The sequence below is a fragment of the Corticium candelabrum genome, chromosome 16 (genome assembly GCF_963422355.1).
Source record: "Corticium candelabrum chromosome 16, ooCorCand1.1, whole genome shotgun sequence".
In the NCBI taxonomy this organism is placed as follows: domain Eukaryota; kingdom Metazoa; phylum Porifera; class Homoscleromorpha; order Homosclerophorida; family Plakinidae; genus Corticium; species Corticium candelabrum.
This window is the reverse complement of record NC_085100.1, coordinates 5,547,430-5,618,755: the sequence shown is the minus strand read 5'-3', so window position 1 is coordinate 5,618,755 and position 71,326 is coordinate 5,547,430. Positions and strand designations below refer to the sequence as shown.

At 41.4% G+C, this 71,326-nt stretch overlaps 4 protein-coding genes across 10 annotated transcripts in view; 2 read left to right on the top strand and 2 right to left on the bottom strand.

Moving 5' to 3' along the window:
* Window positions 1-13,849, top strand: part of LOC134191788 (lysine-specific histone demethylase 1A-like) — a 21,201-nt gene extending 7,352 nt beyond the window's left edge. Inside the window, exons 12-16 of the mRNA XM_062660411.1 lie at window positions 4,481-4,554; window positions 4,614-4,858; window positions 8,408-8,586; window positions 13,133-13,375; window positions 13,437-13,849. Coding sequence (XP_062516395.1) covers window positions 4,481-4,554; window positions 4,614-4,858; window positions 8,408-8,586; window positions 13,133-13,375; window positions 13,437-13,733 — 1,038 coding nt within the window. The 3' untranslated portion in view covers window positions 13,734-13,849. The remainder of the gene's footprint in view (window positions 1-4,480; window positions 4,555-4,613; window positions 4,859-8,407; window positions 8,587-13,132; window positions 13,376-13,436) is intronic.
* Window positions 13,850-27,545: 13,696 nt separating this feature from the next.
* LOC134191938 (molybdopterin synthase catalytic subunit-like) lies at window positions 27,546-32,962 on the bottom strand. 5 transcript variants are annotated; one of them, XR_009971871.1, is made up of 9 exons: window positions 32,899-32,962; window positions 32,727-32,848; window positions 29,228-29,482; window positions 29,144-29,167; window positions 28,948-29,074; window positions 28,119-28,242; window positions 27,972-28,050; window positions 27,794-27,900; window positions 27,546-27,731 (listed from the first exon to the last, which is right to left on the bottom strand). XR_009971871.1 is itself a non-coding variant. In XM_062660586.1 (7 exons), the coding sequence occupies exons 3-7, from the start codon at window positions 29,346-29,348 to the stop codon at window positions 27,979-27,981; spliced, it is 468 nt and encodes a 155-aa protein (XP_062516570.1). In that variant the 5' UTR covers window positions 29,349-29,482; window positions 32,727-32,848; window positions 32,899-32,962; the 3' UTR covers window positions 27,741-27,978. The 5 variants fall into 5 exon arrangements, 1 of the variants encoding a protein (XP_062516570.1); XR_009971870.1 differs by having other exon boundaries at window positions 27,548-27,704; window positions 27,759-27,900; XR_009971869.1 differs by having other exon boundaries at window positions 27,550-27,731; window positions 27,794-28,050.
* A 9,635-nt stretch (window positions 32,963-42,597) lies between these two features.
* Window positions 42,598-63,606, bottom strand: LOC134191874 (splicing factor Cactin-like). The gene is made up of 23 exons (XM_062660505.1): window positions 63,489-63,606; window positions 63,336-63,426; window positions 63,201-63,254; window positions 62,196-62,261; window positions 62,048-62,128; window positions 61,955-61,987; window positions 59,249-59,287; window positions 59,103-59,165; window positions 57,596-57,650; window positions 57,444-57,538; window positions 57,298-57,387; window positions 57,177-57,243; window positions 49,421-49,500; window positions 49,292-49,361; window positions 49,187-49,233; window positions 43,763-44,065; window positions 43,660-43,704; window positions 43,554-43,586; window positions 43,317-43,490; window positions 43,174-43,257; window positions 43,062-43,112; window positions 42,939-43,001; window positions 42,598-42,882 (listed from the first exon to the last, which is right to left on the bottom strand). Exons 1-23 carry the CDS (start codon window positions 63,554-63,556, stop codon window positions 42,757-42,759), a joined length of 1,878 nt encoding a protein of 625 aa, XP_062516489.1. The 5' UTR covers window positions 63,557-63,606; the 3' UTR covers window positions 42,598-42,756.
* A 43-nt stretch (window positions 63,607-63,649) lies between these two features.
* Window positions 63,650-69,875, top strand: LOC134192081 (heterogeneous nuclear ribonucleoprotein K homolog). 3 transcript variants are annotated; one of them, XM_062660767.1, is made up of 17 exons: window positions 63,650-63,751; window positions 63,835-63,910; window positions 63,970-64,103; window positions 64,173-64,196; window positions 65,676-65,708; window positions 65,921-65,967; window positions 66,136-66,217; window positions 67,517-67,642; window positions 67,706-67,726; window positions 67,777-67,828; window positions 68,684-68,739; window positions 68,795-69,076; window positions 69,161-69,224; window positions 69,291-69,346; window positions 69,404-69,453; window positions 69,518-69,637; window positions 69,700-69,875. In XM_062660767.1, exons 1-17 carry the CDS (start codon window positions 63,707-63,709, stop codon window positions 69,734-69,736), a joined length of 1,305 nt encoding a protein of 434 aa, XP_062516751.1. In that variant the 5' UTR covers window positions 63,650-63,706; the 3' UTR covers window positions 69,737-69,875. The 3 variants fall into 3 exon arrangements, with proteins under 3 accessions (XP_062516751.1, XP_062516750.1, XP_062516752.1); XM_062660766.1 differs by having other exon boundaries at window positions 69,161-69,239; XM_062660768.1 differs by lacking the exon at window positions 69,700-69,875 and having other exon boundaries at window positions 69,161-69,239; window positions 69,518-69,641.
* The last annotated feature ends 1,451 nt before the right edge of the window (window positions 69,876-71,326 follow it).

The window sequence follows — 71,326 nt, the reverse complement described above, 5'->3', positions numbered from 1 at the left end:
ACACACACACACACACACACACACACACAAGGTGAAGGGAGTGGTCGACACAACCAAGCTCATTTATGGCTTTGTCTGTGTTTCCAAAGACCAATGTGTGCTGTGCAGGAGCATCCACAAACATTGCAAGTGAAGTTGCCACTTTTCAAGATCTCCACAGATATCTGTCTTACGCATACCATTAGCTGTTGGATACATCAATATTGCAAGATTTCAAAGTGGATTTAATGGGTCTTTAAAGCGCAATTTCTGATCTCCTGCTTTTCTAGGGCCTTCCTTCAGCTGACCATAAAACACTGCCTTTGAGATTCTATCATCTTTCATTCAAGCAAGATGGCCACACCATCGGAGTTGAGCTTGAAGTAGCAAAGCCTCAACTCCAAGCATGTTGCATTTCTTCAAAACCTTTGTATTGGGTACCATGTCTTGTTATTTGACATTGGCGATTCTGAAAAGACATCGCATGTGAAATTGGTCGAGTTGTTTAATATCTGTCTATACAATGTCCAAGTCTCACAGCCATAAAGTAGTGTGGTGATTACAATTGCTCAATAGACTTTAACCTTAGTGACTGTGGTATGCCATGTTCATTCCAAGGCGTCTGGTGAGACTGCCAAAAGCTGCACCAGCTCTACTCAGACGCATTGAAATTTTGTCATTGACATTGACAAAAAGGTTTTGAGACAGAGTACTTTCTAAGTATGAAACTTGTCAACAAATCTCAGTGGGGTGTCATACACTTTTACAACAGGAGGTGTGCAAGAAAACCCAGGTGTTGGTTGGTACAAGACTTCAGACTTTCTTAGACTTACAGTCAGCCCAAAACATCGCGCAGTATTTGAAAAGTAATCCATGATGAATTGAATGTCCTCAATGTTGCATGCGACAAGACCCAATCATCTGCAAAGAGCAGTTCACTTAAGAGAATGTCACTGACTTTGGTTTTTGCATTGTATCGACGAAGGTTGAAAATGTTCCAATCAGAGCGCGATTGAAGGTAAACACGTTTATCACAGTTCTTGAAGGCGACGTGTAGCATGACAGATAAAAGATATTAAATAATAATGGTGCAAGAACACAACCTTGCTTAACACCATTTGTGACTGCAAACGAGTCAGAAGAAGCTCCACTGTCAATAACGTTAGCTGACATATTGTCGTGAATGATCTTATGATGTTGACTAGGTTGCAGGGACAGCCTATTTTAACGAGTAGTCTCCATAGGAGATTTCTGTTGACAGAATCAAATGCTTTAGTGAGATCTACAAAGACTGTGTAGATGTCTCTATGATGTTTACGACATTTTTCTTGAAGTTGTCTGTCAGTAAAGATCATGTCAGAAGTTTCTCCACCTGAACGAAAACCACACTGAGTCTCCGATGAATATTGTCAGACATGTTTGGTTAGTCTATTCAAAACAATATGAGCCATGATTTTCCCAGCAGTAGATGAAAGTGAAATGCCACGATGATTGTCGCAAACTGAGCGGTTTCTCTTACATTTGTATACATGAATTATGGTAGCCTCTTTGAAGTCTTTGTGAACTGCTTCATGTTGTCAAATATTGTATTTTCGCACATTTAGCTGCAGGGCTCTTATTAGAACATTTTGGTTCTATGTGCTTTAGTACAGTGTGTTTAGGGAATAGGGTAGAAGCCATGACATTCCCTGGAGGATATTTCAGACAAAGGACGACATCACTGTTATACAGTTGATGAAAGTCTTCATCATTTGTAACTGATGTGTGAGGTTGGTTCCTACTGACAATTTACATCTATGGAGGAAGCAATCAAATCAGAATCAGAAATATGGCTATCAGTGATGTTTTCCTTTGTCTGCAATCTTCCAGGGAATCCCACGGCTTCTACCCTATTCTCTAACCACACTGTACAAAGGCACATAGCACCAAATATTTTAATAAGAGCCTTGCAGCTAAATGTGCAAAAATACGGCAAGACTGTAGAGTTGAGTTAGTTTCTCTACCAAAATTCTAGCACCATGTTTAAAAATTTTAGCCGTAAGGCCATCCAATCCACTTGCATTACCCGACATTTGCTGAATTGCATCAGAGACTTCATCTACATGAGGAGACGTCACTAAATGATCTTCACATGGCAGCTACACACACACACACACACACACACACACACACACACACACACACACACACACACACACACACACACACACACACACACACACACACACACACCAGCGGACTACCGTATGCCTTTGCTACACATGCACACTGAAGCCTACAATGACAGGAAATAGGCAAAGTGGTTCATGTTTATGCATAAGAGTCTTTCATATGTAATACATTTGTGACAAATGACAGTATCAAGTCATTACAGTGTATTTGGAGTCCCAATATGATTGCATCTTACATCTAGATCACATTCTGTTGCCTTCTTGGACATTGCAACAGAGGAGAAGTGCCTCGTCATAGATTGGCAATATCAACATGGTTCTGTAGGATCAAGGATGGCTGAAGAGTTTGGTGTAGATAAAACGTGCAGTCAAGATTGGGACTTCAAGTGTGATAACCTGGTGAGGCATTATACAAATTCATGCGGAAAGAAAATGAGGAAGCTACATCGATGCAAGCGAACCAATTCTGTACAGATTGATGAAAGAGTTGAATTTCTGCAACACAGACGTCATTATGGACTCGCTGTATCCAATGCAGCACTTTTTGATGAACCAAGATGATTTGGAGGAGAGCTCTGCACTGAAGGGTTTTAACGCTAGCATTGTTTGGCTCTGAAAATGGAAACGTTGCTTCAAAGTTAGAATACAATGCAAGACAGTAATTAAATTACAAAAACCTCTAGACGGCTTGAACAAATTTTTCTGGATTTTGTCAACAGATTATTTGTTTACATTACTCAACAACTACACTCTGTACAATGTTACAAACATAGATGGGACAATGATATGGTGTGACAACCCTACAACTGTCACAAACAACAGTTGTAGGGATACAAATAAGAGGAACTGGGTACTGTACTAGGCAAAGGCTGCACTGTTGCATTGGCAATTGGGGCAAGTGTGCACAAATTGCCAGCTGTTGTGGTTTTCAAGCAGCCAAACGGAAGTACCATATAACCGATTATTTCTGTGGTCTTAAATTTCTGCGATTTGAGAATTTAGACACAAGTTTTAATTACTGTGAATTAAATTTTTGCATTCTGACCTGGAAGACAGTCATGGTACACACATGTACACGTGTATGCATGTGTCCAAACAGAGTGGCTGGGACTCCAAGGATAAGCCTAAAATATCTGTGCGAATTTTATTTGTGTGTTCCTTGGTTTCTTCACAGAATTCGCAGAAATAATCGGTAATAACCGATTACACAGTATTGGTCTACGAGTATGTGACACTTGCCACATAATGTGTTGATTACCGTTTTGAAAAGGGGATACATGAACCATGAGGCCATGTACTGGATGAGCAGGTTTGTCATAACCATAGGAAGATGAAGTGCACTGCCTACTTGTTGTTGATGAATATAAAGTTTATTAAATTTACAAGATCCAGGCAGACGTCAAAGATAGGAACATGGACCTTGTATTTATTCTTGTTGAGTACCAGCCTTGTGCAGCCATCTGATGTCTCAATAAAGAATGATTTAAGGATCACATGTGTGGTTTATGGGAACAGTGGGTATTTGAAATTTGCATTTGAAAATTTTCATGCCATGGCTTTTGTGCATCCATAGCAAAATGTTCTAAGCTGGATATCGAAGTCATGGATAGCAATCCAAGCTGATCTAATGATCAAGTCATTTCTGTTTTACATTTTTTTCAAATGCTTGGGAAGGTTGGAAGATGATCAGCTCCTTGTTTATTTTGTGAAAACTGAGAAAGAGGTTGTAGACTTGCTGTTTTATGACTCTGACTCTGACTCAGAATTCAAAGGCTGTAATTAGAGAGTAATCAGAGCTTATTATGATAAATATAATATGCAGCATATGTGTACACGTAGCATTACGACACTTTAATCGGTCAATGACTTTTGCCAATTAGCACCTGTATGTGTCTTGTTTTTGAGAAAGGCTCTTTCCCAAACTTTAGGGACTAAGCTAACAGGCCCAGGGAAGTGGTGTGATACTCAAGAAAGTACAGTTTGTAGTTGCATGTTGACACCAATTATGTGAATTGTGAATCCGACATGTGAAACTTGTAGAAGTTGGGTTAAAGTTGGGGATGGGGCTTGATTGAAAATGGACCAGTAGTTGAATACTTACGTATGGTAATTTAACTTGGTTTAACTGTTTTATACGTAGGTTCACGCTTGAAACTTCAGAGTAGTGCCAGGTGTTGCCAAAATCGGGCATCAAAAAGAGACCCTTAAATTTTTATTGAGTAAAGTATTGCCAGTTTTTAAAATTTTTATCTGGTCTGGCTCAGTTCTGAAGTTGCTAGTGTGACCACGGTATTAGAGACTTTGGTCAGCAATATTGGTTGTCTTAACAGAAATTTGATGACCTGATTGAACAGCAAGATAAGGTTGAGCATTTGTTGACAGAAGCTGAATCGGACAGTCCAAGGCAGGTTTAGTGAGAAGCGTGTCTGCAATGTTTGTGCTATTCGTACCTGTGTGATTTAGTGATGTGTACTTGACAACAAAAGACCGACAAATACTAGACTGGCACTTTGCTAATCTTGAATTTGCGAATGCCACTTCATTGAAAAATTTGTCACTGAAACACTGGGATCAGGATGATGACTTTGAGTTTGCAGGGAACCATCTAACTGTTCGAAATGGTTATTCGTCACTGCCAAGCAGTTTGGCCGAAGGTCTTAACATAAGACTGAATACAGCTGTGAAGAAAGTTGTTTACAAGCCTTCAGGTAAATTTGTATTAAATTTTGTGTCTGTTTAATGCTCGAGATAGTAGGAAGCAAACTGTAGTCATCAGAACCTTAGTCTAAGATAGCGTTTGCATTTGTACTGTTATCTCCAGCTGTGCTCTTGTGTAAGCAACAGGTTTTCTCCAGAAATCACCTCAAAGGGGTATCAATTATTAAACAGTTATCAATTATCTTCCTCAATTCAAGAACCAGTACATCAACTCTGGTTTACAGGCCATCAAGTTTCTACAGCTATTAACCCGAGGCAGAGCCTCTTGTTACAGTAGTGGGTCTTGTCAACGACCCAACCCCCAAACCATTAGACCGGATGTGGGCAGGTCAGTAGATGGATGTGGGCAGGTCAGTAGATGGATGTGGGCAGTATTACCTATGGTTGTGTGTGCTAAATTGTCACGAGAGCCGATGTGTTAATTGTTCTAGTAATTAAGTTGTTTCTACCTAAACAAATGCAGGTGCTTCATTGTTTCTTGGACTCAACCCAAAGACATAAGACAAAGTACAGTAGTTGCATGAATTTGTTAAATTGTGTTGTGCGTGTCATAGTCCATTTCTTGTTTGATAGAGTGCTGATTTGCAAATACATGACTGGATCTAGTTGGTGGTGTCTCCCCTTACAGGAAACAGCAATCACTAATGAATACAGCCAATCGTGCTTAAATGGCTCCCGAGACGTGGAGGCACTCCCACTGGCACATGATTCTGCACCCTATTAAAAATGTGATCTATAATATATAGCCACAGAAGTGTGTGCCGTGTGCTGGAAAGTTGCGTCCTGTTAGAGAAATATAATCTCCCCACAGAATTGTACTATGGCTCAGCGAGGAAGTTCCAAACTCGTTGGTTTACCAATGATCAAAGACCTGCGAAAGCAGTCTGAGAACATTGTTTGAGAGATTCTCTCGCCTTCACAAGGAAAACTCGCCCAACGCATCTGCGAGACCTGGAGATGGCACAACGGATACAATGTGCCAGTCAAACGGACAATATCTCTCTCTGCGTGGTGTCATAAGACAATTGCGAACCAAGAAGGTGGTGAAAGATCTTCAAAACTTACACTATTGTCTAGCAATTTGCAAAAGTGGCGAAGAAAAATGTTTCACACACCTTTAGCTTCACGCGTCAAAACAGAAGGTCCTGCTATACTTGAGCTGGACGGTGAATGAGAACGAGTGACCAAAAGACGCAGAATGTTGACATTCAAATTCTTTAGTGAGGCAGGGGGTGCCCTCACTGACAGGATGATGGAAATGCAGTCGCGTGTCACTTATCCGACCCCCTTGAGACCGGCCCCCTGTTGGATAAGTGAAAATGTTGGATAACTGCAGGTGTTACGGACTCAACTATTGTTCATATTAGACGGCATTTTTTCCACATTAGGTATACTGAATGTACACGTGTAGATGTAGAATGAATGTAGATGTAGATGAATGTAGAATACAATGAGAAGAAATGCTTGAAATCACTCTCAAACTTGTTTCAAGAAACAACTGACATGCACGTGGAGGTACATGTACGTACACTACGCAGCTGACCAGCCACACAATCACCCATGTGACAAGCTTGACGTGTCGGATAAGTGAATGTCAGGTAAGTGAATGTCAGGTAAGTGAACGTCGGCTAAGTGACACGCGAATGTGTTGACCGCTCGCGTCCAGACGGCATTCTATCTCAGGCAATCCTACACCTATAGACTTAAGAACCTTGAAACAGGTCCAGTGAAACTATTTCACAAGACTCCACCCAGCCGCCAAAGAATACTTTGGTTATAACAAGCCCGCACCTATGTATCTGAGCAAGAAGAACTAGTCTTCCAGGGACACAGATCAACCTAGCACCAAGTGGGCATTTGTCCAATTTATCGAAACCCAGTTGACCATCGTCTTATGTCGAGATGCTGTGCTAGGCACAAGGGCTCTGCCCGATTGGCTACGCCATAAGAAGGGGCTCGTTGCCCTGGACACATGGAATGACAATTTCTGTCTATTCTGTTGTCTTGCCGTACACCAAGGTGTGCGAGAAGAGCGAAACACAACCAAAGCCAGAGAGCTCGCCTCCTCCTATTTATTGGACTGGAACTTGGTGGCTCCCATAGTCGTGATCCACAAGACCAACCTAGACAAGCTTGACAAGATTGAAAAACATTTCAAGTTGGTCATTCGCGTGTACCAACCCACCGAAGCTCCCAAAGGAACCATGTGACATCTGACACGACAACTCACCCACTATGCCAATACCATGACCATCGTGATGTTTTGAGCACCACGCCTTCTATATCAAAGGCATCAAGAAGGTATATCAAAGACATCAAGAAGGTCTTCAACCTCTACCTAGTGCTCAAAATAACGGTTGGACGTAGGACAATGGCCGAACATTTTTGCCACTTGACCGATCAACTCTGATTGTGTTTGGACATGTTGTCCGAACAACCTCTACCAAATAGGCATGGTTTAAAATAGTTGCCCTTTCCTTGTTCAAGTGCCTTGTGTAGCTAAAGAGGAAAAGGATTGAGTAATGTAGTAGCACAAACTGCTTTTCCTTTGCCTGCATGGGCTTTGTCTGTTGTCCATTCTACCTCTTGTTTGGTTTGTTGCCAATTAAGCATAGCCACCTGCTGTGATAAGGTTACTCTTGTAATCATATAATAATCGGTAAGCTTGCAGTGGGCACTACATGCACAGGTGTGAACTTATCTCTCCAGTTTCTACTTCGAGGTACCCACCAACACCACAAAGGCCAGGCCATGGCATTGACAAAGACTGGACTTCACCACATACATGCAGGGACACATTAAATTTTTATTTTTACTGCTAACTTGGAGCCTTCTGGAGCCAACGGATTTGTGTCTGGAGCCAATTTTGGCTCTGTTGCCCTGGCAACAACACCCCTGTGTTTGTTTTAGTCTTAACTGTGAAGCAATACCAGGAATTTCTGAAACAGTGCCCAGCCAAAAGACCGCCTACTGGGCGATCTTTTGGAAACTGTTCTCATTTACTGCTCATGGGCCACTAATGAGAATCAAGATTTCGGTGCACGATTCGATGTCGGCGCCCAAAGTTGGTCGATATTCTGAGACTGTATTAGTAAAGTGCATTACTATAGTATACTACAGCACACATACAGCTTTGGTAACCAGACAGCGGTCTTACACTGTGGATTAAAGAAGAAGGGACCTCTAAAGAAACAGCTGACAAGAAGTGCAGGAGGGCCATCATTTCTGGTCGCACTCATAAGTTTATAAGTCCTTACGCAAGATGTTGCAAGATGGCCTCACACTTGCTTACTTTGTGTTACCCAAGGCAATCTGTCCATTTCCAGAGTTCCCAAGAACCGCCCAGTTGCTTATTGAGAACAGATATTCTTCCATAAAAATCCCATTTTCCGTATTGCTGCCTTGAGCGGTGTTTCATAAAGTCCCGGTAGTGTTGCCAACACGATAACACGATTGGCATGCATGACTTAATTAACTCGTGCATCTGAATAAGCTGTTATATTGTGCAGGTCTAAATGTAGTTGTTTTGTGTTTTCTAGAAGTGTTGGTGCAGACAGTATCTACGGTGACAGGGAAATCAGAGGCATTTGAGGCTGATGCTGTTCTTGTCACAGTTCCATTGGGTGTGTTGAAGGCATCTGCCATCCAGTTTGACCCTCCTTTGCCTGAGTGGAAGAAAACAGTGATACATCGAATGGGTTTTGGCAATCTAAACAAGGTAGACTTTAATTAAAGGCAACAGAGAGGGTAAATTGTTATCAATATTAGAGCAGTGTTCGTGTATCCTAGTGCAATGATATGTGCTAGACATGATGGATGCTGCGTGCACCCTGCTTAGTATAGTAGGCAAACAGATCAAACTAACCAGAATGATCATTGATACTATAGTCCATTCCAGAATTAGAGGCAGTCGAGGTTTTCCTTGGATAGATCATGCTAGGAGGCACGTAGGCTCATGAAATTGACAACATTGGAAAGCCCATCACTTGCCGGTTCCGCCTATGGTATTTGCAAAGCTATCAGCATAAAATGTCTACCCGCAATGGTATTATTTAGCCTACATGGTCGCTGTAATGAACTACGATGGGCAATTCTTAGCTGACACCAGAGGAGTGATAGGAAGTTAATGTGGGAAAATATGCACGCGAGTAAGCAAACAGCTTTGCAAAACTTGTTAGCGAGCCGTCACGGTGACTGTCTGTAGTTGATTCCTCGTCCTCTTCACTTTGAATAAAGTACGAGTGACCTCAGTGTAAACAGAATGTAGAAAAATGGAGATACTTGCAGTTAATACGCCATTTTGTAAAATGATCATGAGAATATTGGTCAGGAACAAGCCTATGACACACCATTTATTCATGGCTGCCTGTAATTCTGGAATGTACTATAGTATATACTGAGTCTACTTATTACTAACAGTTGTAATTATAATACCATAAATGCTTGTACTGTATCCGTCCAATACAAGCCCCATTCAAGCCCTGGGGCTTCATTTTATACCAAATTGCAACTTAGTCCGAGTGTTGTTCTTAATAAAAGACTTAGACAGTGAGACTGAATAGAAGACCCACCCTGTCTTCAGCTAATAGGTACAGGTGAGATTTGTTTCAACTTGCAGCTGAGTCGCCAGCTACTCAACCACTTATTTGAAACTATTGTATAATCTTTTTAAGTGTGCGGGAATCACTACCAATGTTGATGGCACGGAGAATGCTGTAATGACCTGCATGAAAGATAAAAGCACTGCGAAGGAAGTCAAACATCATCTCTTCCTCAGCAACGACTAATTACAACCAGCGGAAGCAACTGAGCTGATGCCGGTGGATGTAACAGAACAGGAGGAAGACAATCTAGTCCTTTCAGAAGAATCAGACTTGAAGGATTTACTGCAGATTTGCTGTAATTTTTATGTAGTTGGACGGTCATGTGGACAGATACGAGTATTGTTCATAATTGACTGGGTGCTTCCATTATTGCCTGAATTCGTCCCTTTTCTGTCCAGACCTGTCTTGTCAATGACATGTCCCAAATGCACTACTTCAAATTGCATGAACCGGCATTTGTCTTTATTCAGCCTTAGTCCAGCCTCTTTCAACTTTGTCAACACCTTACCTAAGTTAGACAAATGCTCTGGTTCATTTCTTCCTGTTATTGCTTTTTATACTGATGTAATCCCTGGTGAGTATTGATGTCTAGATACTTGCGTGATTCCTCGTCAACTATAAGCTGTTGATACACTATATCCAAATCCAGGGTTGTAAACTGCTGTCCTCCTGCTATTCGAGCGAACAAGTCTTCAATGCGTGGAATCGGATAAGTATTACATTTTGATTCACTGTCAACCAATAGTCTTCACAGATTGGAATACTGGATCTATGGAAGCCGCCCACTCCAAATAGGGTATTGGCTCAATAATTCCGGCTTTGTGAGGTCGAACGATTCTTCTTCTATCTTCTCTCTCAAAGCATACGATACTTGTCTTGGTTGGTAAAACTTGGGACTCATCGTTTCTGTCACTGTTAATTTCACTTGCACACCTTGTAGTCTGCATAACTTCTCACTAAGCACTTCACTGTGTAACAATAACCCTTCTACGGTGAGGGTTTGCCTCCAAAAGATGAAGTCTTCCCCAATCAACTTGTACTTGTCGAATCCAGTCTCTTCCTAATAAACTTGAGTCAGAGTCTACCTCTACAACAAGCGGAAGAGAATTGGCATCCATCCAGAGTGTCTACCCACACTTTCAACTTTCCACATACAGGTACCGGTTCCCCAGTCTTCCTTGTATCTTGCAATGGTGCTTCACCTTTCTTCCAGACCGACTTCCATGTTGTTTTGCTCACAATACTGACAATCGCTCCCGTGTCTATTTCCATCTCGAGTGTCCTTGTACAGTCAACGTTGTCTTCGTAGGCTTCTCTTTTTCTTTATGTAATGCGTGACTATTACCACTAATCCACTCAAATCTCCTCATCCCCATTTGTATCTGACTGCGCCTCCTGTTAGCTGATTTTGTATGTACCTTTCCCACGGTCCTCTTTCTGAGTCATTTTTCTCACTATGCAACAAACAGCCTTTGCAGCATGCCTAATTTTGCTGCAACCGAAACATTTGACATCCTTGAACCAGCTCTCGAACTGTTTGTGCCTGTTTACCACAGCGATAACAATGACCGAATATCTATCAGTCGGTCTGTTTCCTGCTTCGGATACTCATTGCTTTTGTAACTGATGTACAGGCTGCTTCTGTAACTAGTGTACAGGCTGCTTCTGTAACTGGTGTACAGACTCTCCTTCTAGGTTGCCGGCGTACTTATTGCTTCCTTCTGCTTTAGCTCTGTGGTATTCTTTTCTGCTGTTTCTTGTGCAATCACTAATTCATATGCCCTCGAATGTCAGCTCTATTCTGCCAACAGCCGTTGCTGTATACGATCATTAAGCACTGACCCGAATTCACAATGTTCACTGAGTTGCTGCAGTTCTGCCGTGAATTTAGCGACCGACTCATCTCCCTGACACGATCGACTGTGAAATCTAAATTGTTGTACTATTACTGATGACTTCGGGTCGAAATGTTCTGTCAACGTCTGTAGTATTTCATTGATTGACTTCTCTTTGAACAGAGCCACTAAACTTTGTAGAATTGATAGGAGTGAGCTCCAATCACACTTAATAGAATAGCTCTTTGTCTATCAGCCTTGTCTACGCCATTTGCTGTGATGTATTGTTCTAACATTTCTGTGTAACGTGGCCATTCCTTCTTTAATTCGTCAAACTCCGCTATCTGTCCGAATACTGCCGTCATCCTCGTCGCAAGATGTCACAAGTAACTGCGTCCTTAGCACACACTCAGCCGGTCTTGCTGTTAACTCAAGTTGATCTGTTTCAAGAATGACTGGCTAGTCATAAATGCCCGTCAATGTAATGCAATACAAGTTCTCGGATGTATATAGTACAGGTGTTTGTTTGTTGGTTGGTTGGTTGGTTGGTTTGTGAGCAGGATTACTCAAAATATGTGAACGGATTTTGATGAAATTTGGCGGAATGAGGTGAAGAACAATTGATGAGTTTTGGGGATTAGTCCAAATCGGGATCTCCCTTTCATGGGTTAACAAGAAAAGCGAGATGACTCCGATTTAGCTTCTGCACCTGCATCCATCTCCATGAAATTATTAATGGACAAAATGATGTCATTTTGAGTTATCCTCAGCCTAAGCCATGTACATGCTAACGTGAACACAAAGCCTTTCAAATACTTAATTGCCATGGAAATGATTGTTAATGGCATTATGATGAAACTGAAATGCCTTGGCGGAGGCTTGTGATTTCCAGGTGCTGTCTAGTTTCCAACGTCTCCATTACAACCTAGGATGTGGCCATCATAACTCTGAGCAAGGATCCATTTGAATTTTTCAATTTGTTTCGTGGACAAACGTTTCTAGTGGTATTAGATTTCTATTGATATTAGATGCTTATTTGAAGTGGGCAGAAATTCAAATGATGGGAAATGATACATAAGCAGCCAAGAGAACCACCAAAGTGCTGAGATCAGACCTGGTACAGTTCGCCAGCAGCTAGTAAGCAATAATGGACCTTACTTTAATAAGAGTGAGGAATTTGCAAGGTTTGTCAAGGGGTATGGAACTAGATGCCAGCAACTAATTTTTTCTAGTCCTTGGGCCTGATCCCAAAAACAGGAGTTGCATTGTGTGAAGACACACATTCCTTGGGGTTCTAGACTTAATATGGGCTTCACTACAAAGAATTTTGACATTGAATGAGTCATTATCTCATTCATATGAAGTCAACAATTAGGCAGCTTTTTCATGTATACGCTATAGTGCAAGAGCATGTTTGTTAGATTTGTTGACGTGTACTGACAAGCGGTTATCTAATTATTAGACGATGCACAATTATCTATTAATAAGAAAATTAGATGTAATTTAAGATACCAATTGTATCAGTGTGTAGACATAAAATTGTCAGTGATTTGATGTTCAAGAATAGTTTTGCTATTTAATTCATCATGACATGAATTTCCAGATGGATGATTAGAGTGGTAATTGTCAACGCACTCTGCTTGTTGGTGCAAAGATTGTATTTAGTAGTCACTTTAATGTAGATAATGAATTTATACCTAAATTCATGTATGTTGTAACCTCAAACTAACAGTATGCTGGTACATGCTCTTTACTTGGATAGGTAAATGTGACGATATTGTGTTCCAGTCTTGGTTGCAGTTAATTACATGTGGTTATGATGTAGGTTGTGTTATGTTTCGATCGCTGTTTCTGGAACCCAAAGGTCAATTTATTTGGTCATGTGGCCAGCACAACAGCCAGTCGTGGCGAGTTGTTTCTGTTTTGGAATCTCTACAAAGCACCTGTACTGATCACTCTTCTTGCTGGCGATGCAGCTAATCGATCTGAGAGTATGTCAGACCAAGTAATTGTTGACAGAGCACTGCGGGTACTGAAAGGCATGTTTGGGTCATCAAATGTTCCAGAGGTTTGATTATCAGCTCTAAAGTTTATGCCAATGTATTTAATTAATAGTATTCAATTTTCAGCCTCGTCACACACTGGTGACCCGTTGGAAGACAGATGAATGGACTCGAGGCTCTTATTCGTATGTTTCTGTTGGTTCATCCGGAGTGGATTATGACAAAATGGCTGAACCTGTGAATGCTGATCCTGCTGGCTCTGTACTTCCACATCTGTTCTTTGCTGGAGAACACACTATGAGAAACTACCCTGCTACTGTCCATGGTGCTTTTCTTAGCGGCCTCCGTGAGGCAGCAAGAATAGCTGACCAGTTTGTTGGAACTCCATATGCCTCATCTGAAGTCAAGGGGAAAGACGTGTGACTGGTCGTGTCGCATGGTTGATTAGTGACATTTTTTACTTGTACCTTTCTTTGAGTTATATGAAAGTTTGTTAACAGTAGTATCTGCTATCAAAACAATACCACCTGACACTCCCCATATTTTCGCATCCTCTTCGGGTCTGCAAAACATGTGGGAGTGTCAGGTGGTATCATTTGTGACGCCAGATATAAGCTCATACAACCATATACATAGGTGTAGGAACCGGGGGGGCAAGGGAGCCATGGCCCACCCAATATTTAGCCTCCAAAGCTGTATCAATGCGGCAATTCCCCCCCCCCAATCTCACCAAACTTCCTACCCCTATGATATAAGTCGCACACACAACTGGGTATATACCCACAACTCCATGATCAGTATTAAATTGTCCTAGTCAACCACAATTCTCGTGTTGTTCTTCCCTTAGAAATGATTAGTTTTCTTCTTTGCTTGAGTATTGAATACTTAGCAGTATATGGAGATTGTACTATTTTAACCCCTCTATATATGCAGTGTATTGCAGCTCAATTGTGCGCCCACCGTCTAGAGAAAAAGTTGCGCAAATAGCATCACTAGTATAGAGCTACAGAACTGTGTGCGTTGTCTATTGGAGTGCTAAGAAACTGCACCCTGTTAGACAAATAATCTACTCATTGTATAGAGAATTGTCTGATTATGTCTAAGCAACTCAATGCCATAAGAGGGTCATCTTTCAAACCCGTTGTTCTAACGATCAAAGATCTGCGAAAACAGGCCAAAGACATCGGGTTCGAGAGAGTCTCTCACTTGCGTAAAGCAGAACTCGTGCAACTCATCTCCAAAGCTAGAGACTTGGACATGGCATGACGAATTTCAACTCGTCCATCAAACTGGGCGATTCGGCACTGCGCGGAGTCGTCGGCAATCCTGTGCAAGCGAAAGTCAAAGATGCAAAAAATTCGCGAAGAGGTCGATGCCTCATTGCGAGCCAAAAAGTGAGTCAAGATATGCAAAATCCACATATCGCTTAGCTGTCATGAAAGACTCATCTCAAAATGGGACACATAACCCCTATTATCACACATCGCGAAGTAAGGTGCCGACATTTTGAACTAGCTGTATGGTCAACGAGAACGAGTGACCAAAGGGCCTAGAACAATGACCTTCCAATTCTTTCGAGGTGTAGACGGTAGTCTTACCGAACGAATGATGGAGAAGCTGACACCCACGCTCAGACGGCAATCTACCTCAACTACTCCTACACCTACCGAAATTGAAGTATCGAAGATGGTATAGAGTGATATTGTTTAGCAAAAACGTATCGAGCAGCAAGAGAATGAATCGGTTCCAACAAGCCCGCGACTGGATAGCCACACTATGGCGTGCCATCTCTGCCAAAACTCCTACAACGCAAACAGATTGCGGTAGTACAACGCAAACAGACTGCAGTAGCACAACGCAAACAGACTGCGGTAGTACAACGCAAACAGACTGCAGTAGCACAACGCAAACAGACTGCAGTAGCACAACGCAAACAGACTGCAGTAGCACAACGCAAACAGACTGCGGTAGTACAACGCAAACAGACTGCAGTAGCACAACGCAAACAGACAGATAGTTTATGGCCTAGATCAATCGCGTACATATGAGGATTCGTCGAATTTCGAGATGGTGCGAACGAACCGATCTACTTAGAATTAGTACCTCCGATATTATACTTTGGCATCGTGTTGAAATAATAGAAAAGGTGTATTGACAAATTGCTATAAAAATTTCTATTTTAGTAATCTCACGCTGAACAGTAGGCATATTCACTAGATACAGAGCTTGCGGCGCTTACAGAATTTTCTAAGTTTTCCACTACACTTAATTTTATATCGTGAGATGATAGATACCGGCTGGGGCTTCCCCGTCAGATGTTTAGAGGCGTGGTCTAGATGATCCACGCAAATGTCCTCTAGCTAGATAGTTGCTTGAAGTCTTTCCAAATCGACTAGACGTCAACTTTCCAGTGTAGGCTAGACGTTGATCTCGTTGATTATAGATGCCCTAGACGCGTGCCTTCATGCCACGGGCTTCCCTCGCTCATCGCCGCAAGGAATGTCTCACGATTGAGCGTGACGGTTGACGAGAGCCAGGTGCAAGTGCTTACCAACTTGTTGTGAGAGGTCGGTCGCGTGCCAGTTGAGGCTTTCTCATGAATCTCTTAATTGCATTACATTGCATGCGTGCCAGAGGCGTGGCTGGGCGTGGCTAAGCTAGACGCAACTTTCGTCTTTCAATAGAATTGAATATTGAAGTCACCGGCAACCGCCCGCGCGGTGTCATAATGCCGTTTATGAGATATGGCTCGCGCTAGCAGCTGCGGGTAACTTTCTATTTACATTTAGTACGGAGAAAGAAAATTGCATCGGAGGCTCTAATCTAATATTCATAATTTACGAAAATTGGACGGATGGAAAGATTGAATATATTTGCAAAGTAAACGAATATTGAAATGACAATTGGTCTTCAATCAATTTCTATTTTCAATGTAATGGAATATTGTAAGATCAAGCAACGCCAGTCAATTTCTAATTTGACATTCAATTTTCAATTTGTTTCAAAAATTAAAAATGGAATGGACGAATTGGCCACGCCAATTCAAAATTTAATATTTAATTTTTAAATTAAATTGAATATTGAATTTAACATTGAAAATTGAACTAACGTGCTTGCAATTTCAATATTCCATTGCATTGAAAAAGAAAATTGGTTAAAAAAGTGTGTTTTCAATATTCGTTTTAATCTGTAAATAATTATAGTCCGTCGATCAATCAATTTTCAATTTTCAATAGAATTGAATATTGAAATTGCAAGCAACTTCTAGGCTATTTTCAATTTCTAATTCAATATTCAATTGTTGCCGGAAATTGAAAATGGAATGGACGAATGGTCACGCACCTACTGCAGTCTGTTTGCGTTGTGCTACTGCAGTCTGTTTGCGTTGTGCTACTGCAGTCTGTTTGCGTTGTGCTACTGCAGTCTGTTTGCGTTGTGCTACTGCAGTCTGTTTGCGTTGTGCTACTGCAGTCTGTTTGCGTTGTGCTACTGCAGTCTGTTTGCGTTGTACTACCGCAGTCTGTTTGCGTTGTGCTACTGCAGTCTGTTTGCGTTGTGGGAGTTTTGGCAGAGATGGCACGCCATACCACACAAGAAGAAGACCGATTCACCACAGACAACATACATCGTCCCTACACCAAGTGGGTATTTGTACGATCCAAGTCCAACTGTCCATTGTCCAGACACGAGAAGCCCTGCTCGGTACAGGATCCCTATCCGAATGGCTACGCAAGAAGAAGGGCCTCGTTGCTCGGACACGTGGAATGACAACCTATGTCTGTTTCGCTGTTTTGCTCTACACCAAGGGGTGCAGGCAGATCGCAGCACCACCAAAGCCAGAGAGCTCGCCACATCCTAAGCACACAACTGCGATTTTCCCGATTGACCACAACAGATTGAAACCAGGCATGTATATGCTTTATTCTCTAAACTGAGCAAATACACTGCATCACATGTATGATTTTCTAGCATTACATTACACGCTGAAATACAATAACAAATTAACTAAGTTATCTCATGTCAATTTCCAAGAGGAAGAGCACCTCTGTCCATATTAACTTTTACATAAAGGTTGGTCAGTGCCTTTGACTAAACAACGAACTTGCAGTGGATCAAATGTTGATTCAACTGCTTCTAGCAATCCTTCATAACTTGACATTGATACGCGTTGTGGCCGGTGGAGTATTTACAGAAAGTCTGTCTTCTTGATACTGCCTTCACGAGTGTAGTTAGTAAACTATGGCAACAGTTTGCTCAATAGCTTATTTAACGCATATCCAAAATACTAACCAAACTAAGAGCAGAGCAATCAACATGCATCTTGATCAACGATAATTAGCAAGACACAGCGAACTTGAAATGACTCATGACAGATTTGAAATGACTGTGAATGAATCTGATTTGACATAATGCCAATTTGAAGTAACTATGAACGAATTCGATCTGGAAATGGTGTAGAGCAAAGACCAAACACCATGTACAGGATGGACGACCTGATGGCCAAATTCTCGTTAGCAGCTACCAAACAAAGAGAGGTGGAACCTTATGATGACATCACGTTGTCCATTGGTCAGTAATGACACCATGTCTCGTCTATTAGTCGGATAGCTTGATTTGCATCTGCGCTAATCCAGTATAAATAGGGTCATATGGTCAGTCATCGCCAGATGACTATTGCACTGTTAGCCTGGATATCCAGGCCTCAGGTAACAAGAACATTCCACGGCCTAAAAATACAGTGCCGAGTTTGATGTGTGGGTGTCTTCCATTAGTTATGGAACACTTTGGGCGTTGGTGGACAGAAGGCGGAGCAATATCTTCATCATCTAAGTATCTCAACTTTCCACAGACGAAAATGGAAAAACAGTAGCCAAATCAAGACATATTGGAGACGCTATTTCTCTATATTACACTACAGCATTGCAATTCTAGCGTAATTAGACGTAAAATAGAAGGCCAGCATCATTTGCAAGACATTAGTTTGTAGTGTATGACCCTCCCGGGTCACTAGATTTTTCCGTTACCTTATTTCCATGTATTAGTTCAATTTATAAAAATATATATGTTATTAAGACAGACACACACAGACAGACAGACACACGTAGACAGACAGACGCAGACAGACAGACAGATACAGACAGACAGACAGACACAGACACAGACAGACAAACACAGACAGACAGACACGGGCAGACAGATGTACTTAAGGACCTCTTGGGTCCTAGTTCTCTTAGAACTTGCTTATTTTAGCGTAGACTGTAATAATGTCTTGTATAAGAAATATATGTATTGACAGACAGACAAAGACGGCAGATGGGGTGATGAGGCTCAACAGTTTTTGAAGACTCTTTCTCTCATGTCCTATGATGAGGACGGTCATCAGAATCCATCCAATTTTACAACATATCGGAGACAACGTTTATCAGTTCAGTTTCCACAATGTAACGCTAGAGTGATTTCCAGGAAGACATCCCGCTTACTGCAACATACAAGGAAAGTCAAGAGAATGAACAATATACACAATTATTAATGTGCTTTACTGTACAGCTCTATATAAAGCAAGTTTCTGTACAGTTTTAGTTTGGTAGAGATTTTGTGCAATTGGGACAGTAGAGTTGCTTAGTTGTGTTGAATGTAGATTTCAATGTTGAAAATATTTGTATTACATAGACAGACAGACAGACAGACAGATAGACAGACAGACAGACTTTTAGGCTCTTGATGGAAATTTCTTTGGATTTGAAGAATATATGTATTTGACAGACAGACAGATAGACAGGCAGTTAAATTCAAATGATAGACCAGACATTGTGGCATTTGACCCCAACAAGGGTTGCATCGTTGACCTGAATATAGCTCTGGCACACCCTTGGAGCTCTGATATTTTTGCAGTCATCTGAGTCAGATGTTGCTGCTGCAGAAAGAAGAAAAGATAGAAAGAAGGCAAATATGAAAAGGAAAATCTACCAGGTGGATCAACAGTCAGTTTCATTCCCTTAGTTATAGAACATTTTGGACGATGGGGTGAGATGGGAAAAAAACTTTCTGGAAAGGCTAGCCAAGAAGTCACATGATGAACTTGGTCGACCTAACGCTGCTGAGTTTCTGGACATCTGGAGAAAGAGATTCTCAACTCAACTTCAGAAGTGCAACGCAAAGGTCATCATGAGAAAAATCTCAGCTCTGACAAATGACATTGACTGTACTGTAGATTGCTCTACCCAGTTTTTCAGCCACTAAGTTGGCTCCGGGTAGTCTGCATTGTTGTCTTTTAAGTGTTCCATGTTTGTTGTTTGTTTTTAAAATCTAGGCTCTCGTAGTTACAGAATTTTATATAGTTATCTTGCTAGCATTGTATGTCAACTAAGCGCAACATGTTTCAGCTGCCAAAAACATAAAAGCCCGCAAAATTGCATGTCATCTGCTAGTCTCTTTTCAACCGAATTCATTTCACAAGTTTGTTTCGGTTTGCTCGTTCGCTGTGAGTTGCTGTAATGCCAAGAGGAAAACAGCTCAGTCCCATTACCAGAGGAAGATCGAAGCATGGCATTCTGAGGCCATACCACATGCCAGATTGCAATGCAAGTAGGAAGACCAAAGACAGCAGTTCATCAATGCCTGCAGAGGCTGTCAAACGGTAGCAGTGACTATGCAACACGTCCTGGTAGAAAAAGGAAAACAAACACACGTCAGGACAGGATATTGAAGCGGCTTGCCATTGAGAACAGGCAAAAGACGTCGAGACAGCTATCCTTTCAGCTACATACTAACAACGGCACAATGCATAGAACAAAAATTGAAAAACATTTGGTTTGCTAGAGAAAATTCAGTGCCAAAGTTAGACTACACACAAAAAATGCCAGGTGTCCCTATAATTTTGTCCAAGTCTGTATGTATGTATGTATGTATATATATATATATATATATATAACTTCTTTTATTGGCCTTTCTGCAAGGTGACCCTCTTGGTCTTTTGCTTTTTTCTTTGGTTATTCTAGAGTTAGTTGATGATATTGGGCCAATAAATGACATTAACTTAAAGTTATGGTACTTAGATAACGGAAATTTTGTTGGACATCGTTGTAAGATAGCTTCACTCTTAGGGCAGATGAAATCTAAAAGGCCTAGATATGGTCTTCATTTGAATATGTCCAAGTGCGAGATATTCTGGCCTTCTGGAAACCAGTCCTTTCCGGAATTTCCATCAGAAATGGAACGAGTTGTCGACACAAAGGGTGGTGCTGACTTTCTAGGGTCTCCTCTTCAATACTAGCCATTCAACTCGTATTGAAAAATCTGGCAAAGTCAACAATGCCTGCAAGATGTAGAAGATCCTCAAGTAGAATTACTTTTACTGAGATCATGTTTGTCTTTGCGCAAACTAAACCACATTCTCAGGACTGTCCCACCAGACAGAATCTTTGGCCAGCTTCAACCTTTTGACATCAATCTACGGAAGACTCTGAAATCAATAGCAGATTGTTCTTTATGAGAAATGTCATGGCAACAAACTACACTACCTATTCGCCTGAAGGCTTGGGTTGAGGGAAGCTTCTCAAAGTCACACCGTAGCCTATCTTGCCAGTTGTAACTCTTCTCGTCACTTGGCATCTTACCTGTTATCCACGAGCCACTGGGACATGTCATATTCCAACGCCGATCAGGAGACTGTGTACCAGGGGAGCCAACAGCTCAAAATCTCTTACAGCGTCATTTACCAAATAGCAACCACAAAATTGATTTCACCAGTCAGAATCACTCACAACTTCTGTTGGACTCTTTATGGTCTTCACTCAAAGACTCTGCGAGCATAAGAAACCGAGCTCGACTGAATACTATTTCTGGTCAACACACTGGAGCATGGCTATGGCCAGTACTGAACCCGAACCTCGGCCTTTCCATGCTAAAACGACAGTTTGTTGTTGCAATATGAATATGGTTGGGTATCCCATTTTTCCAAACCCCAAACTCCAAACGCTGCCCTTGTGGTAAGACTATACATATTTAAGTTTGGTGACCATCTAATGGGATATAATCAAGGACAGAGTTGACAACAAAGCGTCATGATGCTTTATGCAAAGTGGTGTACAACGCACTGCTAACAGATGATTCGCATTGTCGTTGGGAGACTAGATGTAGCAGTAGCAACCAAACAAGACCAGCAGATGAGTACAATCCTGATTTCGAGTGTGGTTTACCTGTATACTTATCGGTACGAAATTCTTTACAACCGTCTATTCTCACTCAAGCAGCAAGTTAACCAGGTGCAGCATCTGAAGCAGGAGAGATGGAAAAGGACGAACGACATCACGTCAATGTGTCCAGCACAGACAGCATTTTCATCTGCTCATAGTTGAGACCATGGGTCTTTGGACACCATCTAGCCTTCAAGTGCTCAAGATTACAGGATGTAGAGCTTCTTTTAACCCTTCAACTTTCTTCATTTTTTAGTACGTTTCGTCATGTACAGTCACGTGCTTACTTTACTCTGATTCCTTCCGCCTCCCTTCAGTACCCTGGTGCACGTTTGCTGTTTCCCCGAGATGGAGCCTTACTTTCTATTTACAAATTATAGATCAAAAGAATCGCTAATAAATTCTCTTTTGAATGAGCCTACTTTCAGCCGTCTACATGATGACGTTCACCAAATATCGCAGGTTGCACAAAATTCACACCTGTCTTACTTCTGGACCCTGTGACTTTGAAGTTGTACTATCCATCCTTCTTTGTACGTTAGCCAATCAAAATATTTTTAGCCAATAGACACACCCTTTGGGCGTGTCCTTGCATAGGGCAAAATACAAAAGCATACAAAAGGCACGGAACTCGGCAATGCCTTGGCTTCCACTTGGTACAGGCCCGCCATGCTTTGTGATGCATGAGTAGGCAGTGATCAGCTATGAAGACAATGGACTTGTATTTGTATTTTGAAAAGTGGGAAATTGTTTGAGGCTAACAAGTAATTCCTGGAATGCTTGGTTTGAAGATAAGACCAATTAGGGCAAAGACTGCCACGTGGTATGAACTCAATTATAATACAAGTACTCAAAGATCAACAGTGGTTGTCGGGCACCGCCCACTATTTAGGTCAGTATCTGATGGTGTCAAACAAAGTCTGTATATCTGGCCTTTCCTATCCTATATATAGGTAGATTCTCAACTTCCTGAGGTCCGGAAATTTACCACGGGCTTTAATATAGCTATCATGTGGTCAAGCACAGCAAACTAAGACAGAGAGAGAAACTTTCTTTAAAGACAAACCACTTTGCTCCTTTTTTTGTGCCTGAGCATTCCGTGACAGCAGTTTATGTCATCTCAGTGTAAGCAAACTTGCATGAAAGCTTTGTGGGGTGGGTCCATAAAATTGAAATAGGTGGAGTCAAAAATTTGGGGTGGGCGCGTTATAACACTTTACGGCATAACTTACAAAAATCTCGGGGAAACCCCTGTATATGATGTCATATGGCGTCGTACAGTATTTAGACATGTGTTGGTTTGCAGAAGATGTTTACCATAAATAGATCAAGATATACTTGAGACGTTTCGACCTGTAGGTCGTCATCAACCAAAAACCTCTACTACTGTAAAAATTTTAAGTGTCTATGACATCATAATAAGATAGACCAATGATCTTTAACTATTCTTAATCCATCATCCTGATTTGGCTTTCCTTTTCTCTGAATCCAAAAGCCTTCTTTGACTCGTCTAGTGAAACACCTGCTTTCTGTTGTTAATGCTTTGCTTCCAGTCCATATCGTGATTGTTTTCCCAACAGTGAGGAGTCACTGCATTGGTGTTAATGTCACCCCGACAGATAGCCAATTTGTGTTCTATTGTCTCTGTTGTTAACATTTTTTGGTTTCTCCCACCTAGGACTCTCCACAGTCTTTGCACGAAATCTGATAGAGCACACTGGCCCCGTTTAAAGTTGGTACTGAATACTTTAGATGGCATAGCAATGATCTTAACGTTGTTGTTGTTTTGTTAACCACTCGGATGTTAAGTCTATGACAGAGGCGTTTGAATTGTCCATTTAGCTGTGGTACATAGGGTAGATGTAAACGTGTTTAATGAAATGTGTAAGCCTATGTACCGCGGCTAACTGGACGATTCAAACACCTCTGTCATAGACTTAAGATCCACTTGGTTAACAAAACAACAACATTAAGATCATTGCTATGCCATCCAACTTTAAACAGAACCAATGTGGTCTATCACATTCTGTGCAAAGACTGTGGAGATCCAATCCTATATGGGAGAAACGAAAAAATGTTTACAACAGAGACAATGTGAACACAAACTGGCTATCCATCCGGGTGATATTAACACCAATGCAGTGGCTGCTCACTGTTGGGAAAACAATCACGATATGGACTGGAAGCAAAGCATTAACAACAGAAAGCAGGTGTTTCACTAGACGAGTCAAAGAAGGCTTTTGGATTCAGAGAAAAGGAAAGCCAAATCAGGATGATGAATCTAATATATAAAGCTCAAATTGTCTGTGTGTGTGTGTGTGTGTGTGTATGTATGTTCGCGTTTGGCGGCCACGTCTTTTGTCCGTTCGCAACCGAAATCGGCACGCACACTCGGCACGCACAGAGGAAGGTTTGCGTAAAAAATAAAAAAATAATGCACCGGGTCCCCTCTCGAGGGATCGACCCACGCGTAAAATTTCTCGACGACGCAAACGCTACACATTGCAGTTCATTCGAACACACGCCCGCACCAGTCCCGTATAGACCCTATGCATCGCTGTCCTTCGCAAAGCTTCGAGCAATCGAATATCTCTTGCCGACGAAACTTACTCTTCTATCGCTTGCGTTTCTCTCCAAATTCTGATCACATTTGCACCGAATCCAACCTACACGTTTTCTGCAGCAAGCGCTACACGGGGAGTGTGTCGATTTCTACCGAAACAAGCGCGAAGAGCAAGATTCGAATTCATTCAGCATATCCGGGACTTCGCAACAAAGATTGCACGTGACGTGTCCACAGACCTATCTTTACACTACAGTATCTTGCCCGTACGAAGGACGGGCGATGTGTACTAGTTAACAATAGCTAAACATTGGTCTACCTCATTATGACATCATAGACACTTAAATTTTTAAATCCATTTACAGTAGTTGTAGCCGCTTTGGTTGATAACGTCCTATGGGTCGAAATGTCCAAAGTATATCTTGATCTATTTACAGTAAACATCTCTCGCAAACGAACACATTAGAAATGCAAATATTCTAAAATGGCTGCCCTTGAAAAGTATCCAAACACGTGCTATTCAGATTTCTTAGAACTCAGCAAAAAAATCTCAGAGCCACATAACGCTCAACTGTAAATGGTCCGAATGGTAGCCAGACTAGTCACGCTGACACTAAGCGTCTCAGAAGCCGTCTATTGGCAAGTAAAAAATGCGATTTATTCTTTCACAGTCACTTTTGTCAGCCAGGCTAGCACCTCACTTGAAGCAGCTACAACGACAAGAGTCATACCAAACAATTCATTCTTGTCTGAGAAATTGCCCCAACCCAACAGCTAGAACTGTGCAAAGTCCACCCAGTCTCAGTCAACTGCTGCTACGCAATTCTATGTGAGAGCTTCCACAACGCCATGTTGTTCCGGTCACGTGTGTAGTAATTATACCTATTATTAGCTGGTGGAAACTATGGTTTGGAACTCTAGCTGCCACTTCCACAGTGTACTCAGTTGCGTGTAGTTGAACGTTGAAATGTACAACTATGTTCAACGGAGTGCTGTCTCCATGAGCGTGTATGCTTCGAGTGTAAAGAAGCGTGGGAGTTGTCATTGATGCAATTAATGTTCCGTACATCCACCAGCTACTAATCGAGTGTAAAGACAGTCGTTTATTGATGCAATCAATATTGCTACATACATCCACCGGCTGCTAAAAATGAATGAAACAAGTATAAAAACATTTTGAGAAAATGATGGGTATGTAGGGATGGGTATGTACTATTCATGCTCATCACAATCTTATTACCTAAATTAATTGCTTGCGGCAGTTTCAATGTAAAACCCAGCAGTCAATGTGTGACACTCAACAGTACTCGATTGTGATGTAGGAAATGAGCATGAATAAGTAAGTATATACCCATCCCTGCATACTCATCATTTTCTCAAAATGTTTTTATACTTGTGTCTAAATACGGTACGACGCCATATGACATCATATACAAGGGTGTCCCCAAGATTTTTGTAAGTCATGCACGAAAATTGTTATAACCACGCCCAGCTTAACTTCTTGACCCCACCCATTCCAATATGAACCCACCCCAACAAAAGCTTTATGCAAGTTGCTTACACTGAGATGACACAAACTGCTGTCACGGAATGCCCAGGCATAAAAAAGGAACAAAGTGGTTTGCCTTTAGCTAAAGAAATTTTCTCTCTCTGTCTTAGTTCACTGTGCTTGACCACATGATAGCTATATTAAAGCCAGTGGAAAAATTGCCAGACCTCAAGAAGTTGAGAACCTATCTGTGTACATTGTATAGGATAGGAAGGGCCAGATATCTACAGACCTCGTTTGTTACCATCAGATACTGACCTGTGTGTGTATTGATAGTGACGCATAGTCACTGTCTAGGAATGGCTAAGGGTGTCAATACATAAGCCGGTTTACGCCCTTTTTCTATCTTGGCTCAGAAGCACTACTGCAAACAACGAATAGCATTACTAAGTCTCCTGCTTTTCTTCTCTATGTGTGCCAAGATTCAACCGCTAAACCGTTTGGTGTATTTTTAAATGTATTTGCAATATACCGCAATTTCGTCTGACTAACTAATTATCTTCTGACGGGGTTTCTCATTCCGCATGCTCTCTCCGACTTGACTGAACTGGTTACGTTTCTTTGCTGCAAACAATCCTGGGCAGAAGCCTTTTTTCTTAGTTTTGATATTGGTTTGAAAATAGACTATCACAATTTGTGTGAGAGATGCGGTGAGTCCTCCACCATTTTGGAAGCAGCACTGTGAGTGCTCTAATATTTAGCACTAGCAGGCGCGTCTGCTGACACTCCTAGTCTCTTCTGTTGTTCTCAGATATCCCCCAAATATTTATGATGAGACATGCAAGGAGTTGACAAACTTGTCTACGAATACGGCAAACAAGACAACGAAGGAAGCACGACTAATCTCTCAGCTGCCGCGCGGTAGGCTTATCTAGGAAAATGGGCTCAGCGGCTACAAATTGTCCAGGACGATAAACTTAAAACTGAATGCAACTGACGAAAGTGCACTTCATATGCTCTCAAAGATGTAAGTTGGACTTTTGCATGGTAAGATCTGACGGCTGGTGTAATTACCATCTAGTGGCATAGCAGAGTGCTCCTGTGAGTATCAAGTGCACACACCATACACATTATTGGGAAGTGTTAGGAGCAATGTCTACCTCACTTGTTTCCCTAAGCTAATGATGAAAATGCCCATTCTTTGTAGTTTGGGTTCATTCTGAGGCACCCTGTAAGCTGTATGCAATTATGCAAAGTGACTGAACAAAATACAAAAACATTATAAATGCATTTTAGTACGAATGGCTCCACAAATCAGCAAAAGCGAACAAACAAGTGTGGATGATTCAATACTGTACCAAATTGAGGGTGCCATGACTAACTCACAATTGCAGAAAATTGCAGCACAGTGTGAGTTAGTCATGGCACCATCAATTTGGTACAGTACTGTACCATCCACACTTATTTGTTTGCTGTTTGCAGATTTGTGTAGCCATACCTACTAAAATACACTTATAGTGTTTTTGTATTATTATATATAGCTCCATGGCCATCAGATAATTAGCATAAGACATACAGTCACATGTAACTTATCCGACGTTCACTTATCCACACGTCGGTTATCCCACAGGTCAAGCTTGTCACGTGGGTGATCACGTGGCTGGTCAGCTGCGTACATGGACATTCACTTGCATGTCAGTTGTTTCTTGAAACAAGTTTGAGAGTGAGTTCAAGCGTTTCTTCTCGTTGTATTCTACATTCATCTACATCTACATTCATTCTACATCTACATTCAGTATACCTAATGTGGAAAAAATGCCGTGTAACATGAACAATAGTTGTGTAACATGAACAATAGTTGAGTTCGTAACAGCTTCAGTTATCAACAGGGTCCGGTCCCAAGGGGGTCGCATAAGTGACACTCGACTGTAATACAAAGGAATTCAATAACATCCTCACATGCATAAGATAGCAACAGCTAGTGCAGATTATACAACAGTACCATCAACAGTTCACCAACACTTCATGTTAAAGTGAACTAAAAGAACTATAACAGCCTGAAAAACATACGTTGAATAAGAGTTGGCATTGAAATTGTCTGTATTTGAGCTGTCTCCTCATAGTCAGGACAGGCATTACAAATTACACTATGTAAATGCAACTGTGTTGAAACCCTACCACAAACATGTAACAATTGTTACCTCTTAATAAGCCAGTGTACCACATCTGCTCATACAAACAAATTTTGTAATCTCTGCAATACTCCAAAGAAGACAGCTACAAGTAGCACTAAGATTGCTATCTTGAGGCTAACAAGTCGTACAGCTAGGAATTCTGAAAATGCTGCAATCATCAGATTGTTACTTAGTAACAATCAACAATCTTAGTAACAATCACAGTACAAGACTACTTACAAACGAGTTATGTTGAAGATACAGCCCACCAACATTCCTTGTTTTCTTTCCACGTTTCGTTACCATCTTCATATAATTCCTTTCATTATGCATTCAGATGAAAAATAGTACAGTGTAGTACTAATGTGATCACATCATCTGCTATACCTTTTTCCATATTGGTACTTGTGCCTTCAACATATCAATGCAATAATGAACAGCTTCAATGGCTTCTTGACGATGAATTGATGATATTGCAATAATGACACTTGCTTCACTCACAGAAACAACTCTGAAAAGAATATCACACAATGCATGAGGTCAAATAATAAAATAGCAGTATTGCAAAATGGTGATTTGCTGTTGAACAATTTAGTCAAAATTAACAAGAGAATTCTTTAAGTTAACCTCTAAGTTAACCATTGACAATGCTGATGATACAAACCAGTTTCAACAAAGCCAAAAAACCGTGGCAACAGAAAATTCATTCACGTGCCACTGTCGCAGACTTTCCAAAGGCAAACATAGCACCTTACAAGAACACGTTAACTGTACCAATGGCTGACTGTACCATATATATATCCTGATTCTTAAAATCTAACAACGTTAACTTCTACCCGCTACCGCACCCCAGTCAAATCTAACCCAGTCAAACACAATAATACCACCTCTTATCCTATTCTATTTCAGTCAAAAACAATACGGTCTATTGACCAATCACAATTACATACATCACATGTGTCTACGTCACAGCCACCTGAGTGACACAACTTTCACTTGTTTCAAATTATTAATCAAGGACATTGCCCCTCTCGCTACATATAAAATCAAAGTCAATAAACATCCTCTATATAGAGGATACATTCTGTTGTAGTAATGTAACAATCCAACCATACTACATTACTAATGCATTTTACTACAGTTGTTGATTGTCAAATTCAAAACTTTTACAGTATTTGTGTAATAAACATCATATATTATGTATTTACATACATACCCCAACCGATGAAGCACTGCTATCCTATGAACAGGCCACTTTACTCGAATGTCTTGACATACTTTCTTAATTTTCTTCACTGCCATAGGTGTATATGCTTCATACTGCAACTTGACAACTTTTTTCCCTTCAGAATGATGTTCACAATGCAAACATACAAACAAACACACAGAATCAATATAAATTTGCACTTAACCTTCAAAAAGGTCTCTTGTGGTCCCTAAACACAAAATACACCTGAGAGCGATAACTAACTGTTGACTGCAACATTCGGTTATACCAACAAATACAGACACTGCACCAGTAGATGAGCAAACTACAAATGATGTGGCATCATTAATGCTCAGTTGTTCATCTGTCAATAGCACCCATGTGTCTTCTTCTCTTTTGTCTAGTGCCATTGCGCAGTGTCTACCCACCACTTATTGGAGGAATTACAGCAACTATATCCCGGTCTTCAAGTGTTAGTAGAGATGAATCATCAACGTACTCTTCATTCAAAGAAAATATGCAAGTCTTACTAATTGCCTGCAAACTGCCAAACAAAGAAACCAATAACTTGGACAATCATTACAAAGCTCAAAGTATCTGCTGCACAACTGTAGAATGTTCTAGACAGCATTACAACAGTGTAGCCTCAGCCTCACTGACCCAAGGAACGACAACCTCCACGGGTCTAGGATGGTACTGCCTCTTTTCACTATATTGCAGTGGGTCCTAGGACCAGCCAGTGTTCACCTACCTTCGTAAACGCATACCTTTTCAATTATGGCTATAATACAATGAAGACATGCCACGCTAGAATGTCGTGTTGCATCTCAATGCACGAAGTACTTTTGTGTTCACTGTAGCTATGGTTTTATCATTTGTGTGTTAGTAGATAACGTCTACTGGCCACTATGAAACACTTTTACTAATGGAGTCGACGTCGTGGATGTGATCGGCATGTGTATATTGTCTAGTAGACGTGATCATGAAGTCATAGAGCATGCAGCTGGCTGGTGTAGATGTTAAAGCATTGGTTCGTAAATTAATTAAAACAAACAGTTCTGCGACTAGGTGTCGTTATCGTCATAGACATGCGCAAAATACAAACCACAACCTATAGGAGCATGATGTTGTGTGAAGAGCGCACTACAAGTTATCGTTTGTGTACAGTATTCCCCGATATACAGCAGATCACAACCACGCCATGAGATGTCTTCGTTGATTACACCGTAATTGGGAAGGTATGCATTTATGAAACTGAACACTAATGCTGGTTCTAGGACAAACCGCAACATATTGAGAAGAGGGGTTACCATCAGACCTGTGGATGCCGCTACACAGGTCTGGGAGGCCATGACTAACAACAAAGGCAGCTTGCTAAGTACAGTATCATAAGAGTACCACAACCCACGCAAACATCAGCAATACCAAAGATCAAAGTGAAACTTGAAGTTACAGTGCTCAAAATAATTTTTCCCACTTGCTGGGACATATTCATTTCTACAACCTCGACATATGGTGGAGGTCAGAATCAGAAAATTCTTTGGAGCGATGAATGCGGTTCTGGGACAAATTGGTGGTGTGTGTAGATCTGACAAAGTATGGTCAAAAATTATGGACATGAAACTTTCTCCGGTACTGGCATTTGGCTCTCATTTTTGGGATTATGACAAATCTGATGTATCATACATGGTTAAGCTAATTGAAAATATAATTAGAGATGATTACAAACCACCTAAACTCCCATGAAAGTCAATGCAAGTTGTGGGTTAATTAAGTGGACATTGAACTGATTGTAATTGTTGCATCATAGACGATATTTGGGGGCAGAGCTTCTAGAGCATGTGCAATCTCGAGGGTAACACGCACCTTTCGCTGATCTCGCTGTACAAAAAGTCCACATTTCCGGGTCTGCTTCGGAACCGTAGATCATCTTGCCGTTGACTAGGCTTTGCAAGTAAGTTCACTACTTACTATTTCGTGCATCTTGTGAGAAACTTTGCCTGCATAGAGATGCGTGGAAAGCCATTTCTTGAGTACGCTTCTCGAGGGTAAGAGACTGCTGTTCAAGCTGAAGTCGCCTGATTCACACTCTGAACAGACATACGTGGAATGGAAAGACAGACTACTCATTGCCTAGCGATGGAATAGTTTTGGTGAGTGAAATCATGCCACCTGGGAACACATTTGGGGTAACCAGACATGTAGGGCGTTCTGCATTGTTTCTGCCATGGGCAGTCTAGCTTGCTTCTGTGTATATGTGATTGGCCAAGTCAAAGTTGTTACTGTGATAACTTGCACTCGATAGATTCAGTACACGTACTGTATAGCTACAGTCTGTTTACAATTAGCCCTGCAGTCTACAAGTCCCAGCAACAGTTATGTCTAAAGTAACACAACACATACGCACTATTCCATAGCTGCAATGCCTAAATCAGAAAGCAGAGGCTGTTCTACCTCATCTGCAGTTGATCAAGACATGTGTATAGTAGTGATCTCAAAAGTGAAGATGGTAAAATTTATTGTCGAAAATGTCACTGAGACAGAAGCTGATGGTTTACATCGGATAATTGAACAGCAAGCAAACGAAATAGTGGAACTTCAAAACAAGATTAGAGTTCTAGCTCGAGAAAGACGTTGCATCTGCAAAGTCTGAGTTGCAAGGAAGGCATTCTTGCTCAACACACTGCCAAATGATAAAATCAAGTTTTACACATGTTTTGTGTCGAGAAATGTGCTTGATTGGTGTGGAGTTGGATTGAACCAGCAGCCAAGACTATTACTCTACTCTGTCTGTATAGCGAACAAAAAATCAGGCCACGGTACATCAAGTGATGTAAGCTCATGAGCTCATGCACTGACTTCCATGAAGGGTTGGATAGGCTAGATGAATTTTTTCTGATTCTAGTTTGACAAGATACACAGCTCCACAGTTCAAGAACGCTAGATGGGAGAAACAAGTAGTCGCATTCAGCTACACGGTGCATCATGTTCAGTTACCCCGAATGGGTTCCCCTACCGCAAACTCTTCACCTGACCAAACTTCCATCGCTAAGCAATAAGTAGTCTGTCTTTCCACGTTATGTATATCTGTTCAAAGACTGCATCAGGCGACTTCAGATTGAACAGCAGTCTGTTACCCTTCAGAAGCCGTACTCAAGAAATGGCTTCCTACACGTCTCTATGCAGGCAGAGTCTCTCACAAGACACATGAAATGGTAAGTATTGAACTTACTTACAAAGCCTAGTCAACGGCAAGATGATCTACGGTTCAGAAGCAGACCCGGAAACGTGGACTTTGTGTACACTGTGATCCGGCGAAAGGTTCATGTTACCCTCGACATTGTCCATGTTCTATAAGTTCCGCCCCCAAATATCGTCTATTGCGTTATCCATGGGTTATCTACTAGGTTTGTGAAATGTGTTTGAAAAATCCAAAGAGTTTTTGTACGGGTTTCCAATGGGTTTGTAGGTTACACTGTACTTACCAAACTCACACGTGTTTGTCTGACACAAGCAAAACACACCATACGTGGGTTTAGTGGCAAATACTTAGACTTTCTATTGGCTGAAATTGTACCATTTACCACACGTTTCCTCAACGCTGTGTTCATTAATCATTAACTAGCTATTTTAGTGTTTCTTTGCGATTTCCCATTCTACGTGAATCTTGTAAAGACTTTGTTTCTCCCAGTGCAATTTGCTGATCAATGCCTGCTGCAACTCTTCCACAAGTAAATTTATTGATAATTAATTAACGTCACACGGGTCTAAACCGTATCACTACTGACCTAGGAAAGGCAGAGACAAGACAGTCACGTAGATCAGCTCCAGATAGCGTGCTTCGTACGTCCAGATCGTAGCTGTTTGATCCTACCAGTTCTCTGGCTTTAGCAAAGAACAGGATAGTAATCTGTCAAAACAGTAATTAACTGAGCTACTGTGTTTGCAATAGGGGCTCACCTTTACAACCATACACAACGTACAGTACTGCGATGCTATCACGTGACAATATGCTCGGAAACAGCCAGCGCGTTATTTTTCAAAACAAGACCCGGATTATCTGCATCTCGTGGTGTTTACAATGTCCGGTGTTTGGGTACTTGATATGTCAACTGCTAATCTGTGTAGTGTGACCACCAGAGCTTTTTCTTCTCCATTGTCGCAACGTGTAGTGAAAAGAAGGTTTGGAGCATAAATTCAACAATAGGTAGGATGCAACAGAGGACGAGTTTTCGTAGGAGAGAGACGGAAGTGGACGCGCTTTGATGCTGTCACCGCCATGGCGCCTCACTTCGTGAATTTTGTCCCAGGAAACGAGATGACCAGCTACTTTGTTTCGATCAGCATATGATACAGTGTATCCTAGTCGATTGCTAACAGCAGTTTGCGTTGGTCTTGTGATTTCTTTTGCACAGGAGAGGAAGATGACACGGGCGGAAATGGCTGATCTTGAAATGCACGGTGTGCAGTAAGTACATTCACTACGAAGTACGGGCGCTTTTGTATGAATCTTCAGGCCTTCAGGTGTACGTTGATTGTTTTGGAGGCGATTTATGGTCGTTTAGGGTACAGGCAAGACGACGTTTGTCTACATGGTTTGCGCGTTGCTGGTGGGGGGGGACTTTTGAACCTCCTGTGCATTTAGCTCCACCGCTAGAAGGGAATTTGTTTTCCTCATGCTATTGCATTGATGTTTCTCTTTTCACTTTGCAAGAGCAGCACCGAACCCTTGCTTGTAAGGGTGTCTATCGTTTGCATGAAATACATGTTTCCTCAACTCGTGTCAGCCCTTGTGACACAGCAGGCGGGGCTGATGGTAGTAGGCGGGACTTAGGCTTTTGAACTTTGCCATGGTGCATACCCATACTCATTTTTCCGTGTATTTTAGTCAGTAAACGTTGTACAAGCACTCTGGCAAGTTGTACAACGTTGTACAAGCACGTTTACTCTATTGTACCTGTAGCTGAACGTTGTTACCAAAGTTACGTCGGGAAGAGAACGTCGAACACCTAAGGGGTTCTTGTCGTGAAATCTTGCCATGGCAATGCAAGTAACCCAACGTGAGCATTCACATTCGATAACAGCTATAAAGTCATGGCAAGATTTCCCGGCGAGGACCCCTTTAGGTGTTCGACGTTTTCTTTTCGACGTAAGAACGTTCAGCTACAGCTACAATAGAGTAAATCTGCTTGTACAACTTGTCAGAGTGCTTGCACAACGTTTACTGACTGAAATACACAGAACAATGAGTATGGGTATGCATCTGGCAAAGCTCAAAAGCCTAAGTCCCGCCTGCTGTATCACAAGGGCTGACCCGAGTCGACGAAACTCGTATTTCAGCAACCGATAGACACCCTCACAAGCAACGGCTTGGTGCTGGTCTTGCAAAGTGAAAAGAAAAACATCAATGCAATAGGATGAAGGAAACAAATTGCCTTCTAGCGGTGGCGCAAACCATCTAGACAAAAATTGTCTTGCCTGTACCCTAAAAGTCAATAAATCGCCTCCAAAACAATCAACGCACACGTGAAGGCCTGAATTTATACAAAAGCGCACTTCGTAGAGTCATATATCAATTATTGGACACTCCCCAATATCGGACACCAGAAAGATTTCTGGTACGGAAACCAGACGAAGATTTCTTGTATATAGCTATGGCATGAATGTAGAGAGTAGTCACACGGTAACACGACGTGCTAGATTCAGCTTGATCACTTGGCGTATTGCTGTTTACGGGGTAACTCCATGAGTAATTTGATACACGCCCGTATATTGCTACGTATGAGTGTTGTAGTCGCTTGATCTTACTACCGTATGGAGCAGTAGTCTTCTGTCAATCAGCATGTGGACGACCTTCTCTGAAATATTAATCGTTCTTGAGATAATTCGGGACTTTCGTCGGCACTGTTAGTCTTGTGGGTGGGGCAACTTCGTGAACAGAGTTTTATTCTGGCAACTACGACTTACGAATGGTTGTAACTATTGGTTGTTTGGGTACGTTTCTCTACTGCAGCTATTGCGGTAGCGACAAATAAGGCATACCTATTAGATCTTTCGCTGTAACCATACCAAGTTGCTGTGCGGTGTAGGAGGCGTTTCTGTTGCTATCTCTTCGCCGTCGCGGATGTCCATTCAAGTAGCAATCGACTTGCTATGGGTCTCATAATCATACGTCAAGTAGTTTAATAATGGTAGAAGAGGTTCAAATTCTAAACTGGAGGTGAGACGTCTCACGCTCGAACTGGGTTAGATATTCAGGGAGTTGCCCCGAACCCTATATCGGATGGTCCATCAAATATCGGACAGCCGCCGGTTTTTGCCTTCGACGGTACCACAGTTCACTGTCTGCATCTTGAAATAATAGGTACATGTCCCTTCTACTCGCAGTGATAACAACAGATCGGCCGATTTGCACGTTGCTCTTCAGGAAGCTCAAGAAGAGGAGCGGGTCTTGTTTTTCAATATCGAACACCCGATTTGCTTGATGCGAGTGCAATATAGGCGAGAACCGTCTAGAATTGTGTTAGTGTTGACTGCAGACGTCTACTAAATGCCCACCAAGCACGGAAAGTCTTTGACTCGTCTATCAAACAAAAGAAGTATTTGGAGAGAAAAGTAGATCTTGAAATGACTCCTATGATGCGCGGAATAGACAACTACGATCGCAAAAAGCAGTGTTCTAGATGTCAAAACGACGTGTGTACATGTATGACGCGACGGTCGAGTCTGGCTGGCTATGCGAAGCTATGTACTGCCGCCGTCTCTAGATTCATTTGTTCGCGAACGATGGCAATGTTCAGGACGTGCTAGATGAAGGAGGGCTCTAAATGTTCTCAGTTTAGCACTTGTAGATTCATTCATTTGTTTGTGGACGGCCATATCTAGCTAATTCTTTCGATAAAGAGACGAGTCAAAGGCTTTTCATGCTCGTCGGGCAGCCGTACACGTAACCGTGTTACTTATTCAATCCCCCAAACTACGGCCAAAGCCTTCTTATCTATCTGGGAATAGTTTTGCTCGGCTGCTCACAATGAGCGAGAAGAGTAGGCAATGGGATGTTCATCGAAGTTGACTAACCGATGGCATACCACTTGGATATGTATATAGATAGGTTCGTTTCATCGCATTCATAGCTTGGTCTATGGCGGCATGAGTGCCCAACTCGTATACTTCCGGCCACTTTGAGAAAGCGTGGATCATCAGCAAGTACTGTCTTCCAGATAGTCCGCAAAGTCAGCTGAAAGATATTTAGAAAGACTTGAATGAATTAAAGAGTCGTATAATATCAAAACCTAGTAAATAGAGATAATCCCAGCAAACAATTTCAATCACAGCGGCGACGACCAGTTATAGAATGACATCTGATACCCACCAAGCTGTATGTCACGATTCACGTTCTATTAAGAGTTGTGTTACGGATATGGTCAGGGGGAGGAGCTATTCCGGCGTTTGTCGATGACTGAGTCAATACGTAATGACTGAATTGGGATTTACCGGTAGTGTATAAATGTAGTCATCAGACAGCGTTGGGTCAGTCTTGTGAGATGTGTAGAGGCGGATAGGTGCGCTGAAGTTTTAAGCTGTTTTTTTAACGTAGTGACGAGTATATTGTGTTTTCACTGTCTCTCTCGAGTGTCAGGCCGCCGCGCGATTCACTAAGGTGCAATCGGAAACTGTCTCGCTGCGCATTAATTTTCGATTCGCGCGCAACATCTGGGGGCTCTGGCGGGAATGTTAGCTGAAGTGCAGAAGCAAGACGGTTGATTGTAAGTGAGACGTGATGGAGCGACTGGTTGAATTAGGAGAGAAGATGAACTTGGAAGGTGAGAAGTGGCATGAGTTTGTCCGTGAACAGCAAGGCATTGAATGAGAAGAGAGGGAGAGGGAGATGAGGAGATTGCAGTTAGAGACAGAAGAAAGAAGAGCCAAGGAGGAGCTGGAGTTCCGAAAATTGGAGCTGGAGAGGAAGAGCGGTGCGAAAGAAACAATAGCAGATGTCGAAGTGAAACCAGAGGTCGTCGCGAAAGCAAAGCTGCCAAAGCTGCCGCCATTCCAAGACGGTAAAGACGATTTGGATAGTTGTCTGCAGCGGTTCGAGCGATTCGCCAGGACCAGCGGCTGGGTAGAAAGACCAATGGGCGCCAGCGCTCGGCACATTATTCGCGAATGTCGGATGCTGCGGCGACTGGCTATAGACAGCTTCGAGAAGCCTTATTCAGACGCTATGACTTGACAGAAGACGGGTTCCAATTTCGATTTAGACTCAGCCGTCCTGAGCCTGGAGAAAGTCCAGAGCAGTTCTTTCATCGATTTCGCAGTTACCTGGGTAAGTGGATGACCATGTCCCAGACGACGAATATGGCCGAGTCCGTTAAGGATTTGTTTGCAAAAGAGCTATTCTTGAATTCGTGTCCCAAGAATCTTGCCGCGCATTTGAGAGACAAAGAGTTAGCTAACCTTGACGACATGTCACCTCGCGCAGTAAGATTCCTGATAGCGCACAACAGACGATTCCACGTCACTCAGTATGATTCGAACGAACGGCAGTCTTTTCCCGTTGAAGACACGTCTCCTGACACACCCAAGAATGAGCTTCCATCAGGTAGCAATGTTCGTTGCCTGGTATGCAAGCGTTTAGGCCATCGCGCTGCCGACTGCAAGTCTTCGGGGTAAAAGAAGATGCTTTCGGTGCAAGAAGCTTGGTCATGAAGCACGCGAATGTTGGGGCGGTCCGCGCCAATGGGTATGGTAGAGGTGATGTGTCAAGGTTCTGTCGCTCGTGTGAGATGTCAGAAGACAGTGTCAAAGGGGACAATCGCTAGAGCACCCCTGGGCAGGGATGCCATTGATTGATCAGCCATTCAAGAGGGTAGCTGTTGACATTGTCGGCCCACCTAGCGATCGAGGTCACCGGTATCTGTTCACTCTTGTAGATTATGCCACACGGTATCCGGAGGCGCTTCCTCGGAAGTCTATCAGCACGGAGGCCGTAGCGGAAGCGCTTGTTGACATATGCAGTCGGCTGGGAGTACCTGAAGAAGTTCTAAGTGATCTGAGGACACAGTTTACGTCGAACTGCATGAAAGAAGTAGCACACTTACTGAGCATAAACCAATTGACTACCTCACCATATCATCCTGCTTGTAATGGCTTGGTACAGAAGCTCAACGGGACACTCAACAAAATGCTGAAACGATTGTGCGCCGAACAACCAAGACAATGGGACAGATTTGTGAACCCGTTGTTGTTTGCCTACAGGGACGTGCCGCAAGAGTCAACGGGGTTCGCGCCTTTCGAGCTTCTGTTTGGCTGGACAGTGCGCGGGCCGATGCAGAATCTCCGGCAATTGTGGACAAAGGACAACACACTAGAGGAAATAAAGACCAGCTACCAGTATGTATTTGAGTTGAGGGAGAAAATTGAAGAAACACTGAAGATCACAAGAGAGGAATTGGGAAAGGCCCAGCGGAATTACAAGGTATACTATGATCGCAGCACCAAGAGGCGAACGTTCTCTGCAGAAGACAGAGTACTAATATTGCTGCCAACAGAGACTAACAAGCTACTGATGAGGGGGAGGGGGAGGGGAGAGGGCGAGGGAAGAGGGCGAGGGAGAGGGAGAGGGAGAGAAACGCTCGTAACTCTGAAGCAACGGTGTAATCACAGATTCGTTTAGAAGTTGTATAAACGCTAGGAAAATCTGCCTCAAAAGAAATACCCGCAAAGGAAAGAAGTGATGTGGAAGACTCGTGCCTTTTTCACTTTAAGAATGTTGTTTCCAGTTTGTTTCGACCGTTTTAAGTTTTCAATATTGTGATGACGTTGGTTCTTAGTTGGCATTGCTATCAAAATTTTTGAACAAAGGCTTTTTCTTTTCAGTGCTTTCTACTTAGTTTTCTGTTCTACGTTCCAACAACTGTTTTAGTTTTGACTGTAATCTCAGAGTTTTTCCCTTTTAGCACTTCATTAACTATATTTTCTGCTAAGTTTTAGTGATGTTGCTGTTTATGAAGCAACTAACTGCTTTCACCTTATTTCTAGAAATTCTACACGATTATCCTAACGCTTCTTGGTATATTGCACCGGATTCTACTTTGTATCGATTGTTATCACTATAGAGTATTGTGTGTACACTAATTAGTTACAAGCGGAGTTATGATGACAGCTTTAAGGATACTGGTAGGGACATTTCATTGTAAGAGTCAATGTCTTCGTCTGCGATAGTTCTGTGTCTATTCCAATATCGACATTCTTCAGTGGTGTAGATTCACAACTTGCATATACTAAGTACAAACACAGCACAATTGACGAGTAGGATGGCCAAAAGATGACATGATAAGCAGGGACCGGAGAAGTTAACGCAATAGTTGATAACATAGAAGACTTACGGGAACGTTGTTCCCTGTACTGCGCTGCGAATGAGTTGGAGGATGCAGACAATCAGAAAGAAGTCTTCTTGACTTGCGTCATGTCGGTACTGCTAACATACACTCTCCTGTAGAAATTGGTGAGACTAGAGAAACCCCAAGACAAATGACTTAATGAGTTGTATGCTCTGTTGAAGAGTCATTTTAGGCCAAGTATCGTTGTTTTCTCGCGAAGAGAACCGTTTTTTATCAGCGACACATCATAATATATGTATACGACCTACAAAGGCCAGTGAGTTTGAGTTGTGATGCATCACCTAATGCCAGATGGCAAGGAGAGACGTATACCCTTTGCATCCAGAACACTATCAACGTTGAGAAGTACGCCTACCTTGTAAAAATGCATTAACATTAATGTACGGAGTGAAGCAATTTCACACGTGACAGGTATCTGGTGGGCAGAGAATTTGCGTTGGTTACAGAATGTCGACCACTTTTGAAAGTCTTGAGATAGAATAAAGACGTCCTAGCTTTGAAAGAATCCCGGCTACAGCGATGGGAACTGCTTCTCAGTGCATGCAACTACAAGCTGAAGTTCAAGTCAGGATTAGACAACAAGGAAGCAGATTTGTTGTCTAGATTGCCAATACCTAGGCAAGCGATTAACCCAAATCAGGATATTTGCCACGTAGACTACTGTGATCAGTTTTCAGAGACGGCTACGGAAATTGCCAGAGAAACACACAAAGATCTGATACGGAGAAAGGCCTGTGAATATTGTACCCAACGTTGCTAGAGATCTTCAAGGAGATCTGTGTTTAGAGTCTTACGCTAGACGATCCAATCGATAATGGATGCTACTCTGAAGGAGTAGAGTTATTTTATACCAAAGGCATTACGAGCGGCTGGTGATGGGAGAAGAAATTCAAGATGAACATCTTGGAGTCGTCAGGATGAAGGCCTTAGCCAGGGCTTCATCTGATGGCCCAATATTGATACAGATTTGAAGATTTGGCCAGGATATGTGAGAGATGTCAGAGTTAGTTGGGAAGACCATTACGATTATGATCAATATGAAGATTCTTCATTTCAGGCAAGTAACGACGAACCAGGATTAACTATTAAAGTGTCTGGAACCCGAGACAAGACGGTAGTAGAGGGAAGAGGCTAGGTGGTGCACCATAGTTTAGAAACTAGGTCCCACGAACTACTTGGTTAATGTATTAGGAAATTAAGTACTGATATGTACACGTGAACCAACTAAGATCCAGAGGTGAGAGGAGTATGCGACAAGTGGCAGAGACTGAAGAAACACCAATTTCAGTGACGCTGGATCAAAACACACAGCGAGATAGGCAGCAGTTGAAGAGAAGATAACAGCTGAACCAGGTGAATCAAGCCAAGAGACAACCAACGACAACAACAGCAGAGTTATCACCAGGAGCAGAAATACCAACAAGACGAAGAAGGACTGTGGCGTATTGTAAGTACTAATGAGTTAGAGACCGAGTTATGATAACAGCTATAAGTATAGCGGCAGGGCAATTGCCTTGTTACAGTCTGTGTGAGGCGTTCTGCGATAGTTTTGTGTGTTTATAGCAATAGATCGTCCGTCGTCATTGGTGTAGAATTAGTGCGTGCGTATAAGTACAAATAATGTACAGCACAATCACTTTGCTAGACTTTGATCACATTAATATTAGTTCGCCATGTTAATTAACGAAATGGTTGTTCACGTTTTCACAATGCTTCTCCTCCTTATAGTTTGCACTGTTGCTACGTTGTTCCTAGTTAGTTCGCAACTGCTTTAAGAATATTGCTAGTTCTTATGCGCTTATATCACGTTCCAGCAACTGTTTTCAACTTGGTTCTAGTAAGTTAATTTGCACTATACAATTCTTCTAGTCCGTTCGCACTGTAGACGCGTTGTTTCTAGTTTGTTCGGACTGTTACTTATACTGTGATCACGTTGTTTCCGGTTAGTTATAAATGTTAGCATTGCTATCGAAATGGTTGTTCTTAGTTTTCCCCATTTTAGCAATGCTTTAACTTAGTTCGCGCTATTACTACGTTGTTTTCTAGTTACAATATTGCTATAGTTACAATATTGCTATAGTTTAATTATTATACATTACATATTATATTATAATATAATATAAATATATTATAATATATTACATATTATATAATAATTAATATTACATATTACAGTTTAATTATTATGAATAAACTATATTATTATATATATATATATATATATATATATATATATATTAATTACAATATTGCTATAGTTGGTTTGCGCTAATGCGCTAATATCACCTATGATCTGTTTGCATGTAATTCCCTAACCACTTTGCGCTGTTATCACCTACGTTTCTAGAAACTTTTTTCTGGTGTCATTATTGCAATGTTTACGTTATTAATTTACACTTTGTCTCTAGTTTGCTTAGACAGTTGTGACGTTAACTCTTGTTACTGTTCAATGTTATAAATTTGTAGTTATCAATTGGCACTGCTACTACACTGTTTGTATTTAATTTGCACTGCTATCAAGCTGTTACTGTTATCATGTTTCTTGTTAGTTTTCATCATTGTTCCCGTTTCGCAATGCACTGTTCAAAATTCTTAGTTTATTTTTAAAGTCTGTTCAATCATTGGAGAGGACGTGGGAACTGCGGTTAAGGAATTGAGGAGCAGAGATCGGCGCTGTTAATTCCGGCTAGTGAAATAAACGGTTCCAGCTTTCAAGTAGTGGGCGTTATAGCGGTGGTTTGAAGTTATCGGACACCCGGTGTAAATGTAAGGAGGGCAAGGACAAGCGCATGTCAGGCAGAAAGTTACAAATTGTGTCGTAATAAAGAACCAATAACAGTATTCATTAACTGATTCGGAACCTCCTCCTTGTAAGCTTTCCCATAATGTTGGAATCAACCTGCTAGGACGTCCGATTCAGGAGATACGAGTTCTTCCCCATGTCATCTCCAGACTTAGTTAGTTTGCTCTGCTTTAACAATATTTCCAGTTAGTTTGCGCTGATGCCACGTTCTAGCAACTGTTTTCACATTGTTGTTAGTTAGTTCTACACCGTTATCTCAACGTTTTTAGTGAGTTTGCACTGGTTAATTAAATTTCACGTCTACACTACATATTGTTTTCTACACTACACTGTAGTTTGTTTGGAGTGTTATCAGGTTCACAAGTTCTGGGAGGAGAAAGGTTCTGCACATGCCTATTTCAGTTTAGTCAAATTTAAACTGCAGGTTATATGGTGTGTACGTGTTTTGACAGAGACAACAAACCTATGCCTGAGATTTGTATTTGACAACAACTTAAACATCACCACATACAATCACAAATACATACATAACAATTTTTTTGTTTGCAATATGTAAACCTCTCAACAAGCACTGTGTACTATATATAAATGTTCACGGGTACCAAACAAAAACTACCTCCTATATCTATATCTTTTAAAACGATACCACAGCTGAAAGATTCCTTGACTGTATTGGCATCTAAATCCATGCTGATGAGAATAGTCCCACTCACGATTGACAACTTTAAACGCTATATCCTAAAAATTGTGGTCAGATGCCAGACAATTAACACAATGTTATCAACAAGCTTTACCTCATATGGGGGTCCTGCATGAAATCTCAGGATTAAGAAATCTTCACTTCCGGGATATCCATCCTACTCGCAAACATAGCTGAGAACAAGGAAGCCTGCCAACACTCCAAAGGAGGCACTCACCAGAAAAAATTGAGGAGTGTCTTTCTTGTTAATCAAATCAGGATAAAAAATCTGAAACCACCACAGACAGCACATTACTTAGACACCTTGTTGATTATAACTAAAATCTTACATTGAATTTGTAGCCTTGAACAATTTTAGGAGGAGGATTGTCGGCATCATAATGCGTCTGATTGTATTTGTTCCACTCAAATCCCTACAGCAAAAATGCTGCTAAATATTCTAAGTCCATGTGGTTGTTTCCTAGTCACATACTGTATGCACACGATTGAAGAAACGAGGCTTGCGAGGTCTGTATTTATCTTGCCACAAGTACATCTTCTGCCCAATAGGTACCTGAACATTGAATGTACTCTCATCCTCATCGACTAAACCCCGCTGTGCCTCTTCCAAGCATTTCTGGTCAGACTCGGCTGCAGTAGTATCAATCTAGTAAACCAACACCTTGCATCATAGTTACTGACAAATCCAGAAAGTAACATTTAAGCTAACTTCTTTCCCCAGATAGTGTTGACGAGCTATCTCCTTAAGTGACAATAATAAACAGCAAATTACACTAAATAAATCAATACACATGAAGGCATAAGCAATGAACAACCAGCTGATAATGGTCTTCTTCTGCATTTGTGAGCATAATTCTGTTCTATTAACATAAACCGTGGAGTCAATTCAGTATTAGTAAGTTCCAATACAATGCTCACTTCATCAAGGTCCTCATACGGTATCAACTTTGGGCTGTAGCAAACTCTTTCAGCAGCGTTAGCTGAGCTAACAGCATCGTCATCATCATCATCATGATCATCATGATGATCATCATCATCATCATCATCATTGTCCTCTTCCACCTGTGCCTCAAGCTGCTCATGTGGTATTAATTTTGGGCTGTCACACCCTCTTTCAGCAGACCTAACAGCATCAACATTATCGTTGTCCCCTTGTATTTGTGTCTTAAGATGCTCAAGTTTGTGCTTCAGTAAACCTTGATGTCTCTCACGCAAGCGTGCCTTTTAACACACATTTAATAACTGAGTCAGTGTTTCAACAGGAATGTGATAATAATGGCAAAGGTATAGGAACAACGGTAGCATCAACACCAAATAATTTGATAATATACAAGTGGTGGATTGACAGGTTATTAAATTGCATATTTACACTTGTATATTTACACTTGTTGTATAAAAATATCTATATAGGTATAGACTGCATAAGAATAAACATCATCACTGGTTTAAAACAGATTGATTCTACTCTTAAAAGGCCAGTGACACGCAAATCAAAAACTATTTTAAATTTCTATATGATAGTTCTAAAGGTGTATAATTAAAAATGGAAAAATAATTTTAGATTTCAAAATTAAGGTTTCTATAAATTACGCCGTAATGTGCTTCCCGTTTATCGCATTTAGTTTTGAGTAACAGACTCTGGGCATTTACATATAACATAAAAGTGAGAACGGATGTTGAGTGAGCAAAAAATGAAACAGCTAACGCACAAGACACTAGTGAATGGCTAGGCGATGTGTGGCAGCTTAGAGCAGTAATAGAGCGAAAGAAAATGTGAGGCTCCGAAGACCCTGAACAAAGACGAACGTGAGCAAAACAAGTCAGACATACGAGATATCGCTGGAAAGGCCCAAGTGATTCTTCCGTCTTGTGTAGTCATCATTTCGAAGCAGACTGCTTTAAAGATGAGCCAGGATTGTAAAAGCAATTTGGTTTAGGCTACCGGGCACAGATTTTGAAAGTACTTATAAAAAGCTATGCTAAATGGTAGTGTAACAGCCTACGGTTGTTTCATCAAGTTCAATAATGAGATGGAAAGATACCGTGCTTGTGCATTACGCAAACATATCATTCGTACATGCCATAAGAAATCACAAACGAAGAAAGACGTCTGCCATGTTTGCGGCGATATCTTGGTGGATGGCATGAAACAACGACTCTTTGTTCTGCACCAGAATGCTAGTAGCTAGTCTAACCACTCGACTAGCAAGACTACCGCTTGACCTGTTGTTAAAGCTAGGTGATGGCCTAGCGACTCTGCAGTGATGTCCTGTCACCCCAAGCTTGAAAAGATCAAAGAGCTGAATCTGAAACTAAAACTACTGGCTCTGGTGTGCACTTAGCTGCCCAAGAGGATTTCACAGGTGCGTAATCAGCATTAGTGCACTTAGCATAACCAATTACTGCTAAACCAACCAGAATTTACAACTGACATTCCGGTTCTAAGACGCTGATTGGCTTAGAAGACTATTTCCAAAATCATTTAGTACCGTTCTGGTCCAGACTAGAGTTCGCGTGCTCTGTGGTCTGGAAGTTCGAGATGTAGCAGAAAATGAGGGTGCAGGCACATGACAGGCAGGGCTGGTATCTAAGTCAAAAAAGCGAACAAAGAACATCACCTGAACACAGAAGCTGTTTTCTGTCACTATCACTAACACTATCAGCTCTAGATTCTAAAGAAAGTCGGTTCCACATGCGTACATACATTACCCTGATATCGAGGTAATTTATGCACGCATGTGAAAATGTGTACCAGGCCTTCTTCTCCAGACACACAAGAGGGCCTGGGTAGAAGGCTACTGAATGCCGTGCATACTGATTGAAACAGTGCGAGGGCTGAGCAGTTGGAAACACCAAGAAAGAAGAGATTGGCATACAAAAAACGTGAAAGAAAGAGAGTAGATTGTATTTAGACTTTAAAGAAGTGTGTGTGTGTGTGTGTGTGTGTGTGTGTGTGTGTGTGTGTGTGTGTGTGTGTGTGTGTGTGTGTGTGTGTGTGTGTGTGTGTGTGTGTGTGTGTGTGTGTGTGTATTACTAAACCAATGCAAACCGTGGCCCAAAAAATCGCCAGGCATTAATTTCAAGCCATGACACAATGTGGGTATTATTCACAAGTGCTGGTGATGCAAAACAGACGTGAATTGCTACAAATCAATTAATGAATTGGCTCAATCAATATCTAATGGCAAAAACTACATTCTTACATTGCACACATTAAATTAATAGTGCTTTCACTATCACAAGCACAATATCAAAAATTCTATAAAAATGTGTTCTACATTACATTTAAAGACGCAGTCCCACAGAAAAACAACCTATGCTTTTAAAATACAGACTTGGACAAAATTATAGGGACACCTGGCATTTTTGTGTCTAGTCTAACTTTGGCACTGAATTTTTCTCTAGCAAAACCAAATGTTTTTTTCGAATTTCTTTTTTCATGGATTGCGCCATTGTTAGTATGTAACATAGCTTGAGTTCAAGACTGCAGCTTTACGTACTACCTACTGCGCATCTAGTTTGCTTTGAAGAAGAAAGACGACCATTCCTACTTTTCTTGTCTTTGTACACGTTCATCGCTCTTGGATGCTCATTCTTGACATACAATCTAAGAATGCTCTGTAGTAGAGAGTGAAAGCAATTTTGTGGGTCCTCTTATCAACATTATGAAAAAAGGCGAATCATCTGTTTTTGCACATTGATTTCGCACATGTCATCACAATTTGAATTGTTTTGCTATTTTAATCAATAAACAAACTTCAACGTATTCAAAAATCATGCGACACTAATTAATTACAAAAAAATTCCTGCTAAGACAAAAACTAATAAAGTTATAGCAACAAAAGTACATTGACATGCCACTTCCAGTCCACGTATTACGTAGCAAAATCTCAAACTGCTACCGCCAAAATGTCAGCTGCACTAAAACCACTCCCTTGAGACTGCCAAACTTAGGCGATAAGTTAGCCTGAACGTTCAGCTGCACGCAGTTGCAGAGTCTTGTTCCGTGCGATATTTCACGAGTTGCAGCAATGCCTCAAGACAAACAGTTGAGTCCAAAAACGTGAGGGAAAATTGAAGCCCTTCACTCAGTTGGCCATTCTGTGCATCAGATCGCAGCTTTTGTCCGCCGCTCCAGGAATTTGGCTCATCAGTGCCTGCAACGGCTTTCCCATGGCAGCAGCGATTATGAAAAACGACCTGGACGTGGGAAGGCAACGACAATCCGGGAAGATCATCGACTGAAGAGAATGGCACTGCAGAACCGCAGAGCACCATCACGACTGCTCTCGTATCAACTGGCTGATGAAACCGGCAAGCAGGTATCAAGTAGAACAGTCCATCGTCGTCTCAGTGAGACAGGAGTGAACGCTCGGAGGCCTAGGAAAAAACCACTGCTAACAGAAAACCATCGGTGTTTGCGACTGGGATGGGCAACCACTCACACACAATGGACTTTGGATGATTGGAAATCTGTTCTTTTTACAGATAAGTCAAAAGTCAGCATAGGATACGATGGTGCTCTGTACGTTTGGCGTCACAAAGGTGAGGAATTTCTCCCTGAATGTTGTGGCCGTACGGTCCAGCACGCGGCTAGTGTGATGGTGTGGGGATCGATGTGTTGGCATGGTTTGGGGTCTCTGGTGAAACTGGAAGGTCGTTTGGACAGCACGACGTACCAACAGGTTCTGGAGAAGCACATGCTTACAGATGCAGCGGCACTGATAGGAGACGACTTTGTCTTCTAGCAGGACAACGCACCAATCCACACGTCTCAGTCAACAAGACAATGGCTACACCAGCATGACGTCACACTGTTGGACCGGCCGCCAAAATCGCCTGATGCGAATCCAATCGAGAACTTGTGGCATGAACTCAAAACTGCTGCCAATCGTCGCGAACCGAGAACTGCAGCTGAGCTCTGGAATGCTCTACAAGAGGCGTGGCAGCAGATTCCAGCCGCGCGTGTCCAGAACTTGGCAGAAAGTGTTCCGCGACGTCTGGACACCATCAGGAGGGCGAGAGGCGGGAACAATCGGTACTGAAGAACTGGTAGAGGGCTTCAATTTTCCTTCGCGTTATTAAAACCGGCTTTTTTAAAGCCCCTAAACAAAATCAGAGAGTCTAACTTACGACGCTTACACAATCATGACGTCATACACTTTTAGGTCTTGTTTTCCGCAATGCAAAACGTAAAGAAAACAATTTAGGGTCTACAGTATTCTCAAGAAACCTAACAATCAACGCGGTAACTATTAAGTTCTTAACAATATTGATAGTTGGTAAATTGTGACCTAATTATTGTGTTACTACATACCCACAGCGGGGTGTCCCTATAATTTTGTCCAAGTCTGTAGCTTGAATGGCGTTAGTTTTACGTCTGTATTTGCTTCCGTTGCTGTGAACTAAAATTAATTGCTCTCTGCAATAAATGACGTCACTGATTTCAAAGTCAACAAATGGTGTGTCTTCCGCCCAAACTAATGAAAGAATTTAGTGGTAAGTGTGGAAAGTGCACCAGACATCCGTTTGTGTTCTTGACTACTGTCGAAAACCTGGAGTCAGACTCGCTGATTTCTCTTTCTGGCTCATACATAAAAGGCGAGAGCTCCATCTCTTACCAGGCTCAGACATCGATCAGCAGAGTGGCGCAATGAGATCAGCTATGATATCGCTCTTTGTTCAGGAAACGCCCACCCCACGCACCCAACGCAATGACTACTAGCATAGGTAGGATGTATTGCAAGCAGAAGAACATGCGACTATAACTAAAAGACGTACCTTAGCTTGCGTAAATAACTTGTAAACATTCTCTTTCATTGTTATGTTTGCGTAGCGAGCAGGTAGAATGCACAAGAGTTTAGATCCTGCCGTCTAGAAGAGATTCACGCATGAATCATGACTACAGTTTCAGTAGCCTTCTAGTCAACATTGCTTCTTCTGCCTAAAAACCTGAGTCAGAGTGGATACATAATTACCACTTACCAGTAAACATTTCCCATTGGTCATGAGAAAAACACTCCTTGTTGTAGACTTTGAAACCAGGGTTTCAAAGTCCACGAAAAGCAATCATTTTAATTAATTCAACGATGAGGCAAATTGGGACGTGTAACTAGCCTCATTCGGATTCTCTCGTCAAAACCAATTTTTAAAGCCTAGGTTGTTTTTACGTGGGACTGCCCCTTTAAGGTACTGCCTATCACAAAAATTATGTGCTAAATATGAATACGTCAAATTGAGATATGCCAACACAGCACAAATGCATGCACAAGTGTGCACACACATTCCTAACAAGGTGCACAAGCATAAAGGTATTCCATTCTATAGATAATACATACATACTTTTGCCATATATCCTTTCAGTTCTTGCAGCAAAGATTCCCAATAGCCTAAACACACAACATAATGCAGCCCCACTCATTCATATGACCAAAATTTGCCACACACCAACATCCACTGCATCTCCTGAATGAATTTTCCTAGTTACTTGCTTTTTCAGCTCTTGTAGTTGAAAGTACTACGACCATTCATTACATTAAACCAAGTTAACATAACACAAACTAAAATTCTTCATACAGTTTTCCCATGAAATACTTTATACACATCTTGACCGACAGCCTTATGAATTCCACCTCGTCTGTCATAGCTATCACTCCCTAAGCACAATTAATCAGCTAATTAACCTTCAAAACCTTAGTTAATTAAATAATCAAATAAAAGATAATAACTAAGGGCGTGTTTCTATATTCTCTTCTGGAAGAGACAGAAGAAACAATGTGGAAAATGTTGCGCATGCGCTCATGTTAATTCTTCGGCAATGGATGATTTCGTTTCAAACTTGCAGGAGTGATAGCAAAAGTGATGTTACTAATTCTTTGTGATAAAAAATGAGGTTTTTCTCATCTGGAAAGCTTGAAGAAGCTGTTACACACGCGCTAAGTAAATGACAATGAAAAAGGAACACAGCAGGGTTTATTTTGTCACTTTTCGACCTCTTCTCTTCCAGTTCTCCTAGAAGAGGCAGAACAGTCCGGCCCTCTGACCACTCTTCTGACACATTCAAAGAAATAAGAAACAAAGCAGAATCTCTCCCGTCTCTTCAGAAGAGACAGTAGATCAGAGTTCTAGCCAAGCATGCTAAGGCATAACGCCACACATACACACATGCAATGACAAAGGGGAGGTGTCCGTTCATTACCTCTTGAAATGTCTATCAAAAGAGTGATAATGAGAGAGAAAGTCGAGACTTGTCAATCATGAGTCTCTAATTGCATACCTATAGTATTGAAATTAGATGTGTTGCATAGAAATGAGACAGATTCTTAGAGTGTGGTACAGTAGGTATCCTAAACCGATCCCCAAACCGAGTTTATTTTTACTTCAGAAATTTGCAGACACATGCCAAGCCCACGTGCCAGACTCATGTGCCATGCCCATACGGCTAAGGCTGTCTCCACTTGTTGCTCTTTAAACATGTTTAACGTTAAACACGTTTAGACTCTAAACATGTTTAGTAGACAGCGTCTCCACTTGTCCATTTATTCTGGGCTATTAAAAGAATTATCCGGGACTTTGTTGTATCACGCGAATTCGTTTCTTGTGTACCAGACAGTCGAAGATCGTCTTCTGGTCGTCTGAAAAACCATCAGAGACACGAGTCTCTGTCTTCGCCAAAATCATTCTCTCCTAACCCTCTGCATCAGTCTACGCACTCTCTGACATTGCCTAGTTCTGTCTTCTTCCAATAGTCTCCAAAGATAGAGAAAGAACAGTGCGAAAGAACTAACATCCATCGTCGTAGAACGCATGTTTCTATCACGTGACCGTTAAACCTAAACCGCTTTCACTAAACTACCTCCTAATCATGTTTAGCAAAAGCTGTTTAGGTTTACAGTTAACACAGGTTTAACGCTAGTGGAGACGAGAGTATTCTTAAACATGTTTAGACTTAAACAGGTTCTAAACATATTTAAGCCCTAGTGGAGACGTGCCCTAAGCCCTCCAAATATCCTGGCTAGAACCCTGGAAGAGAACAAAGAAATGTGCCCTAAGCATCATGTAGTAAACAACTACACAAAACAATGCCATACTTACAACAGAAAGAACTTAAGTTATGCATGGTATAATGGCTGGTATTCATGATTTCTCATATTTGCAACATAACAAGTGAGGTAAAAAATCTTCTGTTTCTCAAAATTGTGCTGTGTTTGTGGCAGATATGGTCATAAAGCAATTGACTGCAGAGACAAGGACCAAACGGAGCAGTTTCAGGTGTGGTTAGGCAGGTCTTGAGGCGAGCAATTGCCGAAGCAATCCCAGGGCTGGAAATGCTAGTGTCAAGTCCAATTGTGTGGTGCAAAGGGACGATAGGCTCGACTCCACTACTGAAACACATGGTATGTCAAAGGGTGACACAGAAGCATCTACCAATGATGGATGCCTACTTCTAGCAAACAGTAAGAAGGGTCCATTGATAAGAAATGCTGTGAGTGAGGAATTGTCTGAGAATAGTCAGTGTATGGCAATGTCAGAAAGAAAGATTGGTACGTCAAGGGTACGTGTTTTGAGAGACACGGGGTGCAGTGGGGTGATTGTGAGGCAGAAGCTTTCTGTTTGGTGTTGCCCTTAACCAGGCTCCAGCAGAAGAAGCTATATATATGGCATGGTCAACCGCTGGTGCACATATGTGTCCTATCTCGTGCGGTGCTGAAAGTCTGTGACAATAATATTAATCTACACTGTAACTGCAACTACTGTAAGTTAATAAAGATCAATATGTTATGATCATAAAAGTATCTACGTGTGTGACCTTGACATGCAACCATGTCAGCGCCAAGATTATACATAAAAATAACTTCAGCCCATCCGTTTCTTTGAATTGTTTGTCATTAAATCTGACTGTGCATCATGCACTTTTCCAGATAGATTGTTTGAGCACAGCACTGTGCCGTGCCCTGCACTTTGGACACTGTGCCTGAATTGTTCACACCATACTCAAAATTTGGTTGTCTACATATGGGCATAAGTCACAGTCTGGAGCTACTCTGAAAGAAGACATTTGTGCTAGAGAAAAATTCGTGCAATTTTGTGCGATAACAAGCCCATCGCACAAATAAATTCCACATATATTTTTCCCTTGAGCTTGATCTTATTGCGCATGGCCTTATTGTTGCACAATTTTTCTCCCGCACAAATTTCTTATTTCAGGGTATTACCATTATGGTCGACACCAAAGTGCCAGTGATCATAGTATAGTTACTAGTTATAGTATGAGCACGTTGAGGATATCGTTGTTATTACCCGAGGGGAGTGGCAGCTAATTCCAAGATAATTACCGAGACAAAGCCGAGGTGATTATCGAGGCAATTAGCTGCCACTCACCTGAGGCGGAATAACAACAATATCCAAAATTTGCCCATATGATAAGTGATTTGTGTCATGCATGGCTGGTTTGAATTACCGCTCATTTTGAGCATTTAAAGTAGAGTTGCGAGTACGTAAATCTTACTTGCTATTTCGCCTCTAATGGTGACGCGGTTGACTTTAAAACAACAAAGCCGAAAAAAGGTGTGATTTGCAGACGTTACTACTGAGGAAGACCTGTTAAGGTTGAGCTATACAAACGGTTATCTTCCACCCAATACTACCAACACCAGTGGGCCCTATGCAGTTTTCACCTTTGGCGAGTTAGTAGAAATACTAGGAACCAAGATACGTGTCCTGATGATATCCTCAAAACAAACAATGCCAGTCTTCTGAACAAACGATTGATTTTATTTCTAATCGAGGCCAGGAATAAGAAAGGTGAGCTATATCCTCCAAAATCTTTGCATCTGCTGCTTTGTGGACTGCAGAGCAGCATGCGTGACAAGAATGATGTCAGTTATAACATTTTTGATAAATGCAATTAGCGTTTCAATGGTATGAGAAAGACTTTTGACTGCTTGAGCCAAGAGCTGCATCAAGAAGGTATGAGAGTAGACAGTACATCTGCAGACTTAATGACTGACGAAGAAAACACCATGTGGGAATCCAAAGCTATGGGAATGGCCTCTGCAAATGCTTCGCGCTGTCTTCTTCAAAAACGGGAAGAATTTTTTATTAAGAGGTGGAGATGAGCGTAGAAGACTAAAGTGGTCGCAGCTGACTCGCCCAAGTTTCCTGACCCAAAGTCTGGAGAGAGCGTTGTCTGCCATGTCTACACCAAAGACTCAACGAACAATCAAGGTGGCACTTCAAGCTTCCGCGATACTGTCAAGTCTGTATGCCAATACAGCCAGCCAGAGCTAGGTGAACAATGTCATGTGTACCTTTTGGATCTCTACTGCAGCAAGTTGCCTCCTGATGCAAATACAGATGCTTTCTATTTCAGACCGACAAAAAACCTGTTCCCGACAATCCATGGTTCTAAGCAAGTTGTAGGTCACAATACGCTTGGTTCCATGCTTGCAAACATCTGCAAAGCCTGGACAAGATCCGAAATCAAATCACTCACTTCGAGCCACTAGTGTCACTGCTATGTTTTAGGCCGGAGTGTCAGAACACCTTATTCAGAAGCGCACAGGCCACAAGAGCCTTCAAGCTCTACACCGTTACCAGCACCCGTCTATTGAGCAGACAGTAGCTGTGAGTCAAGTGCTTGCCACAGGGAGAAATTTAATAAGGCTGCAACTAGCGACAGTAATAGTTCTGACCTGTCTATGAAAGTTCCACAACTTGGAAAGTTCCACAACTGCACTGTTAACTTCTACTTCAAGTAACAAAATATGAGTAACTTGTGTGCTGCAGTTGCATTTCCTAGACTGCAATTGATAATTATTTTCTCATTAACCGTTTACTGTAAGGTAGACTGTAATAGTTTGTCTGGAACCGTTTACAGTGTTAGTTAGATGTTGCAGTCTAAGTGCATTTACGGTTTAGTAGCTCATATCAAATCATCTGCACGTTAATGGTACCAGCTCTGTTGTGCTGTTGATCATAGCAACGGTAGGGTATACACGTTTCCCTCGACAGCCAGAGGGTATCAGCGCAAACCAGCGTACAACGATTTGTACCTGCTGTATCAACCAATCAGACAAAAACCACGTGACCTGATACAATATGTAATATTCCTTCTCCAGCCTTGATATTTACAATCTTTCAAAAAAATAGAACATATCCGTCATTATCCATCCACTGGCAGGTTTGGGACATTAAGACATGGACCAACAGGAGCTCTTATTCATGCTTTGCACCTTTACGTAAAATGCCGTCAAACAAGTGAAGACACCAATAGCTCCTCAAAGCAGCCATCAGCACCCAAAGTATGCTGAAGTTTGTCTGAAACAAACGGTAAACCTGGTTTCCTTATCATCAAAAATCGAATGTTGCGACATTACCATTATGTGCTGTGACATCATTATTACATGCTGTGATGTCGTAAGTCAAATGTCCTATGTCAAGTGCTCCCTATTCGCTTTGTGGTGTGTTTTTCAAAAACCTGCCTGGAACGTGTCAAACAACATTCTTTTTGTACATGTACTGCCTTCAAAACTACAGTAACAAATTTGTAATCTGTATAGTTAACTCTGTTTGCAACTTCTTCATTCACACAATAAAATAATCCATACTTCCTTCTAGTCTCGTGTAGCCAGACCCTTTCCGCCTACATATTTCTGACGATAAAGGGTCTGGGGAAGTGCTTTGTATAGGTTTGTTCTGCTGCCGTCATTATCCCACTGCATTCTGGTGGGGTAAAGAGGTGTTTAAACAGTCTTTGGTGGTCTGTCAAAATTCATAATGAACGCGACAACACTCGTGTAGCAGATTCATATTGTGACGTTGTAGTTGTTTTAGCATTCTGATAGCAACACACCCACAGCAGTGAATTCGCAGTTTGCACCCTGCGTTTGTCTGAGCAACGGACGAGCACACGTAGCTGAAAGTGAGGTGTGAGTTCAGTTGGAACGAATGATTAATTGCATGGATGTGAGCGTGCTTGTTGTTGTCATCGTGTCGCTCATCAGTGTTCACTCTCTACAGTACTTTAGATTCGTTGATGAGAGCGAGTAGCAATCGTTTGTCTGCGTGGCTGCTTCGGTTTGCTTTTCAGGTGCAATATCCGTAACTTCCTATAGAAATGTGTCAGCTAGCCTACGAGCAACACGACCACGAGCACTCACACACGCATCTATGCAATTAATCGTTCGTTCCAACTGCACTCACACCTCACTTTCAGCTACGCCTCCTCGTCTGTTGCTCAGACAAACGTAGCGTGCAAAATGCGAGTTTTGCTGCTGCAGGTGTTGTCGTTATCGGAATGCTAAAACTATGACATCATGATATGACATCTTCTACAAGAGTGTTGTCGTGTTCATTATGACTTTTGATAACCCACCAAAGACCGTTTAACACCTCTTTACTCCACCGGAATGCGGTGGGATAATAACGGCGACAGAACAAACCTGCACTTCCCAAGACCCTTTCTCGCCGGAAGGGTCTGGCTACGCGAGACTACTTCCTTCAGCTGTCGTTAAGTTTTAGAAGACAGTGTACAAACTACCTGAAAAACCTTCAATATCATGAACTAAATCACTACATAGACGTAACCCTAGCCAAAAGTAAATAAGTATAAAACATTTTGAGAAAATGATGGGTATGTACTTATTTCATTCATGCTCATCTCCTACATCATAATCACATCCACAACTACACACAAGTACTGTTACACATCACTGCTGCGTAAATGTAAAGATTGAGATGCACACAACTGCTGCAAGCAGTTTAGGTAAAAAGATTGTGATGTAGGAGATGAGCATGAACGAAATAAGTACATACCCATCCCTACATACCCATCATTTTCTCAAAATGTTTTATACTTTGCTGACTATACCTATTAAATTAAAGAGCAGTAATTTATCATTCCAAATGGGTGTTGCTACTGTGAGTATGTGTATGTGGTTAAGATAGAAATGTGTGTGAAGCTCGGGATTCAATACTTTCCCTAATGTACGTGGCAGCTGACCAATGTATGTAATATCATTGATGGAATCAGCTGCTAGCTTCTAGGTTACCAAAAAACATGCAGCAGCTGCACTACTAAAGTATTTAGCCTCGACAATAGGCCATCTTCACCTTACGTGTTGGACTAATGTGGTAATTACACGTTGAGATTCCATGACTTGAAACAATGTACCTGAACTATACTCTTGCTAAGTTCGTGTTGGTCAGATGCCATTCAAGCACGTTTGACTGTATTTATAGCAATCGCTCTGTTTCCTGTACGGGGAGACACCGCCTACTAGATCCAGATCCGATCACGTATTTGCCAATTAGCACTCTAGCAAAGAAAAAATGGACTATGACAAGTACAACACAATTCAACATATCCGTGCAACTACTTTTTCTTGTAGCTTTGGGTTCACGATTGAACATTGTCGTACAAGTTCAACTACACGCAATGATAAGCAGAATATGAAAGTGGCACATAAGCTCCCAAACAGTACGTAGTTGCCACTAGCTAATTAGATATAGCGATCACATGTACACACGTGACTGGAACAACATGGAGTTGTGGAAGCACTATGTAATATTGCACATGGCAGCAGTTGACTAGGTGGACTTTGCACAGTTCTAGCTGTTGGGTTAGCGTAATTCCCCGGACAAGAGCAAATCATTTCATATCACTGTCGTTGTTGTAGCTGCTTCGAGTGCCATGCTAGCCTGACTGACCAAAGTAAAGGTGAAATGTGAAATGTGAAATAAACAGTTTTTCACTTGCCAATAGATGGCTTCCGACGCGCTTAGTGTCAGCACTGGTAGTCTGGCTACCATTCGGAATGTTTGAAGTTGAGTGCTTGGTGGCTCTGAGCTCAATCTCTTTACTGAGTTCGAAGAGATCTGGTTTGGATGCATTTGAATACATTCGTATCCCTACTTAGGGAATGCTACCACACTCCCTGATTTCATATTGTTTTATATGGCTAGTAGCAAGCTCCTATGTGTTTGATCTTCTTTGTTATAAACAGCCTGACTGAAGGTCACATCTTAAAAAATTGTGCACTCCAATGGACAGAAGGTGAGTTCACAGAATCAAGATGAATTGTTTGCCACTTAATTAACGACAGTAACAAGTCTTAATGATCTAACAAATGACTTTAAAGCACAAACAAACTGTCCATGCACAACTCACAGCAGTCAAGCAGCATAGGTCTGAACAAAAACATTAGTGCTTCACTGCCCATATAATCTCTAATAACTTTCTGCTTACACTTAGACGTACACAAGAAGCTAAGCTAGTTCAACTGTGTTATCTTTGCAGTAATTAATCCAATTAGTACAAATATATTCAAACCTGTCCTCATTGAAGACTCAGCTTTCCGTAACTTGTGCAGTTCACTTTCACAAACCACAGTGATATCCTTCACAAATGTTCCCTTTAGACATGAATCACTTAACAACAACAATTTAGCAACCTTCCAATAGTCAAGATGTCTGCCTTGTTCCAGATCCATATAAACTTTGATGTCTTCGAGTAAGTCTTCAAGGTCAGTACCTGACAGTCCCTATAACACCAAAATCATGCTTCTAAAAACATTAACATATTGATTAATTAACAAACATTTAAAATTGTGTAAGGCTCATTCATTTCTATATCCATATCCATTTCATCTTCCTCAGCTGTAACATACTTGGCAAGCAGATCAATGGGTTTGGCTAATAAATATAAGTGAATAAATGCAAAAGTAAAGCACATACAAGCAACTGACATACCTCTTCCATCCCTCAGACGAATCTTCGATCTCAACTTTGCCTGCTCTAAATGGAACTAAACAAAGATATCCAATAGTTAACTTGTAATGTTATTGAAGTTTAGATGCACCATTTGTACTGATGTATAATACATTCAACAGTATCTGTAAATAATAAAGCAGTTACCCAGCATTCTGCAAACCTAGTTTAGTAGTGATCCTGTAAGTGCAACCAGAAGAAATGATTCCAGTGCATCAACCTTTAACTGGTAATTGACTTAGGGGTCGTTCAAAATTATCGACAATTTCACGAGGGTACAAATCACACGCTAGGAGACAGGGGTTATGGCCTCTTTATGCTTGTAAAATGTTGATAGGTAGCAAACTGATCGTGCTAATTTCTCTGTTTTCCAAGACCAAAATTGCATCAAGCGTTGCTCCTGTACTAGTCACTCGTATGTACGAAATTTGCAAACATGTGCGACCGTGGCAGCCTACTCCGGTTTTGTTCTAGAACATCAGCCATCCATAAAGAGCCCAGCTGACTCTACCATGACTTTCTCAATGTTTTCGTCTTTGTTCACTTGAAAGACCAAAAACCTCCAGCGAACACCATCTGAGCAGGTCAACTGAAATGAAAGAAGAACTGTATCAATGCAGAAGCATTGAATACCACATGTCAACCCTCTAATAGATGAAACCATGGTCAAGCTATTGAATTATGCATTGACATAATTACGTGCGCTTTGGGGATAGGGAGGGACTCAGTATCTAAAGGAGAGCTGTCTGTGTGCCTGTGTGAGCAGTGGGTCTGAAGGCGGAATGATACCACCTGTCAAAACAGCCTTATGGTATTGCAGGGATCCTTAACCATTTTCACCGGCAGATCTTAAACCAAAAATAATGCGCGCAGTTCCGTAAGACATGGGGGAATTCAAATTGTACTACTCTAATCTCTCAAACTGTTTTGCTGATTGCAACCTCAATTTTAGCACTTATGTTATGTCGAAAGAGAAAATGGAAGTTATTCCATGTTGTTATGGAAGAGAAAATGGGTAGCTCCAGTTCCTGCCAAACGGATTCTTCAATGAGCCTATCACAATTTGACACAGGAAATGCGTCTCGGCGATGTAAAAATACAACGAAACAAACAAACACTCTCAACTAGACATTGTTCCATCAGAAAATACAGGACTATCATTACTCCACAAGTGAGGTTGATATAAAAAGACGCGAGACACAAGACGCAAGAATAGAAACTGAGACTATTTTCTTGTGTTTCTTTACTTGCCCTTCCGTCTCCGAGTTATGCGTTTGGCGTTTTAATGTCAACAGACACACAGAGACGTCAGAAAACACAAGAGCACATAACACCTCCTTACATCTTAAATGTAACCCTGGCTTAAGTGTGATTAAACAATTCTTAGTTGCATTCACTTCAAATTGCCTGAGTAACTGCTTCTCAAACTTCTCAATGACAACAATCCACATTATGCAGCAACAGCGTTTATGTCGTCATGCTAACATACCTCATCTTCCTCCTGTCCCCATTCCTTGAATTGTTCAGCTTCCTTCATTCGCTGAATCATCTCCTATCAAAATTACTCAATTAGTTCTACATACATATTCATAGCAGTAAAGCCACAGTACAGTACTAGACTTCTTCATAACTCACAAGTTCCTGTTCCCTTGCAACTCGTTCCTCTTCTCGTTCCTTTTCAAGAGCAAAGCAATAATTACTAAACAGCTACTAGAACAAACACAATCCGGGGTTTCCCCAGGACCTTTCAGCAGAAAGGGCCACCCCGTTTAGATTTTGAGGGTGTGGTCCTAAAGTTTGTGAATATCTGAAATGGATCTCAGGACTTAGCGAGTATTAACATGCACAACTCTCACAATGTGATCTGTGAAGGTCTGCCTTCAGACCCACCTTGTTTTGACATAAACAGATGAATACACATTTAATCCATTTTCTAAGTGTCATTGGTAAAATTGATCTAATTAGTTGTCATTGACCTCCCACAAGACCATTTCAGTGTTCGTGCTAGAGTAAGACATATCGTTTATGTTAATTTCAATTACCAATTTTTCTACTGATTGTTCAACTAAACAGTCAGTAACTCTGTAACGTGCTTCCTACTTTGGTAACTATGTGTCCAACACATTGTCCACTGCTCAGCCATAACCACACGGTGCACTAGCAAAATAAAAGTTTGAATACTGCGCTTTGAGCTAGTGCTGCATTGAATTAGATTATTTCGTCCAGTGGTAGTGGGCATGTGAAACAACCATATCTCTACTTTCTTCACACCATGCATTTGATTAACATTAACTATATTACATTAATATAATAACAATGTATTAATATTAACAATCTGCCCTGTTTGATTTTAATTCTGGGGAAAACCCTGACAATCATAACTCATCAAAACAAGTACAGCAAAAATTTATTAAATATAAAAGACTTACACTAAATAAAGAGTACTGTTAGCGATAAAACCAGGAGTATATACAGAGAGAAGATGGAGCATTCGTCTACGCATGGGTGGGGTGATATCGTTGTCATGGTCAGAGGGGAAGCTGTTTACGCTGTGCCTTATACGGCAAGTTGAGTTAGCGTATGTCTAGAAGACAGCGGCCGGAGGAAGCTGATCAACGGTCAAACAATGACAAGAAGAAAGCTGAGTCCCCTCACCAAGGTCAGCTTTTAAAGGAAATGCAGATTTACTACTTTCCCGTCTAGCTGAGTAGTGTTAGCACTCTCTACTGATGTGAATGTTACTGTCAACATCTACATTTCGTTTTGCAAACGCAAAAGTGTCAAATGCTGTCGTTCTAGCACTAACTCAAGTTACCATAATAGAATAGTGGCTCTGACTCTTACCATCACAATGATATCACCCCACCCATGCGTAGGCAGACACTTACACACACACACACACACACACACACACACACACACACACACACACACACACAAGCCCACCATCCCGTTCTCCGCACAGGTAGATTAATGAAAATTAGCAGCCAGACAGAATTCTCATTCAGAATTACATCCCGTTCTGAGAAATTAGCAAGAATCGAGTATCCCAAAGTATGCAAATCTATATGTTGTTGCATGAGTATCCCATCCTAATTTATTATGAAGCGTATCTCTGAAAAATTATCAGCTGATTTCGTTCAGAGTTTCCCATTGAAGACAAAGAAAATGTAATGGAGTGTTCCGTTTCCAAAAATCCCGTTGGACTTCGAAGACGTAGCTGCTGTTGCAAAGAACAGGTGTATTGAACTTGACATCTATTTGACGCGAATCCTGTTCGGAAGCATGAACTGAAAGTCATGTGTAGTTACACATACTCACCCAGATAACCCGGTCCCTGTATATCTACACGACTTGTACCGACTCTCGCCATTCTGACAGTCCCACTGAACGTCGTCACTTCGAAGACGTTGCTGGCATTACGGGGAAAATGTGTATCAAACGTGGCAGCTTTTTGACGAGCGTAGACGGGCAAACAACTGTGGGTGGATTTTTTCAAGACCCGGATATGAGGAAAAAAAAATCTTCTCTTTCCCGACGTCGCCCGCAATACACAACACGCTCCGCACGTACTGTCCGACATCGGTAATGCGCAGTTTAAATTCGATGCAGATCCGATACGCCGTTACGAAGATATTCGCGCACGAGCAGAGACAGGTTAGAAGTGGGTTCGATTTGCTGGCAATCTCGTTGTCGCGGGAGAAGTACAGAAGACGATGATAGCTTCACTGTTGACCTCTATGGATTCGGTGTGCGCAAGCCAAATTCAGCGGAGATCGGACGTGGGGCGGCAGAGATACACGTGTACTCACAGACAGACAGACAGCTCTCCTCTATATGTATAGATATGCATAAAGTTACACACTGCTACTTTAAACAACACAGTAGGTAACATCTCACATCATATTGGATAAGTTTATATTTTACATTCATAGAACCCTTGTCTGTTGCACCTGTTTCAGCGGAAAGCCCCTCAACAAGCAAAATTGTCCAATGTGTTAAAATTTATTTGTAAGAGCATGTGTGGTGTCAATGCCTGTGGCACATTTCATGGTGACTAGACAACTGTGTGTTGTGGTAGATTTGCTAAAGGGTGGGGTTACAAGCCATGTCCAACTGACTTGAAATCGTCATATTCTGCTCTGCAATGGATGTTCCAGTAATTCCATCATTCATACCTCAAGGCAGACAAGGACAGTCTGCTACACCTTGCACTACACAACAGCATGCCCTTTTATGTGAGGTATATGGTACTAATAGATTTGTCAGAAAAGTACTTTCAAATAAAAAACACAAACTCAAAGCACACGCTAGACAATTTAAAGTTTATGTTACACCTACCTGTCTTCTCTTTTTCACTTTCTCCAGTTCTCTCTGTCATACCGATTAAAACAACACAATATTAAAATGCTTTACCTTTTTAGAGCTTCCTACCCTGTTTTCCATCATTCTAGCTCTATCCCTTTCTGTGTGCTCCTTTTCAGTCAGATTCCGTACACCTTCTCTCTCTCGCTTCTATCAACATGTACTTTGTCAACTCCTTTACACAACTACTGCTAGCTTCATTATTCTTATGCCACACCTTGTGCCACACAAACGGCTTCAGTAAGTTTGCATCCCCAAATGGATTATCATCATTGGTGTATCCCTATTGAAATAATGAAAAACACATGTTAGCAAAGCATGCATTAGATTTCAAGAAAATTAGGTGTCTAGCAAGATATTTGACTCAAAAATTTGTGTGAGCACCTTTTTATTTTTTTACAATTTAATATTAATAAAGTAACATATGGGCTACCAGTGAACAAAGAGTCATCAATAGCTATTACAGAACACATTAGATAAGTAAATGAGAAGTGGTACTGTACCATCATCATATAAGCTACACCAACAAATAATATAAACTTTGTAGAGTACATGCAGAGCAGCACCACACAAACCGACCGAGAAAGATTTTAAATCCATACACTACACTAATTGACAGAAGAACTAAACAGTGCGTGCCTCCACAGCAACACATCGCTGGCCGAGACTCATTCTACTAGTACCAGGCACTCCAGAAAATTTACGTACGCGTACACGTGTACAAGAGATATTGCTGGTTCCGCAAGACCTATTAGTAGAACAATAGTGATTTGATAATCCCTTTCACTGCTCCTGTCAAACAACTATATAATTCTTCTTGTGGCCATACACAATAGACCACAGTACAAAAATCATAATGCTCTAGTAAACTAAGAATTGTGAAGCTCTCACTCTGAAGTCACACCAACTGTCCCATCCTAAAATAATTGAGAGTTGATAAACACTCTAGGGCAAAAGCAAAATGTCCTATCTTTATTGAAATACTACATTTACAGCAACCATTCTTACACTATTTGCATTTGCCTGCCTCTGATTATGCAGGCACCTCTTTCAGATTACTATTAAAATGTCAACAACTACCTAATTCAAATCTCATGCAAACCTGTCGTCTACACTTATTTAGGTGCTCGCGCTTGGAAACGAATAACGACGTTTTTTACACAAAAATACAATAACATGATATGGCAGACGCGTATGCAGCCCATAGCCATCTCTTAGTCACCATGTAGTCATCATTCCAACCCATCTTCTGTCTTCTTTTCTTTTCCTTCGCTTTCTACACAAATTAACTAATATTAGACGTGCACTAACTTCTAGATGTTCTTTAGTTTTTTGACTGCTTCAACGACAGTGTCACCTTTCTAGCTAAGCGTCTGGCGTACTTTTCTTCCGCCGTTTCATTTCGACATTCAGATTCTTCATCATCCATGGCCAACTCTTTGTCTTGTCTGCCAAATGAAGTAAGCTTACGAGTAGGTATTACAACAGTGCAGCTCATCAGTCAACTTACTCTTTACGACGCTTTGGAGAAAGAGAGCGCCTTCTCGCATGACTACAATGTTTCTTGTCTTTCCCCATGAAGTACGTGCGGAGGCAAAGATGTCAGGTTGTGGCTAACGCGCTAATGGTTATACGGGTACTATCTATGGCGCCCTATTGGGTATTAGTGCGCTTGCGTGTACGCATTTGTTCACGTGGCAGCTCGTTTCTCAAGTGAACATCATCAACATGGCATCTGATGGAATGAGGATGGGACGTCCAGGCGGAGGCCAGGTTGCTTACAGTGATTTCGGCGCCCCGAGAGCAAAATATTGTCCACCACAGTTTTGATTTTGTATTATCTCTTTTTCGTGCAGGGCAGACCGCCGCATGGAGGAAGGGGTGGTTACGGAGGCCGAGGACGTTCTCCTGGAGGTCGGGGTCCTCCTTCAGGTACCGGGACTCGAGTTGTCCAACTTTTATTTCGTTGGTGACGAAGATTTGGTCTGTAGATCGCAAACGGCCCTATGGCGGCGGCGGTGGAGGTGGACGTTTTTCGTCCGCGCCAAAGCGCTCATTTCGTGGCGATGAATTCCGCCCTCCACAGCCCGGGGAGATTTATTTGAGGTTCCTGGTGAGGAGCAAGGTGAGTTTTGGTAGTCCAGTTCAGTCAGATAAACTAAACATCTTACTGTGACGGGATGTTATGTTGCAGGATGGAGGTGGAATCATAGGAAAGGTAGGATATACTGCAACGTTTGAAGTATGCTAATGGTTGTCGCTAGAGGGCTGTCGCTAGAGGGTCGTCGCTAGAGGGTCGTCGCTAGAGGGTCGGCCCTAGAGGGTCGTCGCTAGAGGGTCTGGAAACCCTAGCCACGTGACTAAGCTTTTTGCATGTGTTTGTACCCTGGGTAGATGTACGGTACTGTACACTGTACTTACATAGACAGGAAGCAGATGGCATTAGTGTGCCCGTGTGCAAAGGCTTCAGTAATTAATTAATACAGAGTTTGACCCACAGTTTTGAATTATATTGCAATTGTAAAGGTCTGGGTATCCAAGGGTACATTTCTTCTATTAAACGCCACATTAGCTGGAGTTCCAACTGCAGGGTTTATTTGCTAAATTCTCTCTGTCAGTGCTTTTGGAGTGTGTAGGTGTACATGCTGTAGGTTTGACACTTTTCAATCAAGAGGACAACACTTACCATACTGGTAGCATTTCACTTTGAGACATCATGGGGTGAAACAGTATTTGGGTAGTCTAAAGAAACATTTCCCTCACTAGCCTCACATATGCCTTGAAGAAGTCGTACGATTCTTCCTTCAAACTTCAAGCTAGATCTCATTGAATTCATTGAAATGTGGCATTTATTCGAGGGCGGCATTAATATTTTATCTGTACTGTACTCACAGCTGCGGCACTTAAACGGGGCAGCGTTTAATTGAAGAAATACCTAGACGGAAGGGGCATGTCATGTAACTACCTTGTCTGACATGTTATTATGAAATCATGTGGAGAACTCCCTTAATGTAATGGTATTAAAATTGCATCTGAATGTGAATTACTTCGAAGAAAGTAATCTAACTTCATTTGTGAATTTTTGGAGAAGTTTCACTTGTTGGTTTATAGTTTGTATTGCCTCAACGGTGAGTTGTGATATCTCACATCAAATAGTTTGACTGCAACTCGAGTGGCTTTAGTATTATGGTGTCATTAGCATAACTTTACTGAGTGCAGCTCGTGTAACAGCTAGCATTGCCAAATTTTTGTATCGCTCTTGTCTTTAACCCAGGCAATTGATGCTTTGATTACTGCAATATCGATGCCAAGTTTGCTTAGTTCCAACAGAGACGCGGAAACATTGAAGTTTAACTAAACGATAAGCTGAGGGCTGTGCTGTTTCTATTTATTTATTAATTATAATATTTGCACTCTAAGAAAATGTTAGTTTAGTGAGATGGATTGAGATAACAAATGTGGGCTGTGCAGAATGTCTTTAAAGCAGTGCAGTGATGATACTACATGTTTGATAGAAAAGAAACATCATTAATGGCTAGGCATTAGATGACGTAGCATCTTCTGGGTGTTTGTAGGAAAGTTGGGACATGTTTAGGCAAAGAATGTTTGTAATAGATAGTATTCAAAGAGACAGCAGCTCTTGCATGAGCAAGTAGTTATGTCATTCTTTTTATTGCTATGTTCTTTCTTGTTGCAGGGAGGCCAGAACATCAAACGACTTAGAGAAGAGGTACATTTTTTCAATTTCAGTCCCATCCCTTCTCATTTTTCATTGCTGCACACAGTACTGTGTGTAGTCTCATCCTAACAATGTGTTGTTTCTCCCCCTCGGTACCCCTCTCCCTCTCAATCCCACTGTGTACGGCATCACCTTCATCACAACTTTATCCCATCTGTCTGATGGTGTGCTACCCTTCACGCTCATTAATGGCGTGTTTCAAGCACAAAGCATATGTTAGCATCCCTGACTCCCATGGGGCTCCAGAGCGGTATGTTGTAAGTTTCCCTGATGCCTTTTGTCACTGTTGTTGCCTGAGCCTGATGTATATCGATGCATGAGTACGGCTGACAGACTGCTGTTTGAAAGATGCGTGTTCTTGCTTGTTTGATGTTTGGTTATGATGTTGTAGTAATTGGTATGTTTGTGTGTGTGTTAGAGTGTTGACAGTTGCTCATGCTGAGCTCTCCACTGTAATGGCTGTGATGCGTGAGATTGTACCGAAGTTGGAAGGTGATAGTGTAAGTGACTGTTTTCGGTTATCATTCAAAGTACTTTTACAGTTCTGGTTAATTAATTAAATCAACTTTCTGTTGTTTTCATAAATGAAATTTCAGTTAATCAGGGTGTTGGTGATGTAGTTTATTGTCGCTGATTTAACATGCAAGAGGTCATAGGTTTGAATCTTAGCAAAACTGTGCCAATGCAGGGTTCTAGCTAGGCTGGAGATGCATTCGCCACTCAAACAAACCGCCGACTCTTCTCCAATCAGAGTGCCATTCAATGTTTGCATCCTCGATAGGGATGCACGTTGCTATTGGCTCTTTGCTAATGTAATTTTGCTCTGACGCAAGTGCGTGTAGTCTCGACACCGACCATCCAAGTCTACAAACAACAGGTTGACTCTTTCCAGCTCTTCTCGTTGTCTGTCTCTCGTTCTAAGAGCGCTAGACTCAAAGTTTACCACAGAGGCCAAGTAAAGGTCAACCGCAACGTCCACAAATCATAGCTCTGCACGTTGCCCTGCGTTGAGTGCAAATACCACGCTTTGTAGATGGTCTACTCGTTCAATGCATGCAACGCATGACACCGTGAGCAACTAGTTGTTTTGCATGCGCTGGTTATTTCTCCAAGTACGAAAAGGAAGTCTAAAAAGGGAGAAGACGACATGCAGGCCCGTGTATGTATAGTTAATGTCAGTGAACAGTAGCACTATTATAACTAATAGGACCTCATAGAGCACATCTTGTGGGCACTGCATTTGGTTGTCTGCATACATTATATTTATGTTTTCCCAGTGGATAAACTAATGCATCAATTAAGTACCTATTTTCAATAATATCAGACACGCGGTGTCTTCTTGGTCTACGTTGTCTACACTGACAGTAGCTTGGCCCAAAGAGTCACAGAAGCAAGGAAGAGGCCACCTAACAGTTTTCAAGAGAGAGCCTAGCTAAATGAAAGTTTTCTTTTTTTTGTAAGATGTTGATAAATAGTATATGGACAGCCCCTTAGTCTGTCTCATTTGTGATGGAAACAATACTTGAATGGTTGATAACCATTACTAGAAGAATTAATTTACTATGAAGTGGTCCAATAAAGTTTGCTGAGAACATCACAGTTTGTAGCTAATGCCTTTGCTGTCACACTTAATAAAGTGAAGATTAGATTAGTGTCTTTGCCTTCTTGGCATGATAACATGTAGGGAAGGTTTGCTCTGCTCTGTGGGAAATTGTGTTATACTTGGTCAGTTGTACATGAAGTGGTTTTGTGCACTCACATTGTTGACGAGCTGACTAACAAATCAATGTGTTGTTTAGCAAGAAGGAGGTAGGAGAGAGCATCGTGGTGGATCAGGTCGTCACGAGGTACAGATGATGGTTCCACAAGATCAAGTGGGTAGCATTATTGGCAGAGCAGGGTTCAAGATTAAAGAACTACGAGAGGTACTATAGACAGTGCGATTTCAGTATTATGTAGTGATTTTAACAGAGATTATATCTTAACAGAGATGTGGTGCTTTCATCAAGGTTTGTGACACATTTATGCACTCATCATTTATATTGATTAGTTTATGTAGGTATTCTCTGATCCGCTACCAGCATCTTCAGAACGGTTGCTTGTGATTCAAGGTATTACTATTGCCATATTTTTCAAATTGTAACAAATCAAATGCATACCAATTTTACAACTGTATGACCTGTTTGTTAATTTTTGGAAAATAAAATAACAAACAACGGCATCATCACTTCAAGGCAATAATGAGGTAATTACCATAGACAAGGTCAGTTGTTAGGGGACGCCAAGAAGAGATTAGTGCAAAGCAAGACAATGGCATCTTTTTCACATTTCACTCATCCTGACAGACAGTCTACTTGGCACTACCTACTTTCAGAATAAAGGGCGTGAATGGCTTCAGTGGCTGCTACTTCCAATTTGTTTGCCACGGTATGCGGTCTTGGTTCCATGTGGGAGACTCTTATGATGAAAGATCTTGGCGTTGTTGCTGCGATTTAATTGCAATTGTACATCTAGGCTTGCTGACATTTACCATGTTGTAGGTAGTTTACACCTCTACTAACACCTTGCACTGATTCAGAGATGTTGCTGACATTTTCTTCTTAAATGCCCATTTAATTAAGATAACCTTGATGGTTGTCAAAACTTGTCCAAACATGAATTTTGTTATTTTTTAGATTCATTAAAATTTGGAAAATACAGTATGTTGCATTAGCCATAAATTGCCAGGCTTTGTTTTAAGTCTCATCAGTGTATACGTAACAGTGCATGACAAGAAATCTTAATATTTGTTGGAGATGAAAGTAATACTACTGAATAGTAGTTAACTTAAATAATAGTTGCTGAAGACTTCACAAAAACAGTTCTCTATGCAAAATTGAGTTTGAAGCTAACTCAGATGTACATTGTATAGTTACTGAAGAAAAATATGAAGAATGTTTTGTTTTCAACTGTTGCATTTCTTGTAGGTAATGTTGACCAAATAGTGAATGGATTGGAGAGTGTTGTACAAATCATGATGGAGGTATCACATTACCGTTGTTTGTGCCTACAATTGTTCAACATAAGTTTTGTGGTAGTCGCCATCACGAATAGATGTACGTTATTATCATCCATCTGTTCCCATGGACTTGCCACCGTACCCTGAGTATTATGGTGGGTATGATGATATGGGTATGGGTCCTCCACCACGTCCACCTCCACATGGAGGATATGACAGAGGATACAGGTATGATCCTCCTCCTCCTGCTCCACGTTTTAGAGGTGGTCCTCCTCCAGTTGAGCATCAAGGGAGGGGATTAGGGAGACGAGGTCCTCCCATGGAACCAGGACAACCACGAATGCAAGAACAAAGAGCTCCTGTAAGATTGCTCTAACATTCATGCAACGATCTGCTAAAAACAAAAGCACCTAACTGAGCAATTTTGTATTATGCTGCATTGCAGAGCATGAGCGCTCCTCGTCAATCAGTTGGACAGTCACAGCCACCTGTCGCTGGGTATGGACCAGGTGAGAGATCCTACGGTCAGCAATAAATTTTATGGTGTCTCCAACGTCGATGACGGTTTTGTGTAGATTTTGTTCCATCTGGACCTGACATCATCTCCCAGCAAGTAACCATCCCCAATGATGTCAGTCTTCTAATTTCTGTCAAGTTGTAATAACCACTCAGTAGTGACTTTGTGTAGTTGGCTGGTGCTATTATTGGCAGGGGTGGAGAAAAAATAAGACATACCAGGTGTGTAATTATCTGTACTAAGTTAAATTAGCAGCTCTTAGAAAAATAAATATTGGGTTCCCAGGTTGCAATCAGGATGTGGTATCAAGATGGAGGCATCTACAGATGATCCTAATGATCGCATCATTACTATTACTGGCACAGCTGCTAACATTCAGTATGCACAAAGTCTGCTGCAGCAGAGGTGAAGACGAGTCTTGCTTTATAATACATACTATGTACATGTTTGCCTTTTTCTTTATTTAGTGTTCGCCAAGATCGTGGTCCTAATTCTCACTTTTGACTTTCTCTCATGCTATGTGGTTGTTGAACTCATTTAGAGTTGCCATTCTGTGTTTTGACTTGCTGATATCATGTACGCTCTATTGCAGCTGTTGTATTGTAATAACTGTATGGGAAACTGAGAATTATCTGTAGTGAAACTCTCTCACAAGACTGGAGAGCATCTCAATTAGCTCTTAAACCATTGGAGTTTAATCCAAATAAACTTGTAATCACTAGGCTAGTACCTGTCAGATTCTGATAGAGGAAAGCTACACGTGACTCAGTACAGAAATTCCAAAATACAGTGATGAACCAGTGAGGGAGGGTAAGGCTTGTTCTGCTTGCTACCAGTGAGGCACACAACTTGGAAGTTACGTGCAAGGTCCCAGATGTACTGAATAAATAAAAAGTTCCTTTGCAGAAGCTGCACATGATGTATGATCATGGTGTGTCCGCTTTTGAGACTGCATTCTTCTCTGCCCTCCCGTTGTTGAGCCCAAACCTCTCTGTCTGCTAGGATAGGTAACTTATTCTGTGACACCATCTGTCTTGGTTCATAACACTGTTTCTGACTTTTCTTGAATCTTGTGTCATGTCGAATTTAAGACAAATAAGTCCATTGAGGTTGAAGTTGGTAGAAGGAGTCGTCCCATGAGCAACGCTGATGGACCGAGTTTGCACCACGTAAGGGTTGCTGGATATGCTAATAATTTTATGACTGAATATCCTTTGAGCATTCAGGCAGCTTCTTCGTAGACTGCACCGTTTGCTCTGCCAGACCATTACTTTGAGGGTAAACTGGTCGACTGGCGATAAGTCGAAATCCGTATATATATATATATATATATATATATATATATATATATATATATATATATATATATATATATATATATATATATATATACGAGGTCCAATGCCCGGCTTCGCCCGGGTAATAGTTTAATCACACAAATTATTGATTTGCAGACACTGTTTGCTATTAATGACAGACAGACAGACAGGTCGCCTTTATATATAAGGTAGAGATTATAGCAGAAAGTATCTAAAATTGCGTTTGATGGTTGGAGAGGCAGAGGGGGTGTAGCCAGGTCACGTACAGTTTGTATAGAGAGATCTTCGTAGATTTCCAAACTCTCTGCTGTATAGTGTTGGCTAGCATCCCTGTGCAAAAAAAGTTCCAATCACAGCACAAACCAATTACTCTAACTTATGTCCTTGTCAGCGCAACCCAACCCAGTCCGTCTCTTCGGAGGCATTGAAAAAACAACGAAAAATGTGTATATATATATATATATATATATATATATATATATATATATATATATATATATATATATACACTAGGATCCATGGCCCGTCCTTTGTACAGGCAAGATACTGTATTGTAAAGATAGGGCTGTTGACACGTTACGTGCAATCTCTGTTGCGAGGTCCCGGGTGTTCTGAATGAATTCGAATCTTGCTCTTCGCGCTTGTTTCGATCGAAATCAGCACACTCTCCGTGTAGCGCTTGCTGCAGAAAACGTGTAGGTTAGATTTGGTGCAAATGCAATCAGAATTTGAAGAGAAACGAAAGCGCTAGAAGAGTAAGTTTGTCGGCAAGAGA

What these genes read in the sequence shown, in the direction of transcription:
- LOC134191938 (XM_062660586.1), bottom strand. Translation starts at nt 29,348, where the DNA reads ATGGCACTAGACAAAAGAGAAGAAGACACATGGGTGCTATTGACAGAT. An exon ending in CACAAGAGACCTTTTTGAAG is followed by an intron (nt 29,075 to 29,143) that starts GTTAAGTGCAAA and finishes ATCATTCTGAAG; the next exon opens with GGAAAAAAGTTGTCAAGTTG. An exon ending in GCAGTGCTTCATCGGTTGGG is followed by an intron (nt 28,243 to 28,947) that starts GTATGTATGTAA and finishes TATTCTTTTCAG; the next exon opens with AGTTGTTTCTGTGAGTGAAG.
- LOC134191874 (XM_062660505.1), bottom strand. Translation starts at nt 63,556, where the DNA reads ATGGGGAAAGACAAGAAACATTGTAGTCATGCGAGAAGGCGCTCTCTT. An exon ending in AAGTATTTCATGGGAAAACT is followed by an intron (nt 49,362 to 49,420) that starts GTATGAAGAATT and finishes GAATGGTCGTAG; the next exon opens with TACTTTCAACTACAAGAGCT. An exon ending in CGTATGAGGACCTTGATGAA is followed by an intron (nt 43,705 to 43,762) that starts GTGAGCATTGTA and finishes TTATGTTAATAG; the next exon opens with AACAGAATTATGCTCACAAA.
- LOC134192081 (XM_062660766.1), top strand. Translation starts at nt 63,707, where the DNA reads ATGGCATCTGATGGAATGAGGATGGGACGTCCAGGCGGAGGCCAG. An exon ending in GATGTGGTGCTTTCATCAAG is followed by an intron (nt 67,727 to 67,776) that starts GTTTGTGACACA and finishes TAGTTTATGTAG; the next exon opens with GTATTCTCTGATCCGCTACC. An exon ending in CAAAGTCTGCTGCAGCAGAG is followed by an intron (nt 69,638 to 69,699) that starts GTGAAGACGAGT and finishes TTCTTTATTTAG; the next exon opens with TGTTCGCCAAGATCGTGGTC.